Here is a 61,261-nt window from a genome sequence, read left to right as displayed (position 1 = left end):
TGGATTAAGTATTTTTGGTTATCTCTTTGATTTTCTTTTCGTCTATACTTCGCCACGAGGAAATCCAAATACAGCATTTACAAAGGAGCCTCCTTCTTTCTGCTTAAGGTCACGAGCGTCGAGCGGAGTCACAAGCTCATCACTGTGCGAAAGGACACAACGGCAGGCTGTACTAGCCCACGTGTAGCCGTACCCACCCCTGAAGGAAAACGTTTTTCTTCGGGGGGTGGCTACGGCTACACGTAGGCTAAGGCCCTACCTGTAGACTCGAAGTATCTTTCATGTTTTCTTAGGCAATGGCAAAAAATACCCGAAAAAGCAACGAGATTGCTTATACTGCAAATTTCCTATTTACCTTGAGCAAGGCAGGAAGGGCTAATTTGAAAAATGGTAGTAATTTGGAAGAAGGTTTATGAAACAGGGTAGACTTGCTCACAAGTCGAGCTTAGAGAGCGCGCAGCGCGAGAAGCTTTGAGAAAGTCTTAATCTCGTACCCAGAGTCTTCAGGCTTTTTGGTCACGGAACAGCCAATCAAAAAAATTGAATTTTTTCGATGTCCCCAGAGTCCTTCCCGGGTAGGTACTTCATATGTGGTAATTATTATGTTTTTTGTCAGCACCTCCGCTGGACAAGGGCAACGAAGGCTCTGCGCAGAACAACGCGCATGATCACGTGCCAGCGGAAGAATAACTAGTGTGGCAGAGCACTCTGGGATATTTCGCTACGGAGAAGACGCCTTGTTTTTTTCGTCCTTCAGGTCGCCGAAAGATGAAATGAAGACAAAATGATAATCTAGCAGCTTCATCTTGTGCCATATCGGATAATTTTTCGTTCGTGGTGAAAGGAAAACCGAAGAGGTACATAAATTTAGCTTTTCTGTAGCTGCAGAATCGAGAAAGCCGTAGTTTGTTTGATATCTATTTTTAGTGCAAGCTCTTCCTTGTGGCGCTACTCGAGCGTGGAAAGCTTACTGAATTGCTGTTGTTTAGGAATTTCTGGTGTAGCTTGGTTTTAACGGTACAAATATAATCTTGCTTCTCAGTATGTCCAAGGACCATCCAGTCAAAGGAGATCAAAACGATCTAATGTTCGCGAAATCGTGCACAGCACAGACAGCCGCGACATGTAAGCTCGCTCAAGGCCGTCGACTACATCGTGTCGTGTCTTCATTAAAACAAGGCGGCCAATCTACCCAGTCTACTAAAGCTGCGGTGAGTGTTCTGTAAGAAACTAATCGAGCCGTAGTTTTTCTGATAATCTGACGAACTAATAGATCTATTTAAAAACAAGTATAGCTAAATCTCTAAACGAATAATCGTACGTTTGTATAGGACGTGAAATACGAGCGCGATAAAATCACATGCACTCTGTACTCAAAAAATCATTCACCATTTCTCTCCATATTTGTTAAAGATATATTATTTAGTTCCATCATTTTGTTTATAGGCTAACAAATATGATATCCCTTTTCAAAATAGCCAGAGAATTGCGATTGCAACTTGTACTTACTGTATAGTAAGGGTGGTAATACACAAGTCAGTGGAAAGCCCTGCGCCCCCATACCCGGGGAATTAGCAGGGGGTTTCACCAGTTTTAGACTGTCACATGCACTCTGTACTCAAAAAATCATTCACCATTTCTCTCCATATTTGTTAAAGATATATTATTTAGTTCCATCATTTTGCTTATAGGCTAACAAATATGATATCCCTTTTCAAAATAGCCAGAGAATCGCGATTGCAACTTGTACTTACTGTATAGTAAGGGTGGTAATACACAAGTCAGTGGAAAGCCCTGCGCCCCCATACCCGGGGAATTAGCAGGGGGTTTCACCAGTTTTAGACTGTCACTTTTGCCATGGTGTGTGGGGTTTAGATAACATTAGACGCAAGCATGGGTGATCAGGGACCTTTAGCAGGGCTTAGACTGTGATTCGCCTTTGACGCCATCTTGAATAGGCACACAAAGAACACTGAGAGAGCCTACTGTAATTCATGAGATGTTTTATTTTCCTTGCCTTAGTTTCAAAATTTGTTACCAATGGAGGGTTATTTGCAAAATGTAGCTGGATTAATTGAAGCCATAAAATTTCGGTTCTACAACTGTAAGTCATTTCTCTAGTGAAATTTGTATAGCTTTTTGAGAATAAAATAATTGTTCTGATAGTGAACTGTTATAGTCAATTGAGTGTACTTTACATAATAACATTGGGTATGCTTATGCATAGACGGGAAATAACTGGAATATTGTTCAAGGCTTATTGTCAGATTTAGTAGTGTGTCAAATGCATCTTTGGGCTTTTTTCATTGCAATTTTAATGGCTTTGACACCAAGGGAACTGGTATTAACTATTGCTATTTTCAGGGCTACAGTACCGCTTGAAACTATTGGACCATTTGCACGCGGTAAAACCTCGTCTTTGCCAAACGTGATTGCCGCGAATTCACCGCAGTGAGACAAAAACCGCAACCGCGGCAAAGACGAAAGCAACCTAAAGCCGCAGTGAATCAGACGCAGCAATGCCTCTGTAAAAATACAATAATGACTAATTACTATTGTCAGGGTATTGTCAAACATTATCTCACCTTTCATCCTAAAGAAGCCCTCAAACAAAAGAATTGTAAAGACTCACCGAATCGGAAACTGAACGACCGATAACAATTCGTTTGGCAGACTGACAAAAGTTTCTTTTTCTGCATTTGGGAGATGTTTAGTTTTTGTCACGCTCCAGGCAATAATCACAGAGAAAAAGACACAGTTTCAGTTTAATTCTTGCTGTTTACGCCACATAGTCAAGAAAGATATTCTAATCATTTGATAAACCTCCTGATGTAAAGTGCGCAGCAAAGTAGATAAGAATATTTTACCCTTCAATCGAAATAGCGACGTTGAATTCAAAATATGCAATTGGATTTCATTACGGACACGGAGAAAAACAAAGTGAAAATCCCTCCAACTATATTGCCAATGTCATCCGGATTCGAAAAACTAAAACTTCGTAATAGATTTGATTCGGTATCGAGTGTGAGCAATAAGATCGATTCACTTGGAACAAAGACAAACGCGGAAAATTACCGCAACGCTTAACATATTTCTATTAATATTTACTTTGGATAAAACGAACACAGCAACTTTAGCAAAAGTGAAAAGCCCCTTCCGATGTTTTAAAACGTTTAGAGAAGCTGTCGTTTGGACATAGAAAGGACCATGCCATGATGAAAGCACCGGGAAGATTTCAGTCACGTGCCAGGCAACCAAATTCCTTCACGTGTATAAAGTTTCATTCAGCAACAACGCAACGCGAAGAAAAAATTATGATAAGTTAATTTACGGCAGTTCTTGGAAGGAAACCTGGACACTTGCAGTTCGTTATTCAGCCACAACGAGAGTGGTAGTGCCTTTTCACTTATGCCCAACTAGTCCCATTGTAATTCCTTCAAAAAGACCGGGAAGCGCTCTCTTCTTTCGTCGACTAGCATTCGAGCTTTCACTGACCTTTGCGTTGCTTTGCGTATCGAAAGGAATTGTGCGAGTGAAGTTTAATGAATTGTTTTGCGCGTTAAGCAAATAACTTTTGGCATAATCGGAAATATTATTACATTTACCAGTTCAATTCACGAGTTCGCTCACAGAGCGCTTTGACTATTTCCCTTGAGAGCGAGTGCGCTTCTGTGAAATTTATCACACCTAAAACCCGACAGTTCGCTTATTGTCCTCGAAGAACATGAAAACAAAGTGAACAATAGCCTATTCAAACCCAACTGCGGCCTGCCCTTCACCGCGGCTTAAGTCAACTGGAAAAAACCTAGGATAAACCGGGGTTTTCATTGCCTCGACCGAGGCAAAATCGCGGCAAATGGTCCAATAGTTTCAGGCGGTACTGTATGCTAAACCCTGTGATTAATATTATTATTTTTGGAGAGATTATAAAGTTTGAAACGCCAGTTCTGTAACTCAAGGTAGATTATTGTTTAACTTACAGTTTTTGCTGGATTAGAAATGAACAGCATTGTTGATTTTCATATTTGTCAAAGTTTAGTTTGAGGCAAAAATTCTTGAAATATTTTAAATTTGCTCTACATTGTGCATTTGTGCGGGGAGCAAAAGTGAGCTTTTGACATATGAACTTGCCCCATATAGCAGTGAATTTGCTTCATTTAGAAGGCGGGCCTGGGCTAATGCCTTACTATTCCCCAGGTATGGGGTGCGGGGCTTATGCACCACTCTTGATTCAAGAAAAAATATAGGTCACATTTTAGCTTTAATCTGTGAATAGATGGCCTAGTATGGCACATGATCAGCTTATCTTTAAGCAAGGGGATTGCAAAATGCCATAAAAAATATGGATATGTTGTGATTTGTGGGAAAGCAATAATTTGCAACTCTCCTCTTGGCCTTACATGTATATTAATTAACATGACATATTAAGTAACTTAATCATCTAGCAGGGACCTAAAGGATTTTGGATAATGACTTTCGATATCTCTATTGCAGGAGGATCTTGAACAAACTGGTGTATCTGCTAAAAGGTAAGTTGATGGGTGAATATGCATTTTAGAGAGAATGAAAAAGTTCTGGAACAGAAAACATTATATAAATATGATCACTATAGCACCCAATTAGCACGGAATTTGAATTTGGCCTATTGAGTCATTTCTTTGTATGAGATATTGACATCTTCTGTTGCAGTATCCATGGTTATTTTCTCTTAAATCTGGTCACTCGTGGTGCAGGCAAATCATCTTCTTTAATAAATTAATTATGTGTGCAATGCACTTTGGACCAAATTTAATTTCATAGACTGTAGCTGCATTTAATTGTGGCCAAGACTTGTTTCCAAGTGTAAAGGTCAAGCTGAAGTGAATGTTTCCTTTAGTTTGTGAGCCTTCAAATTTTGCAGAACTTGATTCCAATGGTATGCTATTGTTTCACAGCAAAACAGGTCGCAAGGGATCTCCAACTAAGATAACGTCTGCTACTATTAAAGAACTCTATGGTTTTACATTGAGGAAAAGGAAACGACAAACAGATGTAACAAGTGCCGATGTTGAAGTCACTGTTGTGGGTCTATCATCAGAAGCACAGAATGCAGCAGTTGTACATGACAGTACCATGGAGTTCTGCAATGAACTTCCAAGCCCTGAGGTTGCACCAGGCCCTCAGATACAAGGGCCTATTCTACTGAATTTGGATTCTCAGGGTAACTCAACACAATTGCCAGTCATCCCTCCCCATGCACTGGCACTATCTGGTGGAGCTCAACCCGCCCTTGTGTTTTTCGTAGGATCATCTACTGCACCCGTTACAGGAGAGGCCGCAGCTGTTCCTAATATCAGCAGTTCTGCTGCATCTTTTGCAAATGCATTATTCTTCACACAGCCTGTAACTTTGAATGTTCTTCCCCAAGAAACACCTAGCGGTGGTGGAGTGATCGAGAAAGCCATGGAACTTGCAAACTTCCAAGTAAGTCCTGCAGCAAGTGGCAATCATCAACCTTCTCAGACTTCATCAGGGTTGATGGTTTCCAAGAACACTTTTGTCCCTCCTAATGCCAACTGCATTTTGCAGCCGGGTACACCACAAGGTACTTTGTCAACAGAGCATTCGTTTAGCACACTACCTCACACTCCTCAGAACGTAGTGATCACACATTCAGTAGCAACTGGAGAGAATGTTCCTATTGACAACGTCTCTCAGTCAATCACAGTGCAGACATCACAGGTAGCACAAACTCCAAGCCCTGCAGGCTTGCATACTTTTGTAGAAGGATCAAAGACAGGGATCACTGACACAGACATGGCTAGTGCTGCAGAGACAGATAATTTCCAAGAATCTCCGAAACTGATTTACAAGAGAAAGGGTATGCAAATCAGAGAGGTGATGACTCAGACAGGGGGAGATCCAGAAGTTTTGATCCTATGTGAAAGAAAGCTGGAGTGTGGAGAGGAGTTTATGGAAGAGTCAGTAGACAATGCAGACACACAGAGAACTGGAAAGAAACCAGGTTTGTTTGTTTTTTTTTTTTTCTTTTTGACCATTTACAGCTCTGCAGTATATGTGCTGTACTGTCTTGAAGCTGAGATGTCCCTTATTGGATTTGGTGAGACATGCAATAGGCAGGTTTATTTGCAGACTGTTTAACTCCTGCCTTCTGCACACTCCACTATAACAGACAGCATTTAAAAACAGTTGCAAAAGTTTTCAAAAAGTAATGGACTCTCACTATAGCAGTGTTAACCCTAAAACTAAAGTCCCAATATCAACATACAGTGTAGATCTATATTCTCCTCATGTTTATCCATATTTTCCTTATGACATCGGTTGGGAGAATGTGCCTAAGCATCAAGACATGTTCTCCTTGATGATCATTCCCTTTATCCTTCTATGTATGTTTGATAGTGATATTCTAAGAAGAAATTATAATTATTATGTGGTCACTGTAGTGGATGGTTAATGTGTACATGTTGTAGGTTAAAATGATTTCAACCTAGGTTGATTTGTATTTTCCTTTGTTCAAGATGTAAATTACCCAATCTTAACAAAGGAAAATACAAATCAACCTAGGTTGAATTCATTTTAACCTACAACATATGTACCCTATTTTGACCCAACATAGCCGACAATTTTTGGCCTCCACTCATAAAGCAGATCAGTATACAAATTATGTAAAACATTGTGCAGGTGCAGTGACCAAAATAAAAACTTAATTGCCTGTCTCATTATGTTATGAGCTGCATGTTCAAATACAGTAAAAACCCCTTGAACCCCAATATCACAAACATGAACAACAAAACATTAACCTTTTGTGATCATTTCCTTATACTTCATGATGATGGAGTAATTATGTACATGTAAGGAGAGATTACATGCATGCTGGCCACTATTGTAAAAAATAGGATAAAAGAGTTCACTTTATCATTGATTATTATTGTCCCCCACCCTACTATAATGGACTCTCACTGTTTGCGACCCCAAAACATGGTCCCAGGGGTGTCCCCTATTTATAAATATCCAAAAATGTGGTACCAGAAGTGTTCTTTATTTAGGATCCCAAATCATGGTCCCAGAAGTGAACACTATTTAGGACCCAAAAACATGGTCCCAGGGGTGTCCCTATTTATAATCCAAAAATGTGGTACCAGAAGTGTCCTTTATTTAGGATTCCAAAACATGGTCCCAGAAGTGTGCACTATTTAGGACCCAGTAACATGGTCCCAGGGGTGTCCCCTACATGTATTTTAAATCCAAAAACATGGTACCAGAAGTGTCCACTATTTGTTACCCAAAAACATGGTCCCAGAACTGTGCACTATTTGGGACCCAAAAACATTGTCTCAGGGGTGTCCTCTTTATCAGGAATTGACTATTATTTAGTACCCCTCAAGCTGCGGGTAATATTCACGGCTGAAAGATTGTCTGAAAAATGAACAGTTTGCTTCTTCTGTTCAGGGCAATCTTTCAGCTGAGGGCATTGCCATCCAAATTACCAGCCACAGGAAGGAGTTTATTTATTTTATAATTTCTTGCTTTGTTGTTATCTTGTTGAAAAATCAAATGCCAGTTGTCAAAATAGACAACAGTTATGAGTCATTATTATTTTGTTGACTGTTGTCCGAGTTGCCCAGTGTATACATTGTAAGACCTGCTAAATGTTGTTGCTTTTAAAGGGACGTTGAGAGAGAGACGGTTTGGGTGCGACAAATGTGAAAAGAAGTTTTTCACTAATAATGATCTGAGACGCCACCAGACAAGTCACCAAGATGCACGGCCATTCATTTGTGAGGTAATCACAGGATACAATGATAATACTTATAATGAAAATATTTAATGAATGATTTACTTAGCTGTTCTAAAGGAATAGTTTCATGCAATTGGAGTTCAGTTGGTGAGTCATTCTCCTATAAATTCATTTGAAGGAAGAAAAACAGCAAGAGTGTGAAATTATTGGTAGGGTTGGACAAACAATGTCATTACAGTATGGTCACCCACGCACTGGCCAAAATGCAAGCCTGGGTTACAGCTAACTGTACATCTGAGTAGCCAGTTACATGTATAAATTCCTGACAGAAGCAAGAATTACATCTTTCAAATGGTCCCCCAAAATTTCCCATTGTGAAGTTCCTAGAGGGACTGGGTCCTAGTTTACACATTGTTCAAATTGTGTCATGTAAAGAAATGAACCCCATTGCCGAAGATCACATAAAAATTAGTAAGTTCACCAAGTTTTGTCATGTTTCATTGCATAGACTCCATATGCCCAGACTCCATACAAATGTCTCTAATTCTAAGATGGAGGCCCCAAGAACATACAAAGTCTCTAATTTTTCCAATGACCGTTTGAAAGCAATCCAATAACAATCTAATGACAGAGCTTCAGACTTGGTAAACTGACTTATTTAAATGTGATCTTTCATGATTAAATGAAAATTTAAAAACTCTTTCCTAGTCTCCATCTGAACTCCAGAATGGACAATAGTCATAGACAACATGAAACCCAAAAACACCACTCCTTCTCATCAATCATGCCCAGTTGACGTTTACCCCTAAGCTGCTAAAAGGATTGTCCAGTATCTCAATGTTTCTCGTTGCTTTTGAGCAAGTCTTTGTTGAAAAATGTGGCTGCATGTATCTTTTCCTTGTAGGAGTGTCAGAAAGGTTTTAGAACCTCTAGTGAACTTAACATCCACAAGGCCATTCACGTGCAAGTCAAGCAGTACAAGTGTGAATTCTGTGGCAAAGAGTTCAGAACCAAGGGCTGCATCAAGTCGCACATCAAGTATCATATTGGTATGTTATGATGTAAACATTTTCTGTCGTAGACTCTATTTGTGTTTAAGGGGTTAGTTTCTAAAGAAACTGTGGTGCAGTGTCAGTGGGGAGTGGAAACAAATGTTTGGTTTTTTAACAGATTTGATAAATAAAGGTACACTGTAAATTGGCCACCATAAAAAGATTCAAGTGCTGATGTTTCGAGTGAGAGAACAAAGAACTCTTATTCATTGGAAGTGTAAAACTGAAAGATGCAAGAATAGTTTATCTATCTAGCCTTTCATGGGATTTTCTCTAACGAAGGTCTAACGCTCAAAATGTCAGCACTCTACTCTCTTTATGGCAGCCAATTTACCTATATTTATCAACTCCATTAATAAACCAAACATCTATTGTGTTTGCTGCTTGTAACAAGTGAGTATTCGCACTACATTTTAGTTTGGGTAACTTTTTAGTTCATGGCCCCATTTTATTCAACAGGGGACAAACGACACAAGTGTACACAGTGTGACCGGGCATTTGTTAAAAGTGCAGACCTCAAACGCCACATGGCAGGGCACAAGAATGAAAAGAAGTTTGTGTGTGACGACTGTGGTTCAGCATTCACACGTCGAGACAACTTGAAAGCACACAGACTGCTTCATACTCGGGAGTCAGTGGTTACATGCGATTTGTGTTCCAAGGAGTTCATCAATGCAGTCTACCTGAAAAGACACATGCACATTCACAAACAAGCCAAGAAGAAACCTTATGAGTAAGTAAAGGTTGTCAGCTTTGTACCTGTAGTTTGTATACAGTAACATAATACTTTTTGGACACCTTACTTTTGTAAAAACCTGGGCCCAGTTGTTCAAAGAGCGGATAACTTTATCCAGTGGATAAGTCACTATCCAGCGGATAAAGCGTATTTGTTGTTCAGGAGTACTTTTTATCCACTGGACAGCGATTTTTTCCACTGTCTAAAGCTATTCGCTCTTTGAACAACTGGGGCCTGCACTGACAATGTGGTGAACGTTTTAAAGAATGGAAGTGGGTTCTCAATCATACCATTACAACTGAATAACTATAAAGCTAACATTTGTGCTATTTTTAAGAACAAGATTGAACCCACTCTAGGGTGGGGGGACAGTGGGCACACTCCCTCTTGTAGAGGGGGGGGGGGGTGGGGATCAGTTGAAGCAGACTTTCCATACCTTGTACTCCCAGTTCCTCTCTCCCCTCCTTTGTTGGCTCCCTCCTTTGCGCACTCTGTTAAATTTTTGGTTGCAAAATAATATGCCATTTTGCAATTTGTTTTTTTTTTCTTTTTCTCCTGCTTCCCTCCTTGCTTACTTGTGTAGTGGTTGTCACATTGGGCTTTCAGACTTTCGGTCAGAAGTTCACAGGGCTGGTGGCTTTTAGCTTAGTGTCTGCATTGTCATCTTGTTTTGACAACTACAGCTGTAACTGTATTTCACATTTTTGACAGCAACTCAAGTAAGTGATTGGTTACCTATTTGAATTTGTTGTGTCATTTTCTAGATGCCAGTGGTGTCCAAAGACATATGAGCAGCTGGAAGGACTGAGGCGGCACATCCGTCAACACGTAGGCGATGAAAAGTTTGTGTGTAAAGACTGCGGGAAGAAGTTTATCACCAGCATCCAACTCAAACGACATCTGTGGCTCTCACATGACCAAGACAGTCCATACAGACGGTCCATTCTGTAATATACAATGCCAAGATTGTGCATTGTGGAGAGAATATAGGGTGAACTCTTGTTTGCTTGAAACAAGATTTGTCCGTCGAAAGACTGGTTTACAAAAAATTAATATAAGAGTAGTCTGAGTATAGTTGTCAAAGTTCTTAGCCATCTTTGTTGTCAGTGGAAGTAGAATGTGAACTAATTTTAGATCATTGGTTGCCAAGAAACCAGGTGACAGCTGTCAGTCATTGACATGCATGTAGGCTGCAACAGCTTCCTACAGTGGTAGTGCTGGTCACTAATATTGAAAAAGGGCATACAGTGTACCAGTGATTTTTTTCCCTTGAAATCTCTTCATTTTTGGTATCCAGAGTTATTTTCATATACCTAATTTGTTGTAGGAAGCAAAACCATCATTTCAAGGAATTTGACTGCAGTCACAGTTACCACAACTTGACTGAGACCAGATTAAAACAAGATGTCATTAAGGTGGTTGCTTAAGGGCCAAAGATTGTACATATTAGGATTTCAAAATACAGTAAGCTGTTATTAGGGCTAATTGGAACAGGATTACAGTGCAAGGGTGGCTTGTTCTTCTCCGAGTAGTCACTCGAAAGAGATATTTATGTTACAATACATGTACCATAGATTACCTTTTCTGTTAGCATCGGTTATAATAATAATAACTGATCTGGAGCTTTGTGACAGCTGAGGCTATGACAGGGTTTGTTCGTAATAATTAGAGTCTGGAATTCGTGAAAAAGTGTGGAAATCTCCAAACTAGAAAAAGAATATTGTAGTAAGTGATGACAAAGTGTGCAAAAACGGAAAAAATTCTGGAGTTTTTCATAACTGAAATAAGTGTTGTTAAGTAAGGTTAAGTGCTACATGAAGGTGAGATCTTTGTCAGCTACATGTTGTTAAATAATTAGATTTAAATTTCGTCTTAGCCAAAATGTTTTTTTGCAGAATCATGAGTCAGAACTCTCTACCCTACTTCCTGACATTACTCGCCTTTGTGTCACTTGGCTCATAATCTTGAGTCAGGAAAAAGAAAATAATGGTTTGGAAAAAGTCTTGAATTTTGCATACATGTACATACTGTAAAATATGTACGAACCCTTTCACAGCTCTTCTTTGTTGTGGGGGTATGCATTAATTTCCTCAGTACAGTCAACTCTTGCCTTACGCACACCTTGCTATTACGGACACCCTGATAATACAGACAGCAGCGTCTGCGAAATCCCCAGCAAAAATAAATTACAGATTTTTGACTGACATAAATTTCTGTTATTACAGACTCTCACAGTTAAGGACTTTATTAAAGTCGAGCGTCTGAGATAAAGGGAGTTGACGGTAAATGTTTTATGTACAGCACTTTACGGAGGTCACAAATTCATAGAATTTTCTTTGATGTTTGCATTATGAGTTCAGTTTTGTACAGTTGCATGGAAAAAAGTATTTTCTTAGGTAGGAATGAGAAGGGTAGAAATTTAGGGTTTACTTTTAAGTGCATCATTGTGCGGTTACTGCAAATTAAAACACAGGCTGCCCGGCTGATGAACACCTTGCATAGTCTCCAAAGGGGTTTATACTTGGCTTTAAGAAGACAATTACCAGTACTCCTAATAACTGCAAATCAAGGCATTCCAAGTGATATCAAAAACAGTTTAATAGCAAATAAAGACAAATTTAAGGAAGAAACATCTGTGTCATTTCATTATATTTGTTTAATTTTATATTAATTTTATATTTATTTATGACTCCACAATTTTAAAACATTTTTTTTAGATCCTTTTACTTGTCTCTCGCCTGACATGAAAACCAACTGAAGTTAACACATTAACTTTGAGAACTTGGTAATTGTCAAGACGACAGCGGGGGGCTAACAATAATTATTTCATTAAGACCCAATAGCAACTGCATATTCTACACATACAATCACTTATCCCATGCCATAAAGAATACAGCAAATCAGAAAGCTAGAAACCTGTTGCATATTCTGTGGTATGCAACAGGTAGTATTCCACAAAAGAATCCCGGCGTTCCTCGCGCCCTACAATTTGTTTCTCGTCGAAAGGTCGATTGAAGAGCCTGCGACAGGTCAAAATTTTCATTCAGAGAAAATAACTGTCAACAACTAAAAAATGGAAGAAGAATACCCCAGTTTTGACGTTAATTTTGATTTCCTGGAATCAGACGTCGAACAGGAAAGTTAATTCAATGAGTGGCATGGGATAAATTAGCTAGCAGTGCTTTCTCCTGGTATACCGTGAATATCCCTCTCGTGACTTGATTTTTCTTTGTATACACACTCGCCTAAAGGCTCTTGTGTATACCAAGAAAAATCAAGTCACATGTGGGATATTTCACGGTATACCACTCAAAAGCACTGCACAACTTGTATGTATACATTTCTTATGGTTTTGTTGTACTAGCTAAGAGGATTTGTGTAAATATCAAAATACTTTATCTTGCTTGGTCTTTTATTATTCCACCAGAGTGCATTGGATATCATATAAGATGATACATCCAATGAGGCGCGTAGTGCTCAGTTGGCTATAATCAGCTCATATCCAACAAGCATGAGTGGAATAATAATGATAATAATAATAATAATAATAATTATTATTATTATTATATTATTATTATTATTATTATTATTATTATTATTATTATTATTATTATTATTATTATTATTGTTTTATTATTAAAAACAAAGAAATATTGCCAGATCTTGCTGATTTCACTTTGCTAGAACAACCATCACTATAATTTTCTCAGGTATGGTATAATGACTCATATACCAAGGCCACTGAACCAATCAAATGCCTGGAATTGTATTATACAATGATCCAGCTTTTAAAAATTTTCTTTATCCTCCAGATTCCAGTTGTTCAAAGAAAGGGTAAGTCTATTCAGCGGATAAGTCGCTATCCGGGGGATAAAATGTATGGATTGGAGTACATGTTCTCCGCTGGATAGCGATTTATCCACTGGATAGAGTTATCCACTCTTTGAACAACTGGGACCAGACCTGTATGTTTGATTAAGTTGTGATGTCATTAGGTGACATGCTTACTACTAGGGCTTGAAGGCTATCTCTCTTGCTTTTCTGACGATTATTTTAGTACCTATTGGAATAGCTTTTCCAAGTACTGTGTAGTGTAACAAGTTGCTGTAACTTGTCCCACGATGCTGTAGTTAACTAATTTGTCACCCACTACAAAAGAACTTGCAGGAAACAATGCCTAGTGTAACGCTGCCCTGAGCCTATGCATGCAGTCAGTCATAATCTCAGCCACATACAAACATGATTCAACTCTTCTTAGTAGCAGTCAGTTGAGCATGGTTGCAAAGGTGTCCACTTGCAGAAGCTCTGACTTTGTCTCACTCGCCTTTGGATCACTATACACGTCTGGCTCTCTCCGCGGAGACCAAGAGGTCAAGACTTATCTTTCGGTTCAGTGATTTACTTGGACAATAGGAGCAGACAAGACTTCAAAAACTGAGAAGGCCTGAAACCTGAAACTCATTTGACATGTCAGCTCTCTTTGGGTTCACTTGCATTTTCTGAGGAGCTGTTGGCATGCTTGGCCGTTTGAAGAAGGTGTTCCATTTCTGCTTCATACTCTGCAGTATTATCTTTTATGAAAACCAGCTGTGGAAAGCGAACTAAGGAAGAGTAGGCTGGTAGCAGCCTCCTGAAGAGAGCAAAAGGAGATTAGTTAGTCCCTTAGTTCATTCTGTTTTTAAAACCAATGTGTGTGATCGCAAGTTACTTATAATAATTAAAAGATGGTGATAACAAGAGAGATGTACGAAGTGTGGGAGAGGTTTCAAAAGACTGTACAGTCACATAGTGGTTTGGAATTAGTGGACGTATGAAAAGGTCACTGTCCTTGATTAATATTTTCAACAAAAGTGACAATTACCTGATGTAATCTGTGTTTTTCTCCAACATATTCTGAATTCTTTCTTGGTCACCTTTCATATCATCTGGAACAGTCCAGTATATGGTAGCAAGTTGAAGGTTTGGAGTTGCTCTGACCTATGTGATCAGGAACCAGCAAAATGTTAGCAGGGCCTTGTACTTTATTCCCAAGGAGAGGGGAGCAGGGGGGGGGGGGACTCCCATACAAAGTTTACAAGGGAGAAATTTTGATAGGAACTGTAAAAGTGCCATAATCCCAATGCCTGCAGGTTTTCTACCTACGTGATGTGCTTATTGTGGGAAGCCACGAAAACGAAAAACATTGTGAGCAGGAAAGAAAAACAAACAAGAAGAGACTTCCCCAGTCTACTTGCTTTAGAACTTGCTTGCATTGCAATTTCTCTTTATGTTGCTCACTGCCATCTGAATGCCTGGAACAGGCTACCCTTGCCCCAGACCCCATCCTTTGCCCATCATTTCTTTTGTCTCAGATCCTGTACATTCTTTTGTTTTCTTCAATATTATAGGGAGGCCATAAGACCCCTCCCCAAGACACACTGCTGGTCTCAGTCTAAAGTATTTTTCACCTGTGTTATCTCCAGCTGATAATCCCTGAGTGCCGAGTCCAGTTCAGGACCATTGAGAATGTTGGTAATTCCCTCAAGAATTGCACCAGAAAGAACACGTTGTCTGGCAGTAACTGGGATATCTGAAACATCTTCTCTTAGGGGATCTAACTGGAAGACTTGTGATTGCCTTAGAGAAGTCTGTCTCAGATTTAAAAGGAAAGAGATGATCAGAGATGTAAAGATCCATGTGTTTGTATCACTGAGAATAAAATGATAAGATAACAACATGAAAATGGCAAGTTTTAACAAACCTTGCTTGCATTGGCTGTATTCTTTCTGAAATAAAAATGACAAACAAATTAACAAATTTCTCCTTTCCATTGCCATAAGCACCAGTTATTTGAATCAACTAAGTAGTCGATAAATAATTTCATTCCATTTCTAAGTCATCTGAATCACCTATCAAAGCAATGCAACGTAACAATACCTAGCCCCAGTGCTGTCAGCTTAAATACTTGTATTCAGTCCTTTTTCAGATATTTTAAAAACCAACTTAATGTGAAATTAATACTTTTAATGACCAAGATAATGCCAGTGTGGATGAAGAACTTACTTGAGTCTCACAAGGAAAAGGAAGGAAATTAAAAGAAAACTAGGAATGACCATACAGGTACAACCACATGAATTGAACAGACCTGGATTTTTTCTTTTTTGGGGCGATGGAAAACTTGTCACCATAATTCCGTGTGATTTGTGCACAAAATATCCTTTGAGGAATAAGCTGGATCCCAGGGCTCTTCACGTTGATCGTAGGCAAGGTGTTAATTGCAAAGTAGACTAATTTTCTTGTCCTTGAAGACAAACTCATCACTTTTCACTTGGGAGAAATAAGTAAGTGCTACTGCAAAACATACTACTTTGTAGCCTCGCCTTATCGCAGAGACCTGGGAACGGCTCACCACGCAGCAAATTTCAACATGGCGGACGGAGGTGAAGCATTTCGCAAGCTAAAGAGAGCTAAATTAGAGATACGAAAATACTCTAAATTACCGATATGGGTATGCGAAAACCATGATGAAGTCCTCTACTACATCCACAGAGCCATTGCATCAAGACACATTCCATTTGAAGGCATAACAGTCCTTCATTTTGATTCCCATCCCGATCTTACTGTACCAGTAAAGATGGCCGCGGACACAGTCTTTGAACAAGAAAGGCTGTATGAAGAGATTAGTATCGCAGACTGGATTTTACCCGCTGTCTACGCTGGACATGTTAGTCGAGTTGTGTGGGTCAAACCACCCTGGGCGGATCAAATAAGGGAAGGGGTTTTTCACTTCAAAGTAGGAAGACATAAGGAGACGGGGTTTGTGAGGTAAGGAATTGTAGCTCACACGTTTGAATACATTATAGAGTAGATGGAAATTCACTTGAATTATGGCTGAAGCAACTTGTATACCTGTGTATAGGCGACTTGTAGGCAAACGAAAGTGACTGGTGACTAGGATTAAGCTACATTGTACAGTTTGTACTGTACATGCTGTATAACACTGTTGTATGATTTTCTTTTTTTAGGCATAATGTTGGACTCGAGGGTTACAAAAAATATGTTTCCAATTTTTTTTAGGCTGAACTCTTTTAACTATTAAATCTTTCATTCATTATAAATTATGGTGGTGAATTATCATGAACAAATAGCTCTAAGCTAAAGCGTTCCATGACTGCTGAGCTCTATTTTGTTTTTCAGGGTTACATGCTGTGAAAGTTATTTTGTGGAAGAACTCCTTTATGCCGATGAGGAATCATTAGAGAACTGTAAAGATCTTGAACTCATTGTGCACACTCTTAGACCTCGATTAATGCAAACCAAAGTAAACTCCCATCGGAATGACTCCTCTCAGGTGAAAGAAAGTGAGAACTTGAAAGGTTTGGATGTGAATGACAAGGACATTAAAACTAATGTGATTGATCAAGAAAGGTGGAAGTTCAAGGTGAATACTTTCAACACCTTCGTGGAAGACAATAATGCAGATTTCAGTTCCGTCCCAAAGAAATGGGAAGAAGAACCAAGTGTGTATGAAACACACAACACTCAAACAAATTATGCAAAATGCTGGGATGGAAAAAAAGAGATTGATAAGAGTAAAGATTGTAATATTGTACAAGATGATTGCTTGGTCTCAACAACAAAGTGTGCATTTTCAGAACATAAAAAGGATGGAAATGTCGATGAAGTAGGGGAAGAAGATGGTTTCCGTAACATTCTCTTAAATGTAATTTTGCAAGCAAGTAATTTTATTTTGGATATAGACATGGACTATTTTTCAACCCAGAATCCTTTTAAATTGCTCTACACAGAGGTAAGTGTTAAATTTTATAATTATGTTATTTCAGGGTTTACATGTATATGTTGTAGGGCTAAGGGTGTTGTCAATATATAGTTAATTACAGCAGTTACAGACAAGATCGATATACATCCCACGGTAAGTTCCAGGGTGGAGTCTGGAGGGGGTTTCAAAAGCTGAAGTTTGTAAAGAAAAGTATGAGAAATGTACAAGATTATTGAGAGAACATGTCAACAGTACAAAATCGTCAGTGACTGGAACATGAAGCACAGGCTTGATCTTTCTTCCTCATCAATTGTTGTAAGGGAGAACGTTCATTGCCAGGCTCCAACATTGAATCAGGACGTTGAATATGAGCTCCCAGCGATCTTAATGAACATTTTTTCATGTGATATCTTATCAACTCAATCATGTGACAAAACGTCCTACACCACTTGACAAAGATTCCGAGAGGGAATCGAAAGCTTGTATTTCAACACAAATTTTTGATCCTGAAAACGAAACCTTTTTTGTTTGATTAATACTATGACAGGATCAAGGAACAAATTTTTTCTCTAACAAAAGTATGAAGGTTTGTTGGAATTTCCAGCTAGCTGGGTGCAGGTGGTGGGGGGGACTGTAAACCTTTCATGGGAGGGGTACAGTATGTTTTTTTTTTTTTTCAGGCAGGAACAATACAAAACTATATATAACACTGGCTAAATGAAAACTGGGCATGGAATGCCAAATTGCAAACTGGAACGCTTTATTCACCACAGTCTAGACCAATAGGAATCAAGGGCCAAATGGTGCCTTATTTGTACTGTTTCAGTTAACTGTGTCAGTTTGTCTCAGCCAATTGCAACTGTTGAGTTGACAAATTGTCTGGATCAAATCAAGCACTTACTGAAATAGTTTGTTCTAGAGCAATGAAAAGTAATAATGCTTGCCCCACTTGCTTTTTCTATAGATGACGAGTCAGTTAATTTACGTTTGTATTATTTCGTGTTAGTTGTTGATTTCCTGGCCGTTCTTTTACATCGTAAAGTACTCAAAGCACTTTTCTGTGTCAACATCAGCTGAATTCATCCCTCTACCCAATCCCTCCTTATTCACTTTTCTCATTTGCATAATTTTGCCATCACTTTTCCTGTGTGATCTGAGGAAAAATGTATGACTGCTTGCAGTCTAGTTTTCATCTGTCACCTTTTCAAAAATTCAGGTAGTTTTATATATTTGTGTACACATAGTTCCAGAAAATATCCATACTTCCTGCCAACCAAAGGGATTTTCTCAAACACCCCCTCCCCCCCACCCATCTGGAAATTCTAATTTAGCTTCATACTTTCCTGTAACTTTTTTTTGGCATTGATTAACCCCCACCCCCCTGGAATTTCCAATTCCTTCTGTGGGGGTGGGGGTATGGATATTTTCTGGAACTAGTCTACACATTATTGCCTGACCCACCTACATGGTGGTTCCTTGTTTATATAATATAATAATTATATTTAGTAGAGAGCCCACCAGAGACAAGCATAATAATATTTTATCCAGAATGGCATCCGGTTAACTTATGGTTGAAGAAGTAATTACTGAAGGAATAAACCAAAGCTTAATAATAAAATTAATTTGAATATTTTACTAGGTGCAGGTTCAAAAGTAGCTACTTCTCAGTCTATTATTGCAATTCAGTAAGAGGTCGAAGAGATACGGCTTTTCAGTTGTTAATTAAAAACTAGTGAAAGTGCTACCATTGTTGAACAAAGTCATATAGGTCTTTGAGACTAGAGGAGGTGTAGAGAGCAGTGAAAGGAGAAGAACAAACTAAGGTACCGTAATAATTAAATAGTGTGTTTAAATAAATATGGTTTGAAAAAGTGAAATGTATTATTTTCCTTTGTAGGAAGATTTTAGATCTCTTCAAGATATTTACAAATTTGAGGAACCTTTGTCAACAACCAAAAAGGTAACAAGGAGCGTTTCTGATCAGAAACAGTTTGTGATACTTCTAACTGAAGGTAACTAAAAGAAAGATACTGAAACAGTTTATGATACTCTTTTATTTCTACTACTACCTTCCCTTACAACACCATCTCAGAACTTTATGTACAATGCATGTGTATCCTCTTCAAGCTTTGGCCTTTTGGTCTTTTTCTCATGTTCAATGTTACGTTTTCACCCCACAGGACCTGGACAATTGCATAAGATTACGTCAAGCACAAGTAGAGAAAATTGAGGCTACCTATAAACAACTGCAAGAACCTTCTTCTGGTGCAAGTGACAATAGCTCAGCTTGTTGTGTCCTCAATCAAGATCTTATAAAACTTACAGATAAAATAAAGCTACAGCAAGGAGGAAAGCTTGATTATGAAATGGTAATTAACAGGTTAAATATCTGCATCCATATTTTAACCCTTAAATTACTCTCTCCAATGCCTTGTTTCAGTAGTATAGCAGCTCTTGTAAGCTTGTTTTTAGGGTTTAAGGTATTGTTCTGTGGCTTGTTCAGTGCTTTCGAGAAGGATTGCAAGCCAGTCACATGAGACCTTATGAGTGCTGCTACATTGCCCACTTGGTTTGCTAAATGCAGTTGTTTGATGGATTAATCTTTGATAATGAGTTCATTTGTTTCTTGGAATGTTTGAGAAAATATTGAACAATGGTTTTTATTTACCAAAATGTTGTTATGTTTTCAGCTTCACTTTTCTGGAATGTCATCTGATATACCCCATCATGTGAGTTCAAATGAAATGATTGACAGCTTAATGGTTTCCATGGCAATGGTGTTAAAATCCCTTCCAAGGCCGACCTTTATCACTATGGCAAGGTATGCTCTTTTGCTCATAATTGTTTAGGTGGAACAATGATGACGATGATGATGATTGATGTTGTTGATGATGATAGTTCATTTAACAGATCCATTAGATAGCTCTTATCTACATCAACCAGACATTTTTTACAGTGTAGAAAAACCCTCTGTTAGTGACTACCAGCTGCCAATGGTTTGTATTGCCATACACAGACAAGAATTTGATGCTTAGTTCTCACTACGTAATGTTCTCCAAGGTCTCCTCTAAATGGAGTAATTTACTCTTTCTGCCTCCTTATCCTGTTATGCCATAAATTTTCATCTTGTACTGTTTTGTAAATTTTTTTAGCTTTGCAAGCTATTTGGGTTTCCGTTGTGAATTTACTTTTCAGGAGAGTAGCATTATGACCGTGGTTTTGATGTGTGTTCCAAATTACCATAAAATTTTTCCACCTTTAGCCTTGAATTTCTCCAAGAATTATTGATCATTTGAGAAGCCATGTCAAACACTCAAAAGTGTGTTTTTTCAGATATCCAAAGTGCACATTGTTTTTTCAACTTACTTCTCAGTGTTTGGATATCTGATGAAACACCTTCTTGTGTTTGATATATGACATGGAAAGGCAATGAATCATAGCCAAGCTAATAAGGATGGACAGTCTAATAACACAACAACACTTGAAAAATTATTATTTGCTATTGGTTATCATTTTTTAGTAGTAGTATTATTACTATTATTATTATTATTATTATTATTATTATTATTATTATTATTATGAATAAGAATACTATTGTAACTTGATGAGATTTGTTTTTTTTTCCTTTTTCTTCAAAAAAATTGTGCTTGAAAATAGTCTCTTTTTAATCGAAAAGAATTGTAAATAGGTTTTAATAGCTCTTTTTTCTACTTTTAACTTGTAAATAACAATTTTCTTGGAATATTTTAATAAAAAGATTATCATTATTATTATTATTAATTATTATTATTATTTAGTAAATAATAAGTACAAGCAATGTTAAAACTGTGTGACACAATCAGTTTCTGCATCCACCTCAGCACCGATCTGGATCACTTTCCAACAAGCTCTTTCATTGTCTCTTCAAAATCCACCGACCACCCTCCAAGCACATCAGTAACTATGTTCAACTGCTTCAAATCATCATCATGATTATTATTATTATTATTATTATTACTATTATTATTATTATTATTATTATTATTATTATTAGTATTATTATTATTATTATTATTATTATTAATATTATTACTTTTAACCAAGATGGGTTTAAATTTTTTAAACTTTTTAACTTTATCGCAATTTTTTTATAGTTAAATTATCATTATTGTTGTTGTTATTATTATTATTATTATTATTATTATTATTATTATTATTATTATTATTATTATTATTATTATTATTATTGTTTTGTTTCAGGTCATCTTATGATGAATACACTCCAACAAATCAAGTGGAATATATTCAATCCTCTCTGCTTCGTGTTTTGTCTTCTTGCTATGGTGAAAAGATTGAGTTAAACAAGTGTTATCAAACCGATCAGTAACTTTCAAGACTGGATAGAATTACAAGTCCGAGAAATTCATCTTCTAAATAGGTTTCTTTGCTGTATGTTTGACAAGAATGGTTACCCTAATCAATAAAACACTCTTTAACGTCTTTTGCATTTCTTCTCAATTATTCCGTATCTTCTCAAGTTAATAATTTGGTTTTGAATAAAAAAAATAATTAAAATGTTAGGGACAGTGCCTGCTAACACAGAAATATTTTTGCGCAGTTTATGACTATGCGAAAAAAGCAGGTCTTAGCAAGGGTTCTTAGAATCCTGAAAGAAAATGAAAAAAAATGTAGCAACGCATTTTTCAGAGCAACAACAATTCACAAAAAGCGTTGAAATACAAAACAATCTATGAACTTTCCACCCAAATTGAAGCTTAATTATCTCTATAAAATGCGTGGTTACCCCTAATTTTCTTTTCGGATACCAATAACTCTTGCCAAGACTTGTTTTTCCCGCGTGGTTATAAGCCGCGCAAAGGTATCTTTGTTTCTCAAACTATCTCGATTTGCGCAGAACGTATGTGCAGTAGCCAAAGAAGGCACCTTCCTTAAAATGAAACAAACATATTGAAGAAGTGAGTGCGGAAAGGGTTCATGTACATTTTTAGGCCAATACAAATTTGCTGAGGTAGAATACAAGCAGTTCCATGGTGGAGTGAACCAGCCCGACAACAAGCAAATTATTGTTAAGTGTATAAAAAAAAATTAGGTGGCTCATTCCATTTCTGTACAAATTGGGTTTATTTTAAAATTTAGCCTAAAAGTGCACATAGGCACGTGCACAACAAATATTCATGTTGCAGAAAGTAGAATTCTCTTCTACTTTTTGTGTCTACGGCTTCTAGAGAAGCGTAGACACTATGTCATCGGGTTGAGTGAAAGAGTGTAAGAGTGTAAATGCCACAGGAATCATATTGTCGAAAGCCGACGCTAATCCTCGACTGACCGAGATCAAAGCGATTGTATTTCAGTGTATTTGCGGATCAGGACAACGGCGACAATACGGTAAATGATGTTTTCCGATGTTGATTTGCTTTTTACAAATAGTTTAAGTGATGATTTGAACCAGAATTCTGTAACTTCTGTAATTTTCATCGCAAACGTGCCCGAATTTACTGCGAGTGATCGCTTTGAACAAACACGGAGTGTCTTCAAATTTTACATGCGTGTTTGCACGCACGCAAAAAAGCTGAAAGTTTTTTGCCTCTAATAGCAAATGCATCATTTATTTCAATAAAATGTTTTTTTTGGAAAGCTTTTTGTTGATTGTTGTGTCTTTGTCAATTCATATATGCGTAATCAAGGACAATTTGCATAAGCGGGTTGAAATTTGATATGCCAAAGTTCTTCATCAACATGCCATGAATTTTGGCAATATTTTTGCGTTCAAATGCGTTTTTCGGCAAATGATTAATAGGTAACCATATTATTTTACGTCAGAAAACGTTTGTTTAATCATTTCAACTTAATATGCAGTTGATTTTGGAAGCCAACGATATTTATTTATCTACAGCCCATTTTATTCAGTTTAAACCGCTCTAGGAAAAAGTTAATTTATGCGAAAACTATGGAAACACGACAGGAGTCAAAGGGTTAAAGAATGATACTTGCCATTCATAAGTTCAGTATAGATTAATTAATAGTTTCTGTTGCATTTTATGCCTACGTTTCAGATTAGAACTTTGCTTTCAGTACTTTATGTTTAGAACTTTGCTGCATTGCTTTCAGTACAAAGTTGTGGTTCACGTTGTAAGATTATATAATATTGTTTATGTTAGAATAAAGTAACAGTTCTCTTCATACAAAATGTTTGTGGTAAACGATACCAGCTTAATCTCTTCTCACCAGTAGTCTGTGCAACATTTTTACAACCATTTTTTTTTTATCTCTATCCTATTTCCACTCCTCCCTCTTCGTTTTCATTTCAGTCTTATTTCCCTTTTCTTCAATTCTTTTATATCACATTTCTATACCAGTGCTGCAGTAGACACATGCAGTCTGAGACTGCCTATTTTTGCAATTGCAACATGAAAGGTGGTGAAACGAGTATCAAACAATCGCAACTTGAAACTTTGAAAGCCGAGGAGGGACTTCTGATTTCGGACTTCCGACTTCCAACTTCGGATTTCACACTTCAGACTTCCGACTTCCTACTGTGAATGGGGTGTTTTAAAACGTGATAGGCCAAACAGGACACTCGCCGGTCGGTAAATGTAGGTTTGAGGTACCCCTCACTAATAGAGCTCTCCGGAGTACGTTTCTGAGAGATTTTTCGACCTTGATCAAAATGTGATAAAGCTGCTCTGCTCAATGGTTTTGACGAATTTTCGTTACGGTAGAAAACATTTCAGTGTTTGAATTTGGAAGACATGTTTCGGATACTTCAGTATCGATCGTCATTTAGTTTGTTTATTATATATTTTAACATTTCTTAGTAATAATTGAAAGAAATAAGGAAGGCAGCTACCCTCTCCCCTTATGCTACAATGGTGCCCCAAACTACGACAAGAAAAGTAAAAATACAGTATATGCAACTCAATTCTTATTGCAGTTTTATTAAGGTTTATCTCTTTAAATCAGTGGCATCAACACCTATAGCATACATTTATGAGATAATATTACAGCCACTATTAAAATTCTGTTACAATTGATAATCAACAAAATTAAAATTACAAGTGTTAATCAACAAAAAATTATAAAATTACAAGCGGTGATCAACAAAACATTTCAATTCGTCTTTAACTTTGATTATTAATACTACGATAATTCAAGAAACGTCTGTTTATTATCATAATTATTAGCTTTCCGTTATTATTAAGCACGAGCAAAGAAAACGAAAAATAGCGCATAGTTTGCCATTACACCATTCTGAAAATGAGCCAAGCCTCGGTGTGAAAGTGTGGTTATTAATAATCTTGCAATAATAGAAATCACTGTATCATTAAGTGGCTGCACGACAAAACAACTGCTGACCTGCTAACTACAGAGAAAGTAACGCAAAATTTCCATCAAAGAGATTTTCTAGTATGCTGTTTGAAATCATTTGTAATTATTCGAATCCGAGTTTATAGGGAAGGGCCTACGATTAAGAAAACCACGGCTTTCCCTCCCACCACTTTATTTCAAGCTTTCACAACGTGACGATGCATCTTGTCCGTCCTCCTTCACCCATTCGCCATTCCTGCATTGCACAATTTCGTCTCCTACCAGTTGAAATCCCCTTGGACAGCCGATCTCACACGTATCTCCTTCAAATTTTCCAGTGCATTCCTTAAACCCGTTAGGGACAGGATATTCGTTGGAACATCTTTGTCTGCATCGTAACATCACCATGCATTCTTGTTTATGGGGCCTTACAGTGCAGTCATCACTGTGGGTAAAATAAATGAATAAATAATTAAAAAAAAAATAACATGCTCTCATTTCTTTTCCTAGCTCGTCATCTTGAAAAGAGAGAACCTTGGCATGAGACTGATGATGTTTTTGAGTTTGCAAAGATAAAGGCAGGAAAACAATTGTTAAATATGAAAAAAAAGTCTCTGGTAACTCTGCTCTTGGTCTCGTGTAAAGGTTTCGTTACTTTTATGAGGACACGAAGAACCGCATAAAGATCTATACTCAGCAGGTCTCAGACAGACATGAACCAAAAAGTATGCTGGGAAACGTTTTAACATTTGAAAATTAACAACTTAAAATTACTAGTTAATTAAAGATTCCATCAAAAGTTTCCTGTCTACATCATCTGAATACCACTTACACGAGATGCTTTATCATTACATATATCATAATATTCAATGAATAACGAAAGTCTTGTACTTACATTGTTCTTGCACTTGAAGGACATACCAGGGTGTAACCTGTCGTTCCCATTGTCCGTGGTACGAATGTGGGATTAAGCGGTGTGGCTCCTAACATCTCGCACACGTTGCGGATCTCAGCTTGGTGATCTTGAGTTACGTAATCAGCGTAACACAACTTGTGCCATTCTTTTCTCACCAATACCTCCAGCTTTCCTTCATATGGTGTTATCGTATCTACAAAACGAATCTTCGGACATGTTACCACGACGCCGTTAACTCCGTTAGGGTTCCCAGTAATGACAACCGACCGAGCAAGGTTACCATAAACACAAGACATAGTTGAACAGGGAATGTTCTCACTACCATCAGGCGAAGACGCTGTTTCCCAATCTCCATTTTTCCATATTTGTAACATACCAATCTTAGAATGCCACATCTCTTGCTCCGGATATAGTCGTGCAGCTGGTTTACAACTTGCGTCCGTGTAACCGATCCATTCTCCATCTTTACAAACCCTTGCGCCCCTCGGAATCTTCCCATAACTTTGCCATCTTGGATTTTCTGCGACCTTGACAACCTTATAGCTTTCCACAAAATGTTCTTGGCAAGTTAATTCTATGCAGTAACCTTCGCGAGGATCTTGGAAGGTGCCGTGTATATCTGTACGTCCCGTGTGCTTGCAGGGTACGAATTCACCATGATCAATGACTGGTGGCTGAACACAGCTCATGGGAAGACAACGGGGATCGTGTTCTACCCATTCCCCATCGGCTCTGCAGGTGCGTTCTTGTGGTCCATCCAATATAAAACCCTTTTTGCAGACATAATGTGCAGTAGATCCTTCTTGTCTACCTTTTAGTGTAAGGTGCCCATTACTCGGTGTGATTAGCTCTGGGCAGTGGTTGATGACGTGGCAGGATGGGAGAGGAGGCTGCCATTCGCTATCCACACAGACTCCTTCATAACTGGCTCCAACATCATAATAATAATAATCATCTTCCAACTTAAACCCGGCATTGCATTCTATATTTGTTTTTGTACCATGAGTCAAAGACGAGGCTGGTTCGTTCGTTGCCTGAACATTTTGGACACTTATTTCAGGACACGATCTTCGTCGTCCAAACGTTGTCCAAGTAATAGAGGCAGCAATCGTTGCCGAGCACTTTTTCAAGAGCAATGCAAAAACATAATGCGATGCTGGATCCAAAGAGGAAACAGACAGCTCAGTACGTTGGCTAACATCCTCTGTGGTCATAACTTTAGGATTGTTTGTATCTAGCTTCATCAGATATAGTTTAGTACTTTCGTCTAATGCAGGTCCTGGAAGGGGATCCCATGACAGCTGTGCAGAGGATCCGTCAAATGAAACAACGTTGAAGTTTGGTTCAATAGCGATGTGTCGTACTTTGGTATCCAATCGCTCGAATTTTCTTTTAACTCTCCACAGCACATAACTTGACCAAACAGTGTCTTTAAAGGCAATCTTCAAATGCTTGTATTTAGAGCTCACACCCCAGTTTTGTATGACAATGGTTAGCTGCAGGCCATGATATAACACTGACGAAAACGTCGTTTTGTCAATTTGTAAGTAGAGATCATTACCAATGAGAAACGGGCATACTTCGTCGGCGTTGAAATAGATCAAATACAGCGTATCCTCTTCCTCATCATTTGCCAAGTTATCAATGACTTTTATACCTGAAGCTTTTGAAAGAACGTAGCGGTCTCTACCCTCTCCTCCGACGAGCATGTCAATTCCGCCATGCGCTACAATTACGTCATCCCCATGTCGACCATACAAGTTGTTGTTGCTGTCAGATCCTGCAAGGAAGTCATCATGAATTGAGCCATAGACATTTTCTATACTTTTGTACGTATCGCCCTCAGCATCAGCTCCTTTACCAAATCCTATAGATAAATCAATATGTACCCCAGTCCTTTCAAATCCGTCTCCTTTGAAAGCGACGGTGTCATCTCCATCACCACCATCTATCAAATCCCGTCCATTTCCGCCGTAGAAGTAGTCGTTCCCTTCTCCTCCAAAAAGAGAATCATTTCCTTCTCCTCCAAATATAATGTCATCTCCTTGGTCACCGTGAATCTCATCGTCTCCACCTCTTCCACTGATTATGTTTTTAGAGGGTCCGCCGTGTAGCGTGTCGATCTCAGCTCCACCTCTGATCTCCTTTGTTTCCTCTGTACCAGTCAATGAGTTCTTTTGGGTAAGGGAGCCTTGTATGGACTGAGCTGTTGACAGCAGGCGATTTTCATTAGGAGAAATGTTAATAGGCGAATTAGACAATGAAAGGTCCACTGAAAGCACCTTCACGAAGGGGTGCTTTGGTTGGATTTCAAATGCGACTTTGTCCGAGGTAATAACTTGAAGGTGTTGATGCCTTGGGCTTCGAAAGTAGTCTATAATGCGAACACTGAGGGAACTTGGTCTGGACTTAGAAGCGAGAATAATGTCGTTTTCGCTATGGAAATAAAAGTGAATATCGTTAAGTTCCAAACCAAGTTGAAGAATATCTGTTTTCTTATCCCTTGCAAAGTTTTTGATTTCGTTGAACTCTCCATAGCCGTGTTTCAGCACGTAGGTATCCGCTCCATCTCTGCCCTCGAGAAGCTGATAATTGTATCCATTGCCAGAACCAGGGTCGATGTAATTATTGAGGTCGTTTCCCTTAATTCTGTAACTACAGTAGCTTGACTGAAGTTGAAATCTCGTAACCTTTGTCCAAGGGCTCTTACTGAGGTCATATGGTACAACTCTTCGCAAACAAGTGGATTGTTTGACCTGACATTCTTTTGGGTCCTTTGATATTTCCACTGGATGTAAAGCTAAAGCATCCCCATCAATATCAGTAGTGATGCCATCCTTGGTTCGAATCCAAAGATGTCGATACTTGGTGTTTCTAAACCAGCGATATAATACTACAACCAGTGTTTGTAAATTAGATTCGACTTGTAAGTGTTCATTACGTCTTTTTAGTTTCAAATTTTCGAAATTCTCATCTAAGAGAAGCAAGTCAACTTTTTTGCGTCGATCGTAGTTGTTTATCTTAACTCTACGGCAGGTTTCCTTGACGACATAATTATCACTACCTTTTGCACCTTCTAAATAGTCGCTTCCACCCGTACAGCTAAGGAAGTTAGACTGATCATTGCCAACGATGTGATCGTTATGCTGTGAATCAGATACAGTGGCAACTTGATCAAAGCCTGGTTCGTGAATGGCTCCCTGTTTTGGTGAATCAGACAAGTCAACAGTTACACCTTCTGCAGAGGATGAATAATCCAAAACCAGAGGAACTTTCGTTGCGACGCTGTTTACAGTTTTGACGTTAAATACAACATGATCCGATGATGTGAAAATCATATGTTGATATCTTTCTCCAAGAGCCCAGTTTTCAACACTAAAGCAGCTTGTTTGCTCATGGTCTTGGTCAAACACGGATAAACTGTTTTCTTGGTCATTTATTCGGACAGTAATTTTTGCATATTTCACGTCAAATACAACGACATCTGTTGTTTTCGCATAGTCATCAGCATCGTTATTGATGATATCACACCCCTCGTTTGCACGGATAATGTATGTATCTTCGTTTCTACCACCAGATAAGCGATCCGCACCTTTTCCACCATCTATGATGTTATTAAGATCATTTCCAGTGATCGTGTCCGGATGATCTGAACCAACCACCTGCTTTACTTCTCCATAATTTGAAGACTGAAGGTCAATGGGAGGTATCGGATGTTTTTCAGAGTTTTTATCCAATGCTACTGCTGTACATTGAACTTGGGTTTCGACGTCAGAATTTGTTGGCGAGGTTGCTTTTGGTACGAAGATTACGCCTTCAAGACTACGGAAAGACATGTGTCGATAATAGTTAGGATCTCCCAGTGTGAACCAGTTATTTATACGAATATGGTGAGTACTGGAATACTTCAAGTCGAGGTTGGTACTACTTTTTTGGCAGGAAATGTCATCAAAAGCAACGTTGATTACCACCATGTCACGTTTACTGTCCCCTGCAAAGTTGTCTATCACAGTTCTGCCACTGTCTGATTGGATAACGTAGACGTCACTTCCTTCTCCTCCAGTAACTTGAGACATCTGAGGCCCAAGATAAAACACATCGTCTCCTCCACGTCCGTATAAGTTGTAGTGGTAATTGCCGATAAGAAATTTCAAGTTGATTTTGCCGTAGTTACACTCTTCTTCACTTGGTTTGTTTGGAGGTGGTGTTGTTGCTTTGGGATTTTGTACGGCATAAAATGTGTTTTTGTTTGAGTTTCCATAGTACGTACCGTAAACAGACTTACTGTGAAGGTTTGCACCACAAATTACCCTGTAATCCTTAATTGGAATGAAAAACCACAACTTAGCTGTTTTCGTTTTGTACAAAAACTCGTGCGATTCTCCAATTCCAAGGACAATTTTATCGAGATTAGCAGGAACACTAAATGTTTTCTTGATGGTATCATGGTGTCCCGTGACATCACCGATCTCCAGTGTTGCCTGGCCATTATCATGAAGTCTGAAGTTGATATAGCTTCCAAAGCTTGAAAGGTGTCCTGCTGTGAAATCTATTTTACAATCTTCTCCGTCGCATCCCACTAACTCATAATAATTATCAGTGTTTTGTAGATCTGAGAGTAATTTTCTATCAGCATCCACTTGTGCCTGATACGAGACCATCTCTCTTCTCAGTCCACCAGATAGAAAATCTGCAGCTCCTTCGAAATAACCTTTGACTAAAGCACCTATAAATTCTAAGCCAGCCCATGGACTCTTCCAGTTGACCTTATCCATTTCTTCCATAATATCAATGTAAAAGTCATCTATCGCCATTCGAATAATGGAAAGAACAATTACCAATGGCTCAGTTATGACTTCTGCCTCGGGACAAAACGTTCCAATAAGGTTTAGCACTGTAGTATCAACATCAAGGACAAGATCTACGACTCGAAGAGGAAGCAGTTTGACGTCATCTGGATTGTTGAGGTCTAGATGTGCTAATGTTTCAACGTCTTGTTCAATGAAATATATATCAAACACTAAACCAACTCCTGGTATGTCGCCCATTAACTTCCCCACCCCCTTTTCCATAAATCTATCAACCTTTTCAGAAAATCGTGCCAGCCCCTCTTCCATTTTCAGGCCTTTAGCAACTTTTAAGGCGGTGTAGCGCAACAATTTTTTTCCAGCTTTGGATGCTATTTCGTTTACACCTGTCAACGCGCCCAGAGTGTGGATCGATTGAGAAACTGCGAATCCTCCTCGAACATCATCACCTCTGGAGAAGTAATCGATAGCACCAAGAGCAGAGAAAATCATTCCATGCACTGCCAGGCCCTTGTTGACTTTAACATATTGCTTAGATGCACCGGTCCTCTTCGAGTTTGATATTCTTTCTTTTATACGTTTTGGTGTGGCAAGTTCATCAGCAGTGATATCCAGTAGCAAATGGGTTCTTTGTTTGGCATCCCGACGATTAACAACATCAAGTTCCACTTTCCTTTTAGTAATTTTTATCGATTTTTCGTCAACGATGATTTCATCATTCAGCTCCTCGAAAGAACAGGCATCTCTCTTTTTGCGTCTTTTTGGTCCACTGCAGGAAAGGCGTGCTTTCTTAACTATAGTATTTTCGTCATGATTACTATCCGCTTGTTGAATAATTAAGTCAGATGGAACCACCTTGTTTCCTTTTACATACAAATAGTCTCTACTTAATTCAGCTCCTCCCTTTTCTCTTTTTGGTCTCTTGTTCCCTTCTTCGTCCACTTTTGGCGATTGTCTTGGTGGATAATTTGCATTGGTGAAAGCGTCATGAATCTGGACACCTCCGCGTTGTACCTCCTGGCCAAAAATTCCTATTGCTACTTCATCCATAGCCGGGCTTCTGCCTGCTAGGTTTGTATTTCCTTTTTCTTTTAATCCATAATGAAGTTTAGGCATTTCGTCTCTAGTGGGAAATCTCTCTTTGACTCGAATAGTTTTTGCGATATGTTCTAGGAATTTTGTCTTCACTTCATCTGATGGTTGTGCCGCCTCTGCTACCATTGTTATTACCATGAGCTCAACAGTGTTTCGTATTGTGTCAGCGGTTTCAAGTACATTGGGAGAACCGTCAGCATTGGTCACTTGAAGATCAACTAGAAAATCTGGTTGGGCGTTGAGCTTTGAATCACAGGCATTTATTATGGTTTCTGCAAGTTTTTGGTGATTTGGAAATTTTTTCAAGACTTTATTTATCATTATTTCATAAGGTGGGCCATAATAACCTCCTATTTCTTTTTGCTTAGTAGCGTCTGGCCATTGTCTATTTTGAGTTTCCACAAATATTTGATTTTTTCCCCTCGGTGCTCTTGATAAATGTACGGTCCTGTCCTCTCCTCCAATTGGTATGATGAATCGAACTCTCTCCCTCTGTAAGTTGTGTGGATACAAATCGTTGTAAGATTGGAGCATTTTGAAAACTTGCTTTAGAGTGAATTCATTTGTTTGCCTTATTGTTACTTCCTCCGCTTTAAGTGGATTAGCCGCACTCATTGTTTCAACTAGAACTTTTTGTCCCGAGCCTGGGGAAGTATCTGTTGTACGTAATTTATTCCATTCGGTACTGACTTCTGTGGATGTTTGCAGCATGCTTGCTGTCAACTCGAACATGAGTTTTGTTTGACCGTCGTCTCTTATCTCGTTTTCGAGGTTAGCTTCAAGCCCTTCTCTTCCAATTTTGAACTGATTTTGGTCAACATTCTCAAGCCAGGTTGGGGGGCTTAATTTTGCCAGATCTGTCCTGAGAATTGAGGTGGAGGCCATTACTTCAACAGCTTCTCTGAAAGCCTTCTCCTTCATGGCATCCGTCACTTCTTTGCGAGTATCTTGTATCTTCAATTCATCTTCGAAAACTGGAGCTGCATCTAGCTTAGCGTTGAACATCTCTGGGAGCTTGTTTTCCAAGGTTTTTTCGAGAGCTTCGTGCAGATTGGTTTCAGTCGGAGTATTTTTAAGTTCCTTAACAACATCGCCGATATCAGACTTGAGGTTAGTCTCAATTGGAGTTCCAGGAGTAGTTGGGTCTGGATAAACATTATAGATATCAAATTTTCCCGTCTTTTTTCCAGTAATCGGGTCTACTTGATTTTTCAGTTTCAGCGTGATAGTCTTTCCATCTACTGGGATTTCAAACAACACCGGATCTGTCTCGCTATAGAGAAGAGGAAAAAACTGCTGATAGTGAAAAACCTCTTTCAGTGTTATGCCTCCTGATGCTGCATCGAACACGACTCTTTTAGGGGGTCCCGCAGACTCTGTGAATACTGGTGGAGTTGCTGTTTTCAAATCCTCCCATTTCGCTTTTACTTTCTCCTCCACGACTGCCCTAGCTAGAGCTGTTTTAACCTCATCTCTTGTATCATCATGTACCTTTGTTGCCAGTACAGGGTAGTGTTTCGCATGTAAATGTGACACCCAGTCCTTGACAATGTCATCATGGTGCGAGTGAATCACAGAACTGCTTTTCAAGCCATAGATGTAATTTCCAGAAATGAGAAGAAAGATTCCCAAGAAGAAAGCTGGGCTTCCTTTAGGAATCATATTCAAGTTACTTGATCAACGAAATCCCTGAAGAAAATATTCAAAACAAAAGATTTAATAATTCATTGACACTTTGGGCCTCTGTTTTATTTTTATTCTAAAGAAATCTTAAAGCATTGCTGTTAGTTTTTGAGATTTTTAAAAATTGCGATAATCCTTTTCGCAAACGTCGTCGGCCTTTGAACAAATTTCACCAAACCGAGGTTGAAACTGCTTTGGCGCGGACAGAACGATTTACATTTTCCCATTTCAATCCTATTGGGAAATGAGATCCTCTGAAATGCTTCAATCGAGCTAGAAGACAATAAAGAATGTTCAATTGAAACAACGAAACTTATTCCCAATGGGATTGATATGGGAAACATTAAGCTTAGCTGAATCGGTCTATTGCTGGCTTTCACGCAGCTGATATTGGTCCATTAATAGCTTTTATAGCAGTTGGCAGCGGTCTGACATAGAAACGAGACGATAGGATCATTCTGCGTTGTGTTGACTGATGAATTAAGCCTTTGGCCTCGTCCGTGTGCATTCTTTACAAAAGGATATATTACCACAGGCTCAACTGCAATAACTGCTATTGCTGGGTATTCTATTGAAAACTTGTCATTCAGCTGGGAAAAAATTCGCATGAGACCGGAAATAACGTCTAGTGAAACCCTACATGGCGCCTTATTTGGAAAGGAAGTAGCTCCGAGGTGCACGACGTTTTCCAAAATGACTATACATAGAAGCTTTGCACAATCACCTTACAGCACCATGTATTGGCATCTAGATAGAATTTGTTCAATTTGGTATAAATCTGACCTAAAAAGTATTTTTCTTGACAAACGATTTAATGGATCGCAAGCGGTTATCTACCGTGAAAAGTTCTATCAACTAATACTTAATTCGTGACCGCGTCAATTTTGGACAGTTTTTCTGGTTGTACCTGCAGTGATCAGGTATCCTTATCCTTGCTTCTCGAGTTTTTAGTTTCCGTTATCGGCTTTATTCGATACAACAACACAACGTTTTTGTGAATCGCCAAATAATATTAAACCAGTTTGTTTGACAACAGTCTTCCTAACGGAATTGAAATTACATTTCCTGAACTATATTCGAAATATTTAAATTCCTCCATAACCAAACTTGAAGTTACTATATGTAGGATGTCGACATACTCATTAACAATTAGATTATGAGCTCGAGATTGCTATCGCGTTATAGTTTCAAGCGATCATAATCTAATTGTTTTAGTATAAATCTACTAGTCATTCAGCAATTAACGACAACACAGATTCACGTTGTTACCGAATAATGATATAAATGGTCTATTTGCATTCGCGTCCTTGTGTGCACGCCTTTGCATTTCATTCAGGATTTTATATTGAAACCGTCATTCGCTCGAAACTGAAACGAGGAGCCAAGTATTTTTTTTTTATTATTGTAAAATGACAATCAAAGATATAGCAACGTAAAACTACCCTTTGGAAGCCAAGTTTTCTAAAAAATGCCAGTGTGTCGGTGAAACGCAACTTTGAATGTTTTCAAAATTATAAAATTGCCGACTTTTAAAAGCCTAAATGAAGAATAAAATCGTTTAACTCTTTTTTCGACTCCTTTTTCTTACCGTGAAAAATCTTCATTCGATATTTCTTTGCATTTTTTGTCTTCTTTGGATTCGCCTCGACTAGTAATTAGCCGAAAATCCTCTTCACAGACACTTCGAAAACGCGACGAAGCCGCCGCCATTTTGTTGACAACTGCACATTGTCAGACAACTCACTCTACTCACTACCTTTTTTTCGGGCTTCGCCCCTATCAACTATCACGCGATAGAAATTTCGAGCTCATAATCTAATTGTTTTAGTGTAAACCTACTAGTCGTTCAAAAATAAACAACACAGGTTCACGTTTTTATTAAACTACTCACTATCTTTAACAGAATAGATAGTGAGTAGGGTAGTCAATAAGAAAGCAGCATTCGTGATAGAACGTTAGAAGATTTATACTAATATGAAATAGATCCGTTTTCATAAGTAATGTTAGGACTGGTTTGAGGGATGGATCGGGTTTTGAAATGGTTGCTGGTTTTCATTAATATCTCTCCATTTTAGTTGGAATAATCTTTTCCTCCACTAAATGTGTTGCTCTGAAAGCTTGACGCGAAGTATGAAGGGGCGTCTTTCTCCGATCATATATTATATAAGTGCCTGTGACCTAATTTTTTTCTTTCTATGTATCTTACGTATAATAAAATTCAGTTTCACCGCTCCTAACTCAAAATATAGTTCTCTGAAGTCATTATTTTTATATATTTTATTTCTAAATATTATGACTTACCATCGAATTTAGTCGTTGTTGAACGTTCTTTGTTCATCTGCTAATGAAACAGTTGCGGTTTTTGAGAGATATTCACTGACATAATATCGTTAATATTTCATGTTAATTTGTCCGTTTGACCCCTACATCGGGTTGGACCAGCAGTGTTCGTGTTGTGGAAGAATAAAAGAAGAATAAAAAAAAGCCAAGCAAAGAAAGAACGTTGATGTAAGAATAAAGAGGCGGTCTTTGTAAAAGCGGACTGCTCTATCTCGCTTGAAAATAGATTTCACCCATTTCTTGTGCGTTGTATGACCCTCATGTACCTGTACTAAATACCACAACCCACCTGACCAGATCATTTAAATTTTTTATGCTTTGAAGGTTTTGTGGTTCAGCGGAGCAAACGCTCGTGATGAGCAATGTCATGTCTAAAATTTAACAGAACTTAAATTAAATTACAAAAGTTAAATTACACAGGAGCAAAAAACCTCTGTTCCAAGCAAACACCTCAGTCAGTTATATCATATATGGGTTATTGACCAAGTGTGAGGTCAAGGTGGCTGGATATTGCCCAAGTCTTTTTGCGTGTTTATGGACTGAGATGCAGTCGAGGTCCATAAACACGAAAAAAAGAACGAGGTCAGCCATCTTGACCGAACAAGCTTGGTCAACAAAGGATCTGTTATATGGCATAAAGAATGCCATTTTCCTGCGGGACACAGCGGGTAAGTCAGAAGTGAGAAGTACGAGGTCCGAAGTCCGAAATCAGAAGTCGGAAGTAGGAAGTCACAAGTCCGTAGTCGGAACTCGGAAGTCCCTCCTCGGCTTTCGTATGCCACAGACCAGTTGTCGGGCGACAAGTTGCAAGATGATGTTGCCCGTTTTACTTGGCCTTTACAACCCCTATTTCAGGCAAACTTTGAGGCCGTGCAAATCTTTATGAATTCATCACTTGTAAAGGGATCAACCCCTATTGTGTCTTGTTCATTGACTTACACCTCCCCCCTCGTCCCGAAAAGCGCAAAAAGCTCTGTCACTACAGAAACAAGAAGTGATAATATTTTTAGTTGCTATCAAATGAAAGGAGTATAACTGAACAAACACACAGATCAAACACGAAGTTTCTTTATCATTTCTATTTGCCATGGCAATTTTTCATTTGAAGACGTGCGAAGTATTTTGTTACGAATTCAGCGTAAATTAAATCCGAAAACAAGCGGTCTAATAACACTAATTTTTCGAGAGGTCAAGAAAAATGTTTTTTTGGCGATATTTCTCCTACTGCTGATTAAACTGAAGTTATTGTTTTTGCGTATTTAAATATTTGTTTTGGAAGACGAAATTCACTTCCTTGTCTTCGCTGCAACGAGACAAAATTCATTCCAATTGGTTCCTTTCCCGCCAGTATTATCATGCAAAAACCTCGTATGTCATTGCCGCAATGTCAATAATGTTTGGCAAATAATAGAAACCGGAAGATGTCTTGAAGTGAAAAAGGCAATCACTAAAAATTTATTTAATCCCAGCAAATGAAAATCTTGTCGTAAACAAACTTTGATTGAATTTCCATCGGCTTCAGAATCCAGTTGATTTCGACTCTAATCAATGGTGTGCTTGCCGTTGGATGGATTGCATCAGCATAAAACAACAGCAAGATAACACGAGGGTAGCGGTTTATGATTTCTCAGTAGGTCGTGCAATTAACCCTTGTTTTTTTGTAAAATTTTGGCAAATGAACTGCGGTAAAATTTTGTAAATAAGCTAAAGAACAGTCTTGGGTGCGAATATTGGTCAGAGAATAAGTTTGCCAGCAGTACTGGTGCGAGACGGAGCAAACAGCGAAATGGTAGCTTAACGATTAAGTTACATTTACAGTATCTATTTTCCTGCGAGCTGTACCGAAAAAGGGATCATCTAAGTTAACAATCAGTGTAAAAAAATATTGGATTTTAATTTTTTCCGCTTATTGTTTCGGAGAAACACTCAGTTTAGTGCGGAAGAAACTGAGACCCAAAGCTCAGAGCTGGAAAATTAAGCGCGACTGAGCCGGACGACCGGACGCAACGGCCTGGCGCATATGGGGGGCCATCTACTTGAATTCTCGATATCGGGACATCTGGTGGTTGATAACTGGATTTTCAAGAGAGAAGAACCACTCGAAACAAGCTTCAACCCTTGCAGAAAAGTTGAATGATGTTCGGAGACTGTTTCCCTTGCCTGTAAGTATAAGAAAATTGTTTCTGTTTATGCGTTACATTGAATAATAATGTTAGAAATAGCAATCAGTTTTCAGATTTCATATCGATCGCTTTACGCGGCCTTGCTTCAAACTGGACACACTTCATTCATTATATTCAATTATACTCAATGCAAGTGAACACGATTTAAATTTTATTTAATAACGCTTGAATATCGATCCAATCCAAAAGAAACTCAGTTTATCTCCAACGAAATAAACCGTTTCCAGTGCAGACACTGATGAAAATGGCATCTCAGTGCTTTTCATTCAAATTTACAGACCCATAACCTTTGCCTGTTCCCTGTTGTTCATTTCATTAGTTATGAGCAATTCTCGCAAATTCATTGCTGTTTTTTTTTACTTTGTCGCGTTTTATTAGGGCCTTTTATGTTTTTTATAGCGAAATAGTTTGTCTACTGAAAAGACATTCAGTTAACATTTAAATATTAATATGCTAGGTTGGAAAAATAACGAAGGGTTATTTCGTTAAAAAGGGGCGTTCAATAATTTTATAAAATTATATGCTGGGAAACTGATAGGTGAATATTTAAGATACATTAAATCCCCTTCATTCGACAAATTCTTCTGTGCAAAATGTGTAATACAATGCGAGTATATTGGCTAGCGACTAAAACTCGATGAACGAAAAGTGTGGAATGACTTTTAAATTGAGCGGAAAGGCGAGGATTGTGTGATAGCTAATATTTCACTCACCATTGAAGATTTTGAAAATTTGAAATAATATTTCATTAGGAAGGTTCGGCTAAGGTTTAAATAAGGAGGAAAATGCAACACCCACTGGTTTTCCCTAAATATTGTTTTTGATTCTTAAGCTGAATATAAATACGAACACCAAGTTGAAATCAAATGAAATTTTAATATATACAACAACAACGTCAAACAAACAAATTAAATTAGCGAATTGCCTTTTTATTGTATTAGAGGCATTAGTGTTGGTACACTGAGTAACTGGAGTTTTCGCTTGAGAAACACTACTATAACTTGCATTATTTACTGCGGTAAAGGTACGTGAAATGCATTGACGGATTTGTTAAATCATACATTAACCATGGCACTCACACGCATGTTGGTCTCAAATTGTCTAAATTCAATCCCGATTTTGCAACTGTCATGGATTCAGTCCAGGGATTGTTTTCAGGGTGAAAGCCATGTACTATAATTCCATTGAAACACGGCGAATTTTTCATGAGTAATTTTTTTTGTACTTAACGGAGAAACAACAACAACAGGGACTCGGATTTTTTTCCGAGTCTTCGTTTCTCCCTAATTTACATTTAAAATCCAATTTTTTTTGTGTAGGGAATAAGAAGCATTTTGTCCGTGTTTTCATGGAAATAGTGAGAAAATTTTCACGTCATTGCATTGTTTAACTTGTAAGGCGCGTTTTCGCTACCCACTCTGATCTACAAAAAGCTATCACATATGTATATATATATAAACATAACTAGTCAGGCGGTTAAGTGAAAAAATTGTGCACTTTGGGTTAAAATCATGACACTTTGCAAGACGGACGCATTTTGATGTGGGAAATCATTATAGATATGAAGTCACTTCGCAATTGTTTTTCGGCCAGCTACGTCTTTTTACGGTCTCAAATGTAGAACATTTAGTGCATAATTGAATACCGAAGATTACAACGTTCGTGACGAGACCACTAGTATATTTGTCCTACTGGTATATAGAAACCAATCAGAATGGCAGATCACTGAGGCTAAGATTTTGAAAAGTACTTACTAGTAGTACGAGAGGGGGGGAGGGCTGGGACTAAAAAAGGCAAATGGCATGGGTGGGGTGGTCGGGTTCAGTTAGGTTGTTGTCGTGATACAAATGCACAACGATCCTCGATATCAAAATTCGGCACTTGATAGTGCTAGAGGCTCGCTCATTAAAAAGAAAATTGTAGGGAGTGTCCACACATTTTTCAGATATAATAAGTTCCAAAAAGCGTCAAAATACAGAACAAGGTATTTTAATGTGGTTACCGCGAATTTCCTTTTTGGATTTCAATAGCCCTTGCCAAGATCGTCTTTTCCCGCGTAGTCGTAGACCGCCCAAAATCCCTTCTTTGAATTAGTAAGCATCTTTCTTAAAAAATTACAGGCTCTTATCTTGGACCATCCCGAGACAGCGCAGAGCGTATGTGCAGTAGCAAAAGTAGGCATCGTCGGTGCTTAATTCCCTCGCATAAATGGCCCTGTATCACGTGTATTATTTGCGCGCGCGGACGTGTGCACGTGCAGGGACCCATACAAGCTTACTGCACATTACGAGAATCAGAATATGTCAACCACTGCGTAGCGTCATTGATATCAGTTGTGTTTAAAGCTGGTATTTCTTCGAGCGCTGGTATTTCCTTATGAGGCTCAGACGTAACGTTCCTTTATTAGTTTTGATTATTTTTCGTAATCGGATTGGATCCAAAATGGCGGCCATTTGGTACTCGTGACGTAATTACCGCGTCATATGACGTCGTCACTTCCCGTTGCGGACCTTTAAAAAAAACATCTTTGGACGTACTATTTATTCTAAAAGTCTCGTTTATCATAGCACCCCCCCTCCCCTAGCCCACGGAAACAGACAAAAGAAACAAAAACAAGAAGAAGCCAGGTCTAGATAGGGTTAAAAACAGTTATTATAAACAGTATACTAAAGCAATCTTATTAATCACCGACAGTTCCGTCATATCAGAATTTTCAGGGGAACGCGACGAGAACATTTTAGCAAAATACTTAATACACTGTCTCCTGCGTTCCCAGGTCGTTTTGTACACTTTTTGAATACATATTTACCTAAGCTTATGCTACTTTGTGGGTACACGGAAAATAGTTCGCGATAACGAGTACTACGAGACTCGAGATTACTGCAAGGTGTCAAAATATCTAGACGACATCTACTTCCGGCGGAGAGGGCGGGGTATTGCCTATAGTGAGACTTGATGGAGGGCCTCCACCTAAAAGGCTTACCTTTTTCTGGTTGGATGTATATAAAAGGGAAGGGTTTTCGCGAGCAGAAATATAGAAAAAGGGTAAGGAAAACTGTCATTTAGGTATTTGAAATGGCCTTTTAAAATACCTCGCAGAGATTCCCTGTAAAGAAAGAATACAGTGTTTCTACTGTAGGTATGTAAAAGGGATGCCATAATTTTCTATAGAAGGTATATGAAATTAAAGGGTTATCTTTTCTGTCAAAAATGATTTAAAACATACTCCCCCCCCCCCCCCGCCGCCTCCCCGACCTGGCATCTCCTACCATGGACTGTATTAGAAAAATACGGTAAAAAATAAATACATTCTTGTTGTAAGGGAACGCACACTTTTTCTTTGTTTTTCGATCGCACACACTGTTACCTGACTCAAACGGACCTATGCAACATGATATTGCAATGCCGATATAATCGATGTTTCGTTTTCCTTCAGTACTGATTGGCTGTATAACTCTTCATCACAAGGCTTCATACAGGCTCCTGGAAACTAGACTTTTTTTGAATAAAATATAAGCTCACAGGTTTGAATTATTTATTTATTTCTCTAAATTTTCTATCAACACGCACTGTGACTATTCTGTCGGATAGGCAAACAAGTAAAAATGTTTGTTTTTTATGTCGCCACGCAAAGAATACAAAAACGGAGGATTCAAAAGTTGAAATCCAAAGTATTAATCGTCCGTTAACCCATATCACGCGGCAAATTCCGTGATATCACTAATTTGCATGAGCGTTTCCGGTTTTTTTTTTTGTTCATCCCCAAGAGGATTTCTTTTTAAAATATTCTTGAGAGCTGATCATAATTCGCAATTCAAATTAGAGTACAAATTTGCATGGTTATAAGTTCCTGTGTGTTTCATTATCTACGACCGTCTTCTTTATATTATTAAAGGAAATCATCTAAATTCGTTGATCGAAAATCACATATCAATCTTTTGATTTAAAAACGTTTCAGTATGTATTTACAATCGAAAAAAGAAACAAAATAAATTTATTGAAAATGTAACTTTCATTATGTTTCTTTTAAAACGTAAGAAACATGAATTTACGATGCAGCTAAATCCCTCTTGTTTAGACGTGATCGCTGACCATCTTTTATGAATGATCTCACTCGGCCACCTGTTCTTTGCTCCAGAACCCGTAAAATTTCCATAACAACTCTTGTTTTTAGAGCGAATTGGAAACACCGTCCTCTTATCTCTGTGGTTGGTTTTTGTCAACTTGTTGCGTTGACGAACGAAGCTGTTTGTAATGAACTGTGGTCTTTCAAAAAACATTGGGCGCCGAAGGAATAACAATTTGCAGTTGGATGTGGTTCTCAAAAGGTGCTAGTTCGTTCCGCAGCGTTGATTTATGGTTTTTCTGGCGTGAAACATCTGTTGATAACCACCTGGTTCAACAATATTTTTGTATGCTGAAAACAAATTCAAGCCCTGTTCATTAAATTCGTCGCAGTTAATATGCGTGACGCCGTGAAGAAAAAAATAACCAGTAAAAATAAGATTGAGATATTTAGACTTGCAGTTTGAAGGGCTTCCCAAACCTACGATTGGCCAAGCCGAAAGTACACATTTTAGCAATTCAATTTTAGGACAGAAATGCCCAACAAAAAGATCAAGACAAATGACCTCTTGTGAACAAAATAATTGCTAAACGCAACCGCACTTTATAAACGATTTTAAAAGTTTCTTTTACGGGTTTAATCAGCTCGTACGTAAATTGATTTTCGTGCCGCAATGACGTATGTAAATTAGCTTGGCGAGTATTGTCCTTGAAAGTAGTGTAAAATTATCACGGCTGTTTTTCATACTAGTCTAAAGCAATTTCCTATCTACGCGCGGCGCTTGAAGATCTTATGAACCGAACCTAAGAACCGTGTGGACATTTTTTAACGCTCTGCAGGGCTACTACAAGCATTGGAAAGAATGTTCGAGGCGGCGTTCACTCGCTAGCTGATAAATCAATGGCCTTGTGGGACAAGGTGAGGAAGCGATTGGGAAATTCGGAAGGCTCCGCTGGATGCAGTTTTGTTCGAGAATATCCAAATGGCGAAGGTGTCTTCTACGAAGATTACTTCACAAGGTAAGCTGGGAGGGTCATTTCTGCGTGAAGTTTACCAAAGGTACGGTTTTTAGGTTTTTAGGTTAGAACTGGCGGTCAAATAATTTCGACTAACTTGCCTGCTTCCGACAAGTCGAGTGGTTTTAGGCTTAAATATTTGAACGCGTTTTCGACATTTTTTGTCAATCGTTAGCTCATTTTAAACAACAGTTCACAGACCGCGGGCGGACCGACGAAAAGCGTAAACTTTTCCCCCCTCGGCATTTTCGAAAGGATCGTCCTGTATTTCCGGTAAACTACTTTGAAGTAAAATCATACTAATTAGTTTGCTCAGAAAAATTATCCCTTAAAATTGCCAAATATCTATGCATTTAAATGAAGAGTATTCTGATTTTGATGTGGAAATTTGTTTTAATTAATTTGTCGAATTCGCCAAAAATAAACCCTTTCTAAGACTGCGGCGCGATCGGAGGATCGCAACGCAGCGTCGAAGAGAAGTGTCATAAAGGACTGGGAACCAGTACTTGTCTTATTTACAAAATGGCGGAACTCTCGTTCGCGTCGACTTCTGGTTTGGAAGCTCATACAGTTCCTTTGAAAGAAAGGTAACGAGTGTGTGTTCATTTGATGTTTGTCCTTACAGTAATTGCTTGACCGCGTTGTTTCAATATGCATGCGTTATGACTGTAGATAGATAGTGAGCCAGAAGACAAAACTTTCGGCGAGAATCACGGACAGCCGGACAGCTGTTCTGACTGGTTTCTCTATTTTCACATTTCGACCAAGAAATGTGAATTTATCCTTGCTAAATTCTCGTCAAATATATTTCTTAATCTACAGATCCTTGCTCCAATGGTCTAAAGCTACTAAGCTGTTAATTTTGGCAAGCTTAATTATTCACGTCGTCTTCACGGTCTGAGTCTGAGGTTGCCAATTAATTGAGTTGTTGATATTATAAGCTTAATCTTATTGCATAGCTTGCACGCGCGACGTGGCTGCCTCAGGCCATCAATGAAAATGTTTAGTTCATGAAAATCTTAAAACGTTTTTGCAGACTCAAAACGAGGAGAATGAGGAACACATGCTTTAACAACAATCCCAACTTATATCGATATCAACCGAACAAGTTTATTATTTTACTAGCTTTAAAACGACTTCCTTTAGAGACCGACCTTTAGAGCTTTGATTACTCAACACTTTTTCACCCAGAAAATTCAAAAGCATTTTTTTTATACAGCAACCCCTAGATTGTGAGAAATGAATTAAACTTGCCAACAAATATTTCAGTAAAAACAAGCTTGCATTTTCCCTTTTAATATTAACAAACAATGGCCTTTATTTGGTATTAAAATTGTTCATGTCCACTGCTCATTCAATGCTTGGATACCTGGCAAGCAGATTCCTGTTACTACAGAAACCAGGACAGAAAATTTAGACCTAACAGGCTCCTAGTGGGGTATCATTACTATTAGGCTGGAGTTGAACAGTTTGATTTCACATGGTAGATTCAACGAGAATGAAAATGTCATTGCCTATTTTAGAATCATGGTAACATTTGCATGATTGTGATTTGTCTAGTTTTGAATGTGAAAAAAAAAAATGTAAAAGTGGTCATTTTTGAGATATTTCAGATCTGGCTGATCATGCTTTTCACTTTTCAAGGCCTGAGTGGATAAAGACTCAATATTTGAAAGATATTTTGTATTTATGAACAGATCTTGTTCATTGATTTGTTGATATTAAATTTGGGCCTTGAATCCTTGTATGTTAGATCAATGTTACATGGCTGATTATAATCAAATCATACAAATACGTGTACTTAATACCATAATTACTCTGTTACTTCGTGGGAAAAGCACAGGTTAAATTTTAATTCTGAGTTATCTGTGGGATTATTATCAGGATCAGAATATGAAAAAGCAAGTTGTTTTGTTTTAACTTGAAAGTAAGAAAGCATCTCAAAAAACAAGTGTCCAAGAAAATATGCAGTTGTAACTGTTGACCATGAATGTTTTTGTAATAAAAGTCTCATTTTAAACTGATTCATCTGACAGGCTGAATACAGACAGTAAAATTTAATAAACTATTAAACATGTTTTAGGATTTGTCTAATTAAATGTAAATAATTATTGATAATATCACTAGACAGCAAAGAATGAATGACCGTACAGTAGAACTGTTATTATATTCCCTGTATTTTTCGTGAATCTTTAGTACGTGTAAAATACTAAACACTAAATATTTAATTTCATATCCTTTCAGGAAACAAATTGGTCTTGGTTAACAAGATTTTAATACAGAAACTCTGCATAATCAGTATACTGTACCTTAAGTTGACGTGTTTCCCTTTGATGCTTACACAGCCAGTAATTTAGTTCTGATCATCTCAAACTCATTTAATAAATAAATCAAAATGTGTGGATAAGGATGATCACCCCTAAGAGAAAGGAAATATTATCAAAAAATAATATTGGCTGGACTGATATTTCTCATTTAAATTTTTTGTTTAGGTTTTCTCTGCTACTGCTAGAGCCAGGAGAGATCTACTTTGAAGATTTTAGTGTTTTTTATTATCCTTCCGGATTGCCAGAAGAAGAAGCTATCAAAAGGTATAATTTAATTGATTACAAGTAATTTACATTATTCACCTACTTGTAGTCCAACGCCTAGACCTGACCTGCCAACTCTCACGCATTATGCGTGAGTCTCACGCTTGCTGACTAAAGACAGCGATCTCACGTATCAAGGACAATTTCTCACGCCTGGCTCACAAATCCGGACGAGATGTTCTGAAAAATTTCATTTTATCTCAGATTTGTTATGTATTATTTCTTTGCTCCTTATAACAATCACAAAAGCTTTCAAATGTCTACCATCCGTTCGAATCGTAAGTGTTCAAAGGTCGTCGGAATATCGTCGAAATTTTCGGCAACGTTCGGAAGTATTCGGAAAATCGTCGGAAATCTTCGGAAGTGGCTCGGACGTTTTCGGAAATCCCAGTCATGACGAGCAAAAAATCTCACGCGTTTGACTTAGAAAAAGTTGGCAGGTATACTAGACCTTGACAACGACAACACTCATGCAAAGGACACTTTACAGTCAAGTAAGAAAATAATGTTTTTCTGTGCGGTGGATGGGGTTGTTTCTTTTGGTAGACCCCCGAGTTCACCCCCGTGGCCATGCCATAGCCAGACCTGTGCTCTCTCTCTCCTTCCGGTTGGGAATCTTAATATGTTATGTTCTATTGAAATATGTGTTTCTGTTCCGTTTATTTCATTATCCCTGGAAAGCCCCTTACTGGGAGAGGATAATTAAGTAATTATATTAATATCATAATATCCTATTAATATTTAACAATTGTTAGCCAAAGGTGAAGTAAATATTGGTGAATATTCACCAATATATAACACCACTGTAAACATGTAGCTAGAGAAACGATTTAAACACCGTTGTAAGAAGGGTTTCATTTCAATCCAAGTGTAGAAATATTGTGCAGTCATATTTTTTTTTTCATTTATTGTTTATGATTATTAACAACTTGTAGAGCTCACCTTTGTCTTGGCCCACATTTTCAAAGAAAAAACTTGACCCTGCATTTTTTGAAGATCTGGACCACAAGCTTCGTCAGTTAACAACATACTTAAGTCAGTGGTTAAACATGGTTTTTTATTTTTCCTTGTGTTTTCAGGAAACAAAGAGGGAGACTAAAGATCTGCTCCAAGTCCATTCTGTTTGACCCAATTGATACTTCTTATCCCATCTTAAAGGTAGGCCTAATGATTTATTATATAGCTAATCTAGCCCCCCCCCCCCCCCCGACTCTGTGAGGGGAAGGGTTTGAACTGGATAGCTCCCTTACCTCTTACTCACAATAAACCATCTGCAAACCCACAGACAACCCGAAGATGACTTTAGTGGCCTTTATGTAATCAATGTACAAACAAGGAGGTGGGGGATACAGGAGATTCTTGCCCCTTCTTCAATGTGTCTAGTATGTTTATACATTTGCTACTGCACGATATGGTGCATTATTGCAAAGTTTTTTTCTCATATCCCTTTCACTTCCCTTCATCTTTTAAATGCAGTGCTGTGTTGATTCCCATCCCCTACTCTTTTGTCCCACACCCTTTTCTCCTGGTCCTGGAGAAAGGAAAATGGGTTGGAACAAGCAGTAAAGGGGGTAGGAAATATGAAAAGATTGTCAAGAGAAGAATATGGCGAGTTGGAAGTACTCAAGACATGAATCCTTCCCGCTACTATACACTAGTGAAACAATGACTTTCCCTTAAGAAGCAACCAATTATGTTAGTCACTGCGTCACCTGAGTAACTTTTTATTGGTTCCCAGTCAAATGTTGTATATTCATGATTTATATTTGTTATAGTTGGTTTAAAAATTTTCAAACCAGTTTGATTTTAAAATTTTACCACATTCCAAGACAAAGGGAAGTGAATTTAAACCACATGTAATAATAATTTATTCTCTGATGCTGCATATACAGAAGACAACCACTTTGCTTTTTCAAGAAATTTAGCTTTTAATAATAAAAGAAAATGCTGAGCAGTGTTCCATCTTTATAATAACATAATAATTATTATTAGGCATTTCAATGAAGACAAGGTCTTGACTCACATAAGTTTTCAACTGTGTTGTTTCAGTTTCCACTTAGAGAATGTATTTCCATTGCTCACTGGTCAGGATCTCTCCTCTCAAGGTGATGTCATGCTTACATAATTTATGTAAAGAAACTGTTATAATTGTTGCTTTGAATATGAATGAAAATGTGTTGTTCCAGGAAATATCTATACCTCCCCAATGGAAATTCCAGTCTAGCTCCATACTTTCCTTTAAAAATTAAAAATTTTGGCTTTTCTTCCCCCCCCCCCCCCCAGAATTTCCAATGACTTTCCATGGGGTGGGTATGGATATTTTCTAGAACCTCACAATCTTTTACACTGTCTTAAGGGCGATTAACACGGTATGACTTTGTCGCATGCGACAAGCTTACAACAGGCCTATGACATAAATTGTCTCATGTAAATCAAACCGACAACTCGCTTACGACGACGTGACTACCTCAAAAAATGTTGTATGATTTTAAAACATGTTTTAAAATGCTATCAATGACAATTGTAGGTATAGGTAATGTTGAATGACGACAGTTGTGCGCGATTTTTTGCATGACGCGAGCAGCGCGTGCTCTAGAAATTGCATGTGGCAATTGTAAGCAAAAGTTGTACCTTTAAATCGGCTTTTTGCATTTTGTTGATTTGATTTTTTTGTTTTCAATAGAATTGACACAAAGGGAGATGTGCTGGCAATTGAGTCCAAGCAAGTGATAGAGATGAAAGAGGGCAACACTATAGCTCCATACATGTTTAGAAGAGTAAGTATGCAACAATTAATAATTATAATAAGTCATTTAATATTCAATGCCAGCATTTATTTTTAAATGAGTCTCAGTCTGCAATCAGGCCTTCTCAAAAGTGGGCAAACCTCTTCACCGATAATGGATTTTTGCTGAATTAAATCCTGACCGTGCATAGAGTTTATTGTTACCAATGAGTGTTGTTAGGCTTGATTGTTTTCTTCTAAGGTGAATTTATTAGAATTATATAGATTAGGTTTGATCAGCCTTTACATATACAGGCAGGAGTGGACATGAGAATTCCTGGCTGGAAATGGTTGGATGGTGGTTTGAGTTATGTTCAATAGAAGCAAATGGTACATGACTCCATTGGTCATTTGTCATTTGATGTTGTCTTGCCATTTATTTCTTGCAGGAAAAGACCAAGTATTTATTTTCATTCAATTTTGTAGCTTTGAATTTTGTACTACCCCAGTTAGAACAGGTTGGTCAATCAATCATTTATAGTGTCATTAATCTTTCTTACATGTACTTATCAATAGGAAATTTTTAGTTGTCAATTGTGTTTAAGTAGAACAGGTTATGTTCAATAAATCATTTGAATGGTTGGTCAGTCCGTCAGTCAATCAAATGAAACCAATATTAATCAGCCAATCGTAGACAGTATCTTATTATACTCTCTTCTGTGGTAACCTAAGTTGAGATGGTACATGCATTTAAGCACTCTTTTTTTGTTGTAAATGATTGTAAATGATTTATTTAGCTTCTGTCATTGTTTCTTTTTAATAACTCATAGCTTCATCGAGCATCCACTCTCATGCCAGCAGACCAGCAAGCTATGGTGGGTGTGCAGTGTTTTTAAGAAATATTTTCCAACATTATCCCTTCAGTAGCTGTGAGTTGCATGTATTGACTGTTAATAAAAATAATTTTATAAATTTTCACAATGAATACTTAAACTGATAGTCAAGATGTTAATTGCAACCTAAAATTTAATCAATGCAGTGGAACCTCTAGCTTGGAACACCTCCATTAAGGGGAGTGAAACCTTTGTCCTGGAAAAAATATTCGTGTAATCTTTGTATCAGTGACACCTCTATTATAAAGGCAACAAGGACAGTTTTTGAATGTCCCAAATGCTATTGAAGCCCTCATTAAAAGGACACAAGTTTCTCTTTGTCCAGAAGTTGTCTGCTTAATTGAGTTTCCACTGTAATTAGTGATATCTCTGTTTATTTATTTTATTTTGGGCTTTTGTTTTTCCCTGTGCAGATCAATTCAATTGTACAGTCACGACAGGCCAGAGTTAGTTTTAATACAAGTTGGTAAGTTTTCAAGATGATAACTTATTTGCCAATTTTTGCTAATTTACAAGATAATTTAAAATTACATGTAACTCGCTGCAGAATTACAGTTTTCACTATCTCCTTCATTCATAACATAATTTTAATTATTTAAGAATAAAATAGCTTTTTGTGAAATTCATTTTTATCCTTAGGGCTATTTGTTTCTCATTCTTATCAATTGTTTCTGATTTTTAGGTTGGAAGATTTACATGAAAAGATTGTTATGGAAACTATGGGTATGCTACATTTGTATTTTTAATTCTCAAACTCATAATAATTTAATATATCCTTCAATATCATCATCAACTTCTCTTCATTTCTTTTTCATTCTAGCCAAACGGATCACCCCTCTAGTGTGCAATCCAGGCCGGATCATGCTTACATCCTCCAGGCTGTACTTCCAACCTTTTAACAATGCAGACCCAGTGAGTACAATTTATTAGTTGATTAATTAATCTGTAAAACTGTGGAATGTCCTAATTCCCCACTCCAGAAACTATGGGGAGACAACTAGGTGCAAGTGAGAGATTATGAGATTGTTTCCAGGGTAGACAGATTCATAGTAATTTCGCCGTTGAATTTATAAGTGCATTTCTTGGCAGTCAGTTGCATAGGAAATACTACATGTATTTTAGGTGAAAACTATAGTTAACAAGAGCTACGCTATCCCAAGCGCTTATTCGACGGCACAATGTAAAGCTGTCTACTGACCAAATGATCCCCCAATCACTTACTCATACCAGTCTTTTCACAGTTTCTGGAGTGGGAAATTCCTAAATTAGCACTAAATTCTAAATATAGCCCCTGGCTTCCTCTGACCCCTCCCCTGCCCCCACTCCCCCATAAATCAGTTATCTCAAATGCTTTAACCTCCCAAAAATGTCCTAATTCATCCTTTCAATAAATGTAAGCCAGGACTTACAAGTATTTAAAATGTTAAGGTATCTCTTTGCATTTTGAAATTATGGAAATGGTGCAAAAGTGGGTGACTGATAAAAATTGTTTGAAATTGTGTAGAGCAAAAGATAGCAAGGAGTTCCAAGATAGCCAGTGCTACTATAGGATGGGGCCTCCTTTTTGCAACAGCACATACATTCTGCGTATCTTGGAATGGTCCAAGAAAGTTGGGTTTCTTAATGGTGGTACCTACAGGGATATTTTTCGCTGTTAACAACAACAGGTGTATACAGAAAAATCAGATCAAGGGTTGTTGGAATTGGAAAAGAAAATTAGGGTTTTCAGAAACAAAGCATCCTTAAGTTTTTGGGATAAGTGGTTTTAGTCTACTGTGATACTCTAAATAACCATAAGTTATAAATTTATTATAATTTTCTTTATTATAATTTATTATAATATTTTTATTATAATTTATCGCCCTCCAAATGAAAATGTAAATGATTTCGTGACCAGAATGAACGAAATATTAGGGAAAATATCTCGGGACAACAAGATATGCTATATAATGGGAGATTTTAATTTGAATCTGCTAAAAAATCAAAACCACAACGCCACCGGGGAATTCCTAGATGGCCTGTATTCTCACCTGTTTTTTCCGTTAATCACGTTACCTTCCCGAATCACTTCTCACACTGCAACTCTGATTGACAACATTTTTTCTAACCATGTCGAGCACAGTTATTTGAAGTCTGGACTATTAATAACGGATATTTCGGACCATCTGCCTATCTTTTCCATTTCCTTCGATCATAAGCGTACCCGCGAACACCAAGAGAACATATTTGTTCGTGACAAAAGCGAGCCAAATATTTGCAACTTCTTAGAGGAATTAGATTCTATTGATTGGTTCAATATAGACGGGTATAATGATCCAAAAATCTGCTACAGCAAATTTCTTGAGCGATACACTAAAGCTTACGAAACACATTTTCCTTTGAAGAAACTGAAGCGTCGCCTTCACCTTAGGAAACCGTGGATATCCCAGAGCTTACTTAAATCTGTCAAGCAGAAAAACAAACTATACAAGCAGTATCTTTCAAACCCCTCTCTCTGGAACGAAGCGAAATATAAAAAATATAAGAACAAACTGAATCACTCCCTACGAATCGCGAAACGTTTATATTATGATAAGAAGCTAAGCGAGTCAAAATCCAATATTAGAGCCACTTGGCGTCTGCTTAATGAGGTCCTAAACAGCAAGAAATTGAGACCTAAACCCAACTCTGTGTTTAAGGTTGATGACCAAGATATTTCTGACCCAATGGAGATTGCTAATCGATTTTGTAATTACTTCAGTAATATTGGACCAAACCTCGCTAAACGAATTCAATCTACGACCTCATATAAGAATTTTCTTCCTGGTCATTTCCCTCAGTCAGTGTTCCTAAATTTAGCAACTCAGGAGGAGATTATAGATATCGCATCGAAGTTTCCGGCGGGAAAATCGGCTGGGTATGACAACATTCCTATGTCTATCATAAAGCGATCTATATGTAGTGTTTCCTCTCCATTAACACACATTGTAAATCTCTCCATTACTCATGGTATCGTCCCGGATGAATTGAAAATTGCCCGTGTCGTACCTATTTTTAAATCAGGTGACAAAGCTCTCTTCAGCAACTACAGACCTATTTCTGTTCTACCGTGCTTTTCAAAGTTTTTGGAACGAATAATTTACAACCGTATTATAAATTATCTCAATGACTTCGATGTCTTATGTGATAATCAATATGGCTTTCGAAAAAATCGCTCTCCTAGCCTTGCGCTTGTCGATTTGTGTGACAAAATTTCTTCTGCATTTGATAGAAAAGAACACGCCATTGGAGTATTCCTAGATCTTTCGAAAGCGTTCGACACGGTAAATCACGACATTCTTTTTGACAAACTCAATCATTATGGGATCCGTGGTCTGGCACTAGAATGGGTCAAAAGTTATTTTTCTGTGAGGACACAATTTGTCGAATTTAATAACGTTAGATCTGCCCCACAGGGGATTTCCTGTGGGGTGCCTCAAGGTTCTATTCTTGGTCCCTTATTTTTTATCCTGTATGTTAATGATTTGAACAATGCTTCCCTGCTTGATGCAATCTTGTTTGCTGATGATACAAACCTATTTATCTCCCATAATGATCCTGTTTACCTAACTAACACATTAAATAGAGAATTAAACAAATTGTCAACCTGGTTTGCAGCAAACCGGCTCTCCTTGAATTTAGCCAAGACTAATTTTATGGTATTCAAGCCCTGGCAAAAGAAGCAATCCTTTGAATTTCAAGTTTTCATAAATGAGCAGCCTATCCTTCGTGTTTCTGAGACCATGTTCTTGGGTGTTTTACTAGATGACAATTTGACCTGGAAATCTCATATATCCTTAACAGCAAATAAATTATCCAAATCTATAGGTATTATTCATAAATCTAGGTTTTTTCTCTCTACTCACTCCCTTCGTACTTTATACAATTCTATGATCCTTCCATATTTATATTATTGCAATTTAGCTTGGGCTGGTACCTATAAGTCAAACCTTCAAAGAATTGTAACCTTACAGAAACGTGCGTTAAGAATAGTAAGCAATTCCACATACATTGCCCATACTGGCCCTATCTTTAAGGAACTTAAACTCTTAAAATTTCATGATATCCATTCGTTTCAATTAGGCTTTTTTATGTTTTCATTCAAGAACTCTACACTCCCTTCCAAATTCAATAACTTTTTTTTACTGAATAGTCAAATCCATAATTATAATACTAGGAATGCTCAGTCCTTCCGCTTGCCACTGTGCAGAACGAACACCAGGAAGTTTTCAATTTACTTTCAAGGTCCAAACTTTTATAATTCGCTAACTTCTGACATAACTAGTTCTCCCTCCTCCGCTTCTTTTAAAAGAAAGCTTAAAGAATTTCTTCTTTCTAGGTATTAACTTCTGTAAGGCTGTAATTCTTAACTAACTAACTTACTTAATATGTGTATGTGTACGTGTGCGCGATCAAAGTTAATTTACCATAAGTCCATATTGTAATTCTAATATAAGATTAGTTAAGTGAGGAAGCCTGACTTGTTATAAGCCTCGTGGTTTCTTTCAGGTTTCCTCGCCATTTATTTTCTTTCTTCAATTTTTTTCTTCATTTTTTCTTCCCATCTGTAAATGTTGTGTATATGGCGAAATAAATATTGTATTGTAAATATTGTATTGTATTGTATTGTATTCTTCTTTGTTCATAGTGTCCAGTTGTTAAGTGTAAATTGTCCAAGATATGCAGAGTAGTCAAAAGAAGATACCTTCTCAGACATGTGGTTTGTTTGATATACACTTTCTGTCTATTTTTAAGTAATACGTTATTGTAGTGAAAATGATTCTAGACTTGTATTATTTAAGACTTGTCCGGAACAAGATCATACAGGAGAAGGCACAATGAGTTCAAATGTTGGTTATTTTTATATGTGCAAATTTAATATATGTAAATCTAGCTACTTGTATGAGAATTTCATATTTAAAAATTCTGATAATTTTTTACCAGGAACATGTGTGACCTTTATGCACTGGAGTTGCTATTGATTGCAGATAAAACTAAACATGGAGAGTGAACAATACCTGTATTTTCTGATTGAAGAACTTCAAAAGGAGAATTGTTGACCTCTTTTTGTCAGAGAATGGAAACATTTTCTGAGAAAAAGACAACGTTGTTTACTAACAGCTTTATTATTTTATATATATTGAATAAATTGTCATTTAATTTACTTATTATTTTATACTATTTGTCCTAGGGTATAGAGGTATTTTCAACGGATGGTTCTCATATGTACTTGATATTCAACTCCTCCAAAGAAAGAGATTTATTTCATGAACAAATTGTCCAACAGCCAGGTAATTAGACATCCTCATTTTGAGCTCAGCAAACAGTAAACAATATTCATTTTTTCTTCCAGAACTGAAGACTGGGGTAGGTAGGTATTATTTGATAACAAATTAAAATACAACACTATTGCCACTTTGTACTGAAAATTTTATACTTTTCTGTCTCTCATTATCATTAGCCATCAAATAAAAATTAATAAAAATAATATTAAATTTTGAGAAGAAAGGCCAAAATTAGCCTACTCAAAGCCACAAGTTATTCTCACTAATGGGATAGGGTGGCATGACACAGTCAGAAAATTATGCAAATGCTAAATGTTGATTTGTTTATTTTTTTTTTCTTAGAGGTTGAATTAGAAGATACAAGACAAGAAAACATGACATTAAGATGGCAGAATGGAGCCATCTCAAATTTTGAATATTTAATGTACCTAAATAGGTTGGTCATTTATTTTTGATGATAATAAAATTTATTTTTATTATAGGATGGTTATTTTATTTTGTATTTCTCTTTTGTTGAACTATTAAACTGCTGCCTTAAATTTTCAATAGTTTACTTTGCTTCAAATTTATACTGCTGTCCTAGACCTTATTGGCTTCTTCATACCATGGCTGATTGCGTCTAAATGAAGCTTGTTCTGAGATCTCAAAATTTTCATAAATTTTAGTCGTTGTTGAGCTACATAGAAAGTGTCTATTAATACTGGTAGCATTTTTTCCATTAACTGAACAAATAATAATCGAGAAAAGCTTGAATGGAATGTTTTAGTCAGTGGCTTGTTGTGTGCTTTCTTTTCAGTTTAGCAGATAGAAGTTTCAATGATCTCACACAGTACCCAGTATTTCCATGGATACTGGCCAATTACAAAAGTGATGAACTGGGTAAGACAGTTTATTATTAATCAATACAATTATAGGACTTGTACACATACCCCAACACTGAAATCAATGATACCCATTTAATGCCTTTTTACTCACCCTCTGCATGGCAAAGATACCACTTTGATAGGTTCTAAGTTGCCATACAGTCTCCCCTTTGTATAATGCACAAAAATTACTACTTTTTTGTTTGTTTTTAGATCTGAACAGCCCAGAAACGTTCCGAGATTTGTCTAAACCTATAGGAGCCCTAAATGAATCCAGATTAGCTCAGTTAAAGGTAAGATTTTATTTGTAACTATTTACTAACATCAAAAATATTGGTAACTTAAAGGGCATTACCTAACAAGGATCTTGTAGACTAAGGCATTAAAAGAAGTGGTGCAGTCCCCATCTAATGTTTTGCTCAAGCAGCTAAGATTTACTGTTAGCTATCTAAGATCTTATGTTATTTCTGAGCGCTAAGCACAAGAAAATGTTTCTAAAAGAGAAGTCATTACTGACCAATTAGGTCCGATAGAACCTAAACTAAAATGGCTGCCAGTTTAAAATTGAATGCTAATTGCAATTAGCCTGACTATCTTCATATCCAAGTTAATTCACAAGTCAAAAGGACTTTTACGCTCAAACTTCCCCTTCCCCCACCCCACCCCACCCACTTGAAAGTTCATTGGGATTCTGAGGGGTGGGGTGGGGGGTCTCAAATGCCAGAAATTATAAAACTAGATTGGAATTTCTAGATGGGCGAGGAAGGCTCCAAACTGAAGAAACTTCCTACAGAGCTGAGGGTATAGATATTTTCTGAAACAACACATTTTGTCTCTTTTCTAACAATCATACAACTATAACTAGACAGACTGTTCATTGTTGTTTATACTATTTGCATTTTAGGAGAGATGCAAGGAAATGCCTGATCCCAAATTTTTATATGGCTCTCATTATTCAACTCCAGGATATGTGTTGTACTATCTCGTTAGAGTTGGTAAGACTGTTTTAAAGCTTGATGTGAAATTCTTGGAAATAAACTATCAGCTTTGTATATACTCTTTCAAGGATTTTTTTGCAACACCCATGCATGTAGACATGCAGCAAAAATTCAAAAAAGGTTTCAGTTCTCTTAAATATATCAGAATTTCTACAAAAAAGACATTTTGATAGTCATCATCATCATTTGGTCCTTTTCCCTAAAAGGTATTACTTGCTGTATACCGGTAAGTAAGTAAATACAAAAAAAAAATGGGAAGTAAAAAGTTCCTCAAAGTACAATTTCCCCACACAGACAGATTTACAGGCAAATGTTCGGAAAACTTCAAATTATTCATAGCTCATTCTAACTTATGGAACTATCATATCGAAATAGAAGTGATTCATTCATTCTGTGTTGACGTAAGTTTTTAAAAAATATTTCTCTCCAAAGCTCCAGAGTTTATGCTTTGCTTACAAGGAGGAAAGTTTGATCAACCTGACCGATTATTTAACAGGTATAAAACTAATTTAGAGATGGTTCAGTTTAGTGACACGATTCCCATCTGTAGCAATAAAAAATTGCTTTCAGTGCTTTATGTTTATTAGGGAGCTTTAGCAACGACGACGGAGACGGCAGTGAAAACGTCACTATTAAAACGAATTCGCGTTTTCTCAAACATCGTCGCGATTATTCCAACTAGCTTTAAATGTTAATTACCAAAACAATAACTCTGCACGTGCATTACACTGTTTGGTACATTTGTTTGCCGTCACTGCACGACGAGAACGTGAAATTTCCTGATGGGACGTTTTATGGAGGACGTAAACACAACACGGCGAATTTCTCTTTCTCTTTCTCTTTCTAAATTTGGGTGTGGTCTCCAAGAATTCAACTCCAGAAAATTTCACCTACGTTTAAGCCCATTGTTTTTTGACGTTCTCGTTGCCGTTGCCGTTGTCGTCGTCGTTGCTAAAGCTCCCTATTGTAAAAAGGGTGATTAGACTTGTCAATGCCTTAGTTCTATCACGTTTCAGCATTTACTCGATAACCGTAAGTTTTTGAAATTAATATTAATTTATGCTATAAGAAGAGAATTTGAGGGGAACGGGGAAAAAGTTACAATTTATTGGTCATTAAAAACTTAAGTTTGATCTGTGGTTAATAGTTGATTGACAAACACTAGATACTATGCTAGTACTATAAACTCCGAGTGCTCCTAAATGTTTAGCGGACTCAGTATTAAACTGGGTGCATGTGTGTTTGTTTCTTTTTTTCCCTCTTACGTTATTTACATTCTCTTGTGTTTTGTATAATCCCCTAGCCTGCGAAAGCAGACCCGTTTTTGGACAGCTTTTGTTTAGAAAAGGAAGGCTAATAATTCCCCCCTCCATCTTAAGCTGAACGAGGCATAATACTGCTGATCCAAAGATTTCTGAATTGTCTAAAATCCGCTGAAATAATGCAATTTTTAGCGTTTTTTACTTGAATGCCCATTCCATCCAGCCACTTGTTTATTTTGTTTTAGTATCGCTGAGACGTGGGAGAATGTCTTGACTGGACATGCTGATGTTAAAGAGGTTTGTATACGGCATTTAACAATTTTCTGTTGTTGTTTCTGTGTGATCAAAGCGAGACAGAAGGAGGTACAGGGATCAAAGTAGGACGGATAAAAACTTAGAATGTCAAAACTAAGCAGTCAGCCAAATTTTGTGTGCTACAGTACTTAATAATATTAGTTTTTTTGCTGTCTTCTTGAGACTCCGTTCATAGGTAAAGACAGGCACTGTAACATTCATTAATCTACATTGTGGCCCATTTTCACGCAACAGTGTCCATTAAAGACTCAGTCATGCCACTTCACCTTAAGTTCATAAAGGGACTGGACTCTAGTTTTCACATCGTTCTAATTGCGCCGTATTAAGAAATAAGCCCCATCGCCAGAAAGATTACATGAAAATTGGTTAGTTAATTACCAAGTTTGGTTATGTTTCATTGCGTAGTAACCAGGCTGTGACCTGCCAAATGAGGTCGCCCAAAATTCCATGCAAATGTATCTAATTCTGAGATGGCGTCCCCCAAATCCATACAAAAGTCCCTGATTTTTCCGTTTTTTTAAAGCCTTCTAACGGGTTGCAAACTAACGACAAAACCTCAAACTTTGTTAACTGGCTAATTTTAATGTGATCTTTCTCGTGATGGACTCCAATTCAAGGAGGCGGCGTGGTCCAGCGGTTTAGGGCGCTGGACTTCCGCTGGACTTGAAATCCGGTGGCCCCGGGTTCAAGCCCCGTCCTTGGCCACGCTTGTATATAGCTGTCCCTCCTTCATGTTGGGAATTCTAACCTGTTATGTTTAATTTGATCATTTGTTTCTGTTATTTCTGAGGGGAATGCCTGTAAACTAGCTTTGGGTAGCCAAATGATTTCCACTATAAAAATACATTTATTTATTTTATTTAATTTCCGATTAAATGAAAATTTCAAGACTCGTCTCCATTTGAACTTCGGAATGGGCATTATGTGCGTCAAGTTCTGGTTCCAATTGCATCTTCATATTCTTATTTCGTTTAAATGTTAACAAACATCATAATAAAGGCTGGACTGTTTTAGGGTACTTGTCTTTAGGTAAAACGTATTAAAAATAGATACCCTAAACTAGCTGAAACGTTGTTTACAAAAGTTGCGATAAAATGTTTTTTACAGTTCAGTCGTGACTGTGCTAACTGTAAGCGTCAAGGATTTTTTTTCTATTATTATTGCTGTTGACCTTTTGTTGTTAATGTTTTTACAGCTCATTCCCGAGTTTTTCCAGTCGTCTGGTGAATTCTTGTTGAACAGTCAAAACCTTCCCTTGGGCTTTAAACAGGACAAGACAAAGGTTATGGATGTTGAGCTGCCTTCCTGGGCAAAAGGTATAGCTTTAAAAGTGTGATTAACATTTTACACGGTCGTCGGGGGCACTCATGCAACGGGAAACTTAAGGAAAAATACTTCAAATGTTGTTTTTTCTTCTAAGATCGCTTTCTGGCCTTTAAAAGGGATACTTGTGTTATACACAAGTTCGGAACTTCGGATTCTTTAACAGAATTTTGAACTCGCAAAAATTGTTTTTAGGAATTTAAGAGCTGTTGTCGACTTTCCAAAAATACTAGCCATGACCTGATAACACATTCTGAACGATTCTTTTTGTCCCCTCGAAGACGAATTGGACTAATTTTTTCCATGGTACCGCGACAACCAAAACTTTACACAGGCAAATTACTATGTTTTCGTATTTATTATTATTGTTACTTTTTTGTAGATTCAGGCGACTTTATCAGAAAGAACCGTGAAGGTCTTGAATCTCCTTATGTATCGGAAAGGCTACACCACTGGATAGATCTAATATTCGGATATAAACAGAGAGGACACGAAGCATGGCAAGCGGACAATGGTATTAGTAACTTATTGTCTTAACGGTTGGAAAAGATCCATTTATTTCCGAATCGTGCTGTGTGCAGTTCAACAGTTTTGGCGCGCAAGCTCTTAGATAAATCGTTTATTGAAAGGAACACCTCGCAGTCCGAAGACTGAATTACGTGTATAATGGACAAGAAACAAAATCTATAATTAACTTAATCGCAAAGGCCTTCATACGGTAAACAAAATTTGGCAAACTCGAGTTGGCATGTGTTAACTTCGCAACAGCAAATGTGAAACAACGGATAAAATTTATTACTTAGAGTACATTTTATCCACTGGATAGTGATTTATCCGCTGTTTCAACAAGCGGAGCCAGGTTGGCAAACAACACAACTAGCCAATCAGAATTCGAAGCAAATACATGTAACTGGCGCCAAGCGCGGGAAAACGCGTGCGGCGAAAACACGATTGGTTTTGGTTGGGATTCCCATTGGTTGAGAAAGTGGCGCGAGTTTTGTTAACCAATCACAGAACGTAGTAATACAAAACCAAAGCAAACGCGAAATTATTTTCGACACTCAATTGAATACCGCTCCAATGGTCAATAGATCCATACACAAAGAGGAATCATAAACATAACAGCGTTATGGGAAGTTCAGAATTGCTGTATTACGTGGCTGCGAAGTTAATTATGGATTTGTAGAGAATCTTTTGAATTCAGTTTAAGAACCAAAGTAATAATTATTTCGACCAGTGATGGTAATCCATTGTTTGTTATTTCAGTTTTTTACTACTTAACATATGAAGGAGCTGTCGACCTTGACGGGTAAGAAAGTGTATTTTTATAGAAATTAGAAAGTTTGTTTCTGACGTCGTGATGTGCGGCATGACAGCCCGAGGCACAGAAGTGTGACCTCATCTAATTAATGTCTACCCTCACGTGATATCAACCGTCCAATCAGCATTCAGCGATAGCTGCCAGGAAGCCAACACAACGACATAGGTGAATTTCAAAAGTAAGCTCGAATCTGATTGGATAGTTGATGTCAAAACTATGCGAATTAAATGAATTTCGTCACACTTCTGCGCGTTTTGCTGTAAAAACGCGGCTACATGAGTGATTTTTGCCTGCAAAGGCAACTTAATTTTTTCAAAAACTGTCGTACGCCACTGTCACCTTCTTGATTATCGGTAACGGACACGAATTCCCCGAGCAAAAAAACCAAACCGAAACTTCCAAACCCTGTAAAAAGGTTTCAAAACGCAGTAAAGTCAGTTAAATTGACAACGATTTAAATTTATAATAAGACAATTATTGGATTCGGTTCGTGTGATTGAGAGAGAATTGTAAAAGCCTGCGGAGGTAACATAAACCTTGGTCTTGATAATTCTCGCCGTCATGCAAAAGCCGAATCTAACTTTGAATAATCGTTAATTGTTGCTTTGCAAGAGAAACTGTAGTGCAGTCCTTCGTGCTTAAATGAACCACAGGTACAACGAACAAACCTATGAACCGTGACTGCCTCTTCCTGTAGACGCTGTGTGGATTCCAAGAAATGATAAACAGACGCGGCATCTTTGTTTATTGTCGCGTGAAATTTAGTTGCGTTGAAGCTAAGAGTGTGTACTGGAGAATCAATACTGTAAAAACGGCCAAACATTCCGCAAGAAAGCCTTACTTTGCATAACATTCTCGCAGTGTCAGTTTGTGTTTGTTTCCCTCTTTCAAATAGGATTGAGGATCCAAATGAGCGTGCATCCTTAGAAGCCCAGATCCTTGAGTTTGGACAGACACCTAAACAGTTGTT

General features: G+C 37.7%; 5 protein-coding genes and 1 long non-coding RNA gene across 12 annotated transcripts in view; 4 read left to right on the top strand and 2 right to left on the bottom strand.

Moving 5' to 3' along the window:
- Nucleotides 1-725: 725 nt before the first annotated feature.
- LOC146462441 (uncharacterized) lies at nucleotides 726-11,014 on the top strand. 2 transcript variants are annotated; one of them, XM_085085626.1, is made up of 8 exons: nucleotides 726-857; nucleotides 1,043-1,211; nucleotides 4,495-4,529; nucleotides 4,935-6,004; nucleotides 7,668-7,783; nucleotides 8,643-8,787; nucleotides 9,250-9,523; nucleotides 10,291-11,014. In XM_085085626.1, the coding sequence occupies exons 2-8, from the start codon at nucleotides 1,044-1,046 to the stop codon at nucleotides 10,475-10,477; spliced, it is 1,995 nt and encodes a 664-aa protein (XP_084941752.1). In that variant the 5' UTR covers nucleotides 726-857; nucleotide 1,043; the 3' UTR covers nucleotides 10,478-11,014. The 2 variants fall into 2 exon arrangements, with proteins under 2 accessions (XP_084941752.1, XP_084941753.1); XM_085085627.1 differs by lacking the exon at nucleotides 726-857 and having other exon boundaries at nucleotides 905-1,211; nucleotides 10,291-10,625.
- Nucleotides 11,015-11,612: 598 nt separating this feature from the next.
- On the top strand, nucleotides 11,613-12,009 carry LOC146462440 (uncharacterized). Its single transcript, XR_014857136.1, has 2 exons — nucleotides 11,613-11,741; nucleotides 11,799-12,009. It is a non-coding gene; the product is annotated as an uncharacterized LOC146462440 (long non-coding RNA).
- A 1,175-nt stretch (nucleotides 12,010-13,184) lies between these two features.
- On the bottom strand, nucleotides 13,185-15,869 carry LOC146462439 (uncharacterized). 2 transcript variants are annotated; one of them, XM_085085631.1, is made up of 5 exons: nucleotides 15,651-15,869; nucleotides 15,267-15,291; nucleotides 14,974-15,153; nucleotides 14,388-14,503; nucleotides 13,185-14,156 (listed from the first exon to the last, which is right to left on the bottom strand). In XM_085085631.1, exons 1-5 carry the CDS (start codon nucleotides 15,821-15,823, stop codon nucleotides 13,997-13,999), a joined length of 654 nt encoding a protein of 217 aa, XP_084941757.1. In that variant the 5' UTR covers nucleotides 15,824-15,869; the 3' UTR covers nucleotides 13,185-13,996. The 2 variants fall into 2 exon arrangements, with proteins under 2 accessions (XP_084941757.1, XP_084941756.1); XM_085085630.1 differs by lacking the exon at nucleotides 15,267-15,291 and having other exon boundaries at nucleotides 14,974-15,157; nucleotides 15,630-15,869.
- Nucleotides 15,870-15,905: 36 nt separating this feature from the next.
- LOC146462438 (UPF0489 protein C5orf22 homolog) lies at nucleotides 15,906-21,764 on the top strand. The gene is made up of 6 exons (XM_085085629.1): nucleotides 15,906-16,330; nucleotides 16,703-17,315; nucleotides 19,183-19,245; nucleotides 19,466-19,654; nucleotides 19,976-20,106; nucleotides 21,525-21,764. The coding sequence occupies exons 1-6, from the start codon at nucleotides 15,933-15,935 to the stop codon at nucleotides 21,649-21,651; spliced, it is 1,521 nt and encodes a 506-aa protein (XP_084941755.1). The 5' UTR covers nucleotides 15,906-15,932; the 3' UTR covers nucleotides 21,652-21,764.
- Nucleotides 21,765-23,758: 1,994 nt separating this feature from the next.
- LOC146462437 (uncharacterized) lies at nucleotides 23,759-35,443 on the bottom strand. 2 transcript variants are annotated; one of them, XM_085085658.1, is made up of 3 exons: nucleotides 35,394-35,443; nucleotides 25,486-33,098; nucleotides 23,759-25,035 (listed from the first exon to the last, which is right to left on the bottom strand). In XM_085085658.1, the coding sequence occupies exons 2-3, from the start codon at nucleotides 33,069-33,071 to the stop codon at nucleotides 24,783-24,785; spliced, it is 7,839 nt and encodes a 2,612-aa protein (XP_084941784.1). In that variant the 5' UTR covers nucleotides 33,072-33,098; nucleotides 35,394-35,443; the 3' UTR covers nucleotides 23,759-24,782. The 2 variants fall into 2 exon arrangements, with proteins under 2 accessions (XP_084941784.1, XP_084941785.1); XM_085085659.1 differs by lacking the exon at nucleotides 35,394-35,443 and having other exon boundaries at nucleotides 25,486-33,172.
- Nucleotides 35,444-36,959: 1,516 nt separating this feature from the next.
- Nucleotides 36,960-61,261, top strand: part of LOC146462436 (protein FAN-like) — a 35,948-nt gene continuing 11,646 nt past the window's right edge. Inside the window, exons 1-24 of one of the 4 annotated variants that reach the window (XM_085085636.1) lie at nucleotides 41,796-41,943; nucleotides 42,521-42,700; nucleotides 43,240-43,284; nucleotides 45,190-45,288; nucleotides 46,368-46,446; nucleotides 47,338-47,393; nucleotides 47,972-48,065; nucleotides 48,463-48,531; nucleotides 48,844-48,888; nucleotides 49,320-49,372; nucleotides 49,589-49,629; nucleotides 49,727-49,818; nucleotides 53,573-53,644; nucleotides 54,116-54,215; nucleotides 54,552-54,645; nucleotides 55,006-55,088; nucleotides 55,286-55,365; nucleotides 55,977-56,067; nucleotides 56,503-56,566; nucleotides 57,578-57,629; nucleotides 58,843-58,963; nucleotides 59,353-59,484; nucleotides 60,237-60,279; nucleotides 61,187-61,261. The exon at nucleotides 61,187-61,261 is cut by the window's right edge and continues 25 nt beyond it. In XM_085085636.1, coding sequence (XP_084941762.1) covers nucleotides 41,870-41,943; nucleotides 42,521-42,700; nucleotides 43,240-43,284; nucleotides 45,190-45,288; nucleotides 46,368-46,446; nucleotides 47,338-47,393; nucleotides 47,972-48,065; nucleotides 48,463-48,531; nucleotides 48,844-48,888; nucleotides 49,320-49,372; nucleotides 49,589-49,629; nucleotides 49,727-49,818; nucleotides 53,573-53,644; nucleotides 54,116-54,215; nucleotides 54,552-54,645; nucleotides 55,006-55,088; nucleotides 55,286-55,365; nucleotides 55,977-56,067; nucleotides 56,503-56,566; nucleotides 57,578-57,629; nucleotides 58,843-58,963; nucleotides 59,353-59,484; nucleotides 60,237-60,279; nucleotides 61,187-61,261 — 1,934 coding nt within the window. In that variant the 5' untranslated portion in view covers nucleotides 41,796-41,869. Of the gene's footprint in view, nucleotides 37,595-41,795; nucleotides 41,944-42,520; nucleotides 42,701-43,239; nucleotides 43,285-45,189; nucleotides 45,289-46,367; nucleotides 46,447-47,337; nucleotides 47,394-47,971; nucleotides 48,066-48,462; nucleotides 48,532-48,843; nucleotides 48,889-49,319; nucleotides 49,373-49,588; nucleotides 49,630-49,726; nucleotides 49,819-53,572; nucleotides 53,645-54,115; nucleotides 54,216-54,551; nucleotides 54,646-55,005; nucleotides 55,089-55,285; nucleotides 55,366-55,976; nucleotides 56,068-56,502; nucleotides 56,567-57,577; nucleotides 57,630-58,842; nucleotides 58,964-59,352; nucleotides 59,485-60,236; nucleotides 60,280-61,186 lie in introns of those variants that run through there. The other 3 variants (XM_085085634.1, XM_085085633.1, XM_085085635.1) reach the window with 3 other exon arrangements.

Source organism: Pavona decussata, unplaced genomic scaffold, assembly GCF_977016875.1.
Source record: "Pavona decussata unplaced genomic scaffold, jaPavDecu1.1 SCAFFOLD_188, whole genome shotgun sequence".
Lineage (NCBI taxonomy): Eukaryota > Metazoa > Cnidaria > Anthozoa > Scleractinia > Agariciidae > Pavona > Pavona decussata.
The sequence above is the reverse complement of the archived record's forward strand: the minus strand, read 5'-3'. Positions and strand labels throughout refer to the sequence as shown.

Coding starts and splice junctions, on each gene's coding strand:
- LOC146462439 (XM_085085630.1), bottom strand. CDS start 15,823: ATGAGTTTGTCTTCAAGGACAAGAAAATTAGTCTACTTTGCAATTAAC. Junction 15,158..15,629: donor TCTGTTCAATTCATGTGGTT/GTACCTGTATGG, acceptor TTTAAATCTGAG/ACAGACTTCTCTAAGGCAAT. Junction 14,504..14,973: donor ATCAGCTGGAGATAACACAG/GTGAAAAATACT, acceptor CTGATCACATAG/GTCAGAGCAACTCCAAACCT.
- LOC146462438 (XM_085085629.1), top strand. CDS start 15,933: ATGGCGGACGGAGGTGAAGCATTTCGCAAGCTAAAGAGAGCTAAATTA. Junction 17,316..19,182: donor TTAAATTGCTCTACACAGAG/GTAAGTGTTAAA, acceptor TTTCCTTTGTAG/GAAGATTTTAGATCTCTTCA. Junction 20,107..21,524: donor ACCTTTATCACTATGGCAAG/GTATGCTCTTTT, acceptor GTTTTGTTTCAG/GTCATCTTATGATGAATACA.
- LOC146462441 (XM_085085626.1), top strand. CDS start 1,044: ATGTCCAAGGACCATCCAGTCAAAGGAGATCAAAACGATCTAATGTTC. Junction 4,530..4,934: donor ACTGGTGTATCTGCTAAAAG/GTAAGTTGATGG, acceptor ATTGTTTCACAG/CAAAACAGGTCGCAAGGGAT. Junction 9,524..10,290: donor GCCAAGAAGAAACCTTATGA/GTAAGTAAAGGT, acceptor GTCATTTTCTAG/ATGCCAGTGGTGTCCAAAGA.
- LOC146462437 (XM_085085658.1), bottom strand. CDS start 33,071: ATGATTCCTAAAGGAAGCCCAGCTTTCTTCTTGGGAATCTTTCTTCTC. Junction 25,036..25,485: donor CCTTCAAGTGCAAGAACAAT/GTAAGTACAAGA, acceptor TTTTACCCACAG/TGATGACTGCACTGTAAGGC.